This window comes from Amia ocellicauda, chromosome 6, assembly GCF_036373705.1.
Source record: "Amia ocellicauda isolate fAmiCal2 chromosome 6, fAmiCal2.hap1, whole genome shotgun sequence".
In the NCBI taxonomy this organism is placed as follows: domain Eukaryota; kingdom Metazoa; phylum Chordata; class Actinopteri; order Amiiformes; family Amiidae; genus Amia; species Amia ocellicauda.
The window spans coordinates 29,685,525-29,757,613 of NC_089855.1; the positions used below are offsets into that span (position 1 = coordinate 29,685,525).

The following is a 72,089-nucleotide window of genomic DNA, read 5'->3' on the forward strand; positions in this document are numbered from 1 at the left end:
TGATCAGTCTATAATTTTAATGGTAGGTGTATTTTAACAGTGAGAGACAGAATAACAGCAAAAAAATCCAGAAAAATGCATTTCAAAAAAGTTATAAATTGATTTGCATGTTAATGAGGGAAATAAGTATTTGACCCCTTCGACTTAGTACTTGGTGGCAAAACCCTTGTTGGCAATCACAGAGGTCAGACGTTTCTTGTAGTTGGCCACCAGGTTTGCACACATCTCAGGAGGGATTTTGTCCCACTCCTCTTTGCAGATCCTCTCCAAGTCATTAAGGTTTCGAGGCTGACGTCTGGCAACTCGAACCTTCAGCTCCCTCCACAGATTTTCTATGGGATTAAGGTCTGGAGACTGGCTAGGCCACTCCAGGACCTTAATGTGCTTCTTCTTGAGCCACTCCTTTGTTGCCTTGGCTGTGTGTTTTGGGTCATTGTCATGCTGGAATACCCATCCACAACCCATTTTCAATGCCCTGGCTGAGGGAAGGAGGTTCTCACCCAAGATTTGACGGTACATGGCCCCGTCCATCGTCCCTTTGATGCGGTGCAGTTGTCCTGTCCCCTTAGCAGAAAAACACCCCCAAAGCATAATGTTTCCACCTCCATGTTTGACGGTGGGGATGGTGTTCTTGGGGTCATTCCTCCTCCTCCAAACACGGCGAGTTGAGTTGATGCCAAAGAGCTCGATTTTGGTCTCATCTGACCACAACACTTTCACCCAGTTCTCCTCTGAATCATTCAGATGTTCATTGGCAAACTTCAGACGGACCTGTACATGCGCTTTCTTGAGCAGGGGGACCTTGCGGGCGCTGCAGGATTTCAGTCCTTCACGGCGTAGTGTGTTACCAATTGTTTTCTTGGTGACTATGGTCCCAGCTGCCTTGAGATCATTAACAAGATCCTCCTGTGTAGTTCTGGGCTGATTCCTCACCGTTCTCATGATCATTGAAACTCCACGAGGTGAGATCTTGCATGGAGCCCCAGACCGAGGGAGACTGGCAGTTATTTTGTGTTTCTTCCATTTGTGAATAATCGCACCAACTGTTGTCACCTTCTCACCAAGCTGCTTGGCGATGGTCTTGTAGCCCATTCCAGCCTTGTGTAGGTCTACAATCTTGTCCCTGACATCCTTGGACAGCTCTTTGGTCTTGGCCATGGTGGAGAGTTTGGAATCTGATTGATTGATTGCTTCTGTGGACAGGTGTCTTTTATACAGGTAACGAGCTGAGATTAGGAGCATTCCCTTTAAGAGAGTGCTCCTAATCTCAGCTCGTTACCTGTATAAAAGACACCTGGGAGCCAGAAATCTTGCTGATTGATAGGGGATCAAATACTTATTTCCCTCATTAACATGCAAATCAATGTATAACTTTTTTGAAATGCGTTTTTCTGGATTTTTTTGTTGTTATTCTGTCTCTCACTGTTAAAATACACCTACCATTAAAATTATAGACTGATCATTTCTTTGTCAGTGGGCAAACGTACAAAATCAGAAGGGGATCAAATACTTTTTTCCCTCACTGTATATATTAAAAACAGCTTTTTCCATCCCTTTTTGGGGTCTCAGCACTTATAATACATAAAGCTTTCCCATTTAAAATGAGTCAGACAGTCATATCCCATGGACTTTACTACCCAATATTTACAGAGAAAAACCTCAGTGGTCAGAGGATTTCAGGGAAGAGTAAATAGACTGGAGAACAGGAATAACATCAAGAGGTGCTTACCACAGACGTGTATCTAATCAATGTGAAAGCAGTTAAGTTTGTAGTATCTGCTTACTCATCATGTGCAATAATAATAATAATAATAATAATAATAATAATAATAATAATAATGACACAAAATAAATGAACAGATTGCCTTTTCTTTAGAACAGAGACACATGAGTGGATGTAAAGGAATTGAAAAAGTCAACCCAAATATCTATAATAATCATCACTATCATCATCATTATAGTAAATCAATTTGAAGATCTGTTAATACTGTGATATGGACTTCAACCATTTAGAACTATTGCTTAATTATTTTCCTACTGTTGATCAGAATCCATTGAAAAGTCTCCTAATTAGCATGAACAGATGTCTCGTCTTGTGAGTAACGGCAATGGCAAAAGACAAAATCCCAAACTCCAAATGGTTGGAGCTTGAGGGACTGTTCCATAATTTCCTCTAACAGGAAACATCACTGTAATGATCCTTTCATTAAATTTTTTCAACATGAGCATATTATTGACCTTTATTAGGGATGTTTTTCTTGGATTTATCATGTATTCTTTAATAGTCACATTTTGCCATGAAGTCTATTGTGATGAGATCATGAGCATTATCTTCGTAGGGCTGGACCCAGACAGTCTGTATTTTTACAGCTTGACTCCCAACACAGACAACAGCACACTGAGTCACTGTGGGACAGCCAGGACACTGGGGACTACACCATATTGAAAAGATCAGTTTCATATCAAAAGCGGATTGAACGTTGTGCTGGATCACATTGAGGCTCCCAACAAAACTACGACTTGTAGAAGATATTTCCACCTGGTTCCAGGACACTTTCCATAAGGCTAAGGATAAACACGATCTCCTTTCTGGTGGGGGCCAAACAATTGGGGAGAAAACCCATATTCTCACATGCTTATACAGACCTTGCCAGCAGACCTTTCCTCTCTTCAGTTTGGACAATACTTTTCAGTGTGCTGTGGTGCTCAAGGCAGCTCATACCAAGCAAACCATGAGATGCCACTTACACTACAGATTGCTCCATTGATTAACTCTGCGTGATAAATTGTGTGTGCAGCGGTTTACACATAGTGGCAGGAAGCTTGCCATTAGGTCTTTCGCAATTGCCAGCACTCAGGGTCACGATGGGGGGAAAAAAAACAGACAAACATGCTGCTTTTATTTGCATAGTGTCAGGTAAACTTTCCTGGCATTAAGATCAAAATTGTGCAATGCACCCATGACATTATCAAAAGCAATATCACAATCCCAGAGCTCAATAAAGAACAAAGGAAGAGAAACTCACTTCCAGGAGTATTTGTGGGAAAATGTAAATTAGATCATATTGGATTGCTTTCTCTCAGTATGTGACAGGGTGATGGTTAGTGAGTGGGGTATGAAGGCATAGTCTGAACTTATTGTAGTACAACCAAAACCAGCATTTTTTTTTTTTTTACCTGTGGGTTATACACTTACATATGTCAGTGGGTTGCCTTCAGCCAATCAGGATGAACTTATTTCCCCAATCCATTGCTTTCATATTATCTTTCATTGCAACGGGTGCCTTACACAATGAACCCCAGAGAAAGTGCGAGATGTTTACCCTCCCGAAACATTTGACTTGAGTAACACAATGAAGCAAGAGGGATTACCACTTTACACTCTGGTCAAAGTACTAGTTTGTGATTTAAATTAAAAAAATCTTGCTGCAAGATTTGAGGAATACAAATTACGCAATGTGAATGTTCTAAAGGCCATTACACACTGGATCTGATACATAAATTGTAACTAATCAAGGACATTGCACATTGGATCAGTTAAAACCACACAAATACAAAAGCCTTTCCCTTTCTTGCGCTGGTCTCGCAAGCTACGCCACTGTTTCTTTACCTACACAACTACAAGTTAATTTGTAATGTACGTGAAGTGGATCGATTTGAAAGCACACTTGTTTTCATTTTCTCTTCATGCACATAAAAATTGGATGCATCATTGGATTCAGTGTGCAAAAGCCTTAAGTTTCACATCGAGCAGCCTGCTTGAACAAAGCCAAAGTTTTAAACAAAAGTATAACCTAACCATTTCTTTACAACTTAAGGTGTACAACACAACCCCCACCACCATGGTGTGTTAACACAGAAATCACACAACTTAAGGAAAGGAAAAGGAAGAAAGATGCAAGACATTATGTAAGTTTCCGTCTTCCATTTCCTGGCATTGGACAGAGTTTAGCTGGTAGCAGTGTAATCACAGTAGAACAGATGATAACAGTAAAAATGTTTACAGAAAAATACATTTCATACAATTCTTTGTGCTGGTTTTGGTGAAATACTCCTTTAAATCAATAAAAATAACAAGGTCTAGTTAGAATTGTTAAGAAATCCTTTATTTATTACTTTAGATGAGCTTTTCTCGTCCTCTCCCAAAGTGAGAACTTTTTTCAGTACCTTTGAGAGAACTGAACAGAGACTTGAATTACGCTGCATGGGCAGATTTAGTAATAGATACAGAGACATCCTTCCAGTCCTAATGTTCTAAAAAAAAAAAAAAAAAAGTTACTAAAATCGTCCAGGTCTGAATACATCACCATGATCAGTTTTTTAGCCTTTGTAGTTGTCTACGGTGTCATTAACCCCAATACATACTGCTTTTAATGTCAGAGGTCTTTTAATTAGACACCGCTCTACCTCCAAAATGCCAAACCCCATCACAAATAGTTTCTAGTTTCTCTTCAGATCCGGTCTTGTCAATTTATTTTTTCACATTCTGGAGACAAAGGCTGAATGATTCCGAATGAATTGGGCAAACTGGGCAAAGTACGTGAAGCGATTACTTCACGCTGGAGGATTCTCGCTGTGCTTGCAATAGCGGAAGTGACGTTGCATGCTCGATTGATGTGTCTAGGTTAGACGTCCTGACTCGTGCACCACAAACATTACCCATTTCTGAATCCTCGATAAAAAAAGCTGCTGAATGTGATTAACTGAACAAGTGATAATCTGAAAGATGGGAAATGATATGTAATGCCTTTTATTTTTATAAGAAACAGTCAGTAGACCTTAAAGCAATCTGTAGTTTCCCCCGAATCATCCCAAAGAAAAATTCTCAAAGACCCCACATAAATACATATATACTGATGCAGGACAATAAGCCGGTGTCTGAAACAACACTGCTTCTTGCCCCCCACATGCCTGAATGCACAAGCTGTGGCAGTAAGTTTAACTGGAGGCTGTTTGGCTGCCAACACCTTGTGAAAGGTAGGTGGGATGCTCAGATACGAGGGTCTTGCATTTCTCATCGGCTCACACAGAGAGGGGCAAGACAACACACAGATGAAAACAGAAAAGACAGCTCTGCCCCAAGGACAGAGGCGCCACTGTCCCTGGAAGTGTGGTCAACAGCCACCCCTCTGTTTTTGAAGAGGAGAAATGACAGCCATAAACTGTCAAGGGAGATAGTAACTGATACAGAACTCCAATTAACCAGTTCAGTCCTACCCGAGCACATGCCACTCCATGCCAGCATACAGCCACGGCTTACGCATGTTAAAATAAGTATACTGTGCCAGGCTAAGTTTAACTGAATGTCTCCCTAGGCTATGCAACACAGCAAGAGCTTTGACATTAGGGTGGAATGGGGTCATCTATAGGTCTACTCCGAGCCTCCCCTATGTAGCAAACAACTGATAAAAGCCAAAACATTTGAATAATTTCAATACATTGGACCACATTTATAAGGCATATAATTTAAAAAGAAGAAAAGATTTTATGGCATAATTATAGGTAGTTTTATTCTGTAGCTGAAACCAGGCTAGGGTTCCCATTAGTCCAACAAAAAAAAGATACTCAAGTTGTCTTTTTATTAAGAAGTGTATGCAAACGGGGTATTATTGTTGTCTATAAGAGATTCATTTTCTTCTAAAGCACCGAGACATAAGTCAGCAAAAAGACTTGGTTTCTTTCTGAAAGCAGAAAAAAAAAAACAGAGGAGGGTTACCCAGACAGGGGTTATTATGAAGAACCACAGGATTGCATCTGAAAACTATAGAGCCGTCATGCAGTGTGTCTGGCAGAATCTTAATAAACAGAGACATTCCTAAAGTCATTGTGGAGGAGAGGGGTTTAAATCCATATGCTACTGGCAGTGTTGGGAGCGGTGCTTGCATTTCAACCATGAAATTCCCAAACCATTTCGAGCACTGAAACCAAATGTTTATCCGGTGAATGTACGGGCGCAGCTCCGTTTACATGGTGAAGTGCCTTGTGTAGTCATATTCTATTGTAGGAATGACGGCTTGCACAAATTTCAAGAAAATTAATAGATACCTGACATTGTTTAGTTAAGAAAAACGTCAGTCAAAGGAACAAAATGATCACAATACCATACCAACACTACATTTCAAATACAGTACTCTTTTTGCACCGATATAGTGCTAAACACTTCATAATTTACACATTATGTCAGGGACCTTAGTATCAGAATGCTCCAGTCATTTCCAAAGTCCGTTTTTCAATCGTTAAGCCAATGCCACTGTATAGCTGGACCCATGACTATAATTTGTTTCAGAATGCTGTGTGTTTTTGCAATTAATAACAAAGTTCCACTGAAAGCTATAAGATATGCCCACCCCATGTCAAACAGTGGCACCACACATTTTCAATTATTATGAAGGCTGTAGTGCCTGACAATCTGACAGCAACAAACTCAATCCAATGAGAGGAAATGTGTGGAAAACGTTAGCGTTTCCGAGAGCATTCGTAAAGGATACATATGAACTCCAAGTTCTCCACCACCTTCGGCTACGGTCTCAATGATTTTTTTCATCACTTCAGCATGTCTGAAACACAAAACAGAAGACACACACTGGGTCACAGATCGACTAGGGAACAGAGATGCTATCAAATTAAACAGCATCTCTGCAACGGCTCGGGCTAGAAGTGTGGGAGTATATCACACAACCAGCACGAAGGGATTTCCTTGGAACACCTGTGGCCTGCTACATCAGTGGTACCCAACCCTGGTCCTGCCAGACACCTGTGTCGGCTGGTTTTCAGCCAAAAGTGCAGGGCAGGGTAGGAGGCATGTCTGACCTGCAGGGGTGCACAGAACACATGGCTGGAGGGGGCAGGTTGGGGTGGTTCTCAATAGTCACAGTTTTCTTGACGTGGTCCTGGCTGATGTCCTCGTACATCTGCTCCACAGTGAGCGGCTGCCGATCCTACAGGAGAGAGACGGCACTCATTCATGAAGGGAAGGAATCACAAAAGTATATCACCTCTCTCTGATGCAGTTGGTATACAACTGGAGTGCAGCATAGATAAATGAAAACACTGGAGTAAGTATATAGCAGCGGCTGGGGTACTGAAACATTAACATGGTGTCCGGATGTACAGTGTGGACATTTATTCATACACCTCATTGCTTATTTTTGATTCAACTGTCCAAAAAGAGTCCAGCTTTGATGAGGTTTAAATTTGTTACACATGAATATCGATTCAAAATAGGAATGAAAAAAAAAAAAAACTTAAGAAATATATACTTGGTGAACTTCAGAAAACCTTCTTGTTCGAGACTGGAATTACAGACCCGTGTGTTATTGGAAGATGATGACACCACAATTTCTGTATTCTCAGTTTTCCATGTTTTGAAATTTAGTTGAAAAATAAATACATTGTGGAGGAGGAATTGCTTTGTCTGTAAAGCCCATTACATTGCAAATCTTAAGTTGCTCTTATAAATTTGAATACCCTTAACTCCCATAAAACTGAATAACAGATCATTAGAATACTTTACTAATTTATACTAAATAGATAAAGCCTCTTTTTTAAAAGGAACTTTACAGGAAGCATACAATTTAAATCAGAGCGTAACTTCTCCATCCCCCCCTCCATTTCCTCAAAATGCTTTGATCAGTGTAAATAAACACAATTTGTTTGGCATACAACATCCAACAGATCTACAAATGTGAATCTCCAGCTCAGTCGAAATAACGGGAATCTACCTCATCATATCCAAACAGCCAGAGCCGGGGAGTCTGGTAGTACTTGTCATAAGTGATGTAGAGGTCGTAGGTTCGAGTCTGTAGAATGGCATCTTCCCCTCCTGCATCTTTGGCTTTGTTAATTTCCACTACTCTACTGGTGTCCAAAGTTGCCTGTAGAGAAATCGATTGCAGGTCACCTAATTTAGCACTTTTGTGTTCTACAATAATATTAAAGGGAATCAAGACTAGAGAATTGAGACTAGGAAGAGTAATTGCTGTAAGAATGTTGGGTGAAGCTTTTGGGTCCACAAAACTGAAAGTTTTCTCTAGGAAACTAGCATTTTCTAACTGGCAAATCAGCTTAGTAACATCTTGATACAGAGGCCAATTTATAAAAATGGGTTGAACCCAAGCACTTAAAGTGGTTATATAATTTGGAACACCCTCAATTTCAATGAAAACAAAATCAAGTTTAATTTAATTCTCAGATAATTCTAGTGTCAGTCTCTCATCCACAGTGAGCAACTCTTCCTTCATAAAACAATACAAGGCAGGCAGCTAATATCCTATGGGTACAGAAGAAAGTCTGGAATCCTCTAAGTGACATGTTGGACAAAATGGAGAAGATAATGTGGCAGTCAGAGAAAAATTTGGGATGACATTAACATCAATGTGCTCATTCATCCTACTCTTGACCAGCTCAGATTTCAACACATTGCTGATGTCTATTCCCTAACGGGAAGAGGAGGTTCACTGCATATCACTCAAAGACATTGCTGGGGACTGCTGTAAAAGCCTGTGCACATTTTGATTGCTTTCCTAAGTTATGATAAAGTCTTCACTCCCCTAACCTCTGCCAGACAAACCCAAGAGCCTTGTCAGAGAAGGATTTAGACATAGTGATGATATGTAAAGACGATCTGCCTGTCAACAGACTTGTCAGGGAAAAAACACAACATGCCTCATCCGTTTCCAGAAGCCCACTCTCTTCATATTCTGAAAAAGACAAAGGGAGATAGGCAATACTATCACAGCAGTTTACTATCAAAATGTATGAATTTGGGGTGACATTTCAGATCACTGTACCCTTTTATTTTTATCTCCTCCCCAACAAAAGCATAAAAAAGCCAAATTATGTTCCTGTATTGTAGCATTTAGCTGTGAACTAATACAGAAAAATATATTCACAATAAACAGAAGACTATTTATTAACATTAAAACATAGTAGACTGTTGTTTCCTAACAGTCTTCCCTCTGAGCTGATTGCATGAAGTGTACATTACAATTCAAATACACACAACCAGAGATGCACATGTACCTTCCATGTCAGCTGGTTCTCCTTCATCATCTTCATCATCATCATCACCACAAGCCACTGAGTGGGCATTCAGATTCATTTTTTCCTGAAGAAAGAAGAGTTTAAAAAAAAACAGAACTGCCTGGAATCACACTGACATCAATCAGGACTTTCCCCACTCAAAACAAAATCAACCACCCTCAGAGGGTACAGACTTCAAAGCCTCCTAGTTAGGGTTATCAGCAGAACTGTGGTAATTCACAAATGAATTTGGAAATTGGAATTAAGAATGATCATATACAGAAAAAGATTTAGAATGGAGTTGACTGAATTGGACCAGAACAAAAGGAAGTGACCCAAACTCTGATAACAGGCTTATTAAGCAAATATCTTGTTTACAAAATGCCGCACTGAGACACATGAACAAAACGTAAATTTCTGGCTTCCAAACATGCCTATAACAATGAGCCTGAAATACGAAATATTCTGGATTATTAAAAATGGCAACTTCAAATTCGAGCTAAAAAGATAACCAGCCTTATTGTCCAATGTGATTTCTCGGACCGCTTCCGTGACACCAGATACTCCTATAGATAAAATAAAGTCAAAGCCACAATATTAGTTCATGCTTAAGGAAACAAAATTTGCAAGAAAACAAAAAAGAAACTACAATTAAATAAAGAAAAGCAGAGAGATTATGTTGGCTTTATCATTGAAAATACTCAGATCAAAATTGTTTATTTGTTCAACCAATTATCATTAAACACTATAAAATAATATAAAGATAGAACGAGACAGAACCTGTAACTGTCCTCAAATTACCCTTATTAACATTTACTGTACCATATTAAAGTGTGAGAAAGCAAGATGAGGTAAAGTAAACAGGGATATAAACCATGGCAAAGGAAGCTACATGGATGATAAGACATGATAAAAACAGACATTTAAATTACAAAGCAAATGTACTGTGGTCAACATTCATAAGGGTAGTATGACAGTGATTACACCGTTGTAAAACTGCACGCTACAGTGCTGATTCACTACAGTGTGGAGAGCAGGAGTGGAAATACTACTCCTGCAGTCCTCTAGTCAATTTGTATTGAAAGACAATAACTGGCGAGAAGCCTCCTTGGCTCGGGCTGCCATAGAGACATGACAACCAGCAGCCTATTAATCACCAAACCCTATCTCAAACTATCTCACCTGAGTTGTGAAAGGTGTCCACCCAGCCTCCGTCCCCATCGTCCTCCTCTATGATGGCCTCCAGCTCATCTGAGTACTCCATCTGTTTACATCGCTTGTAGCACGGGACTAGGGAAGAGCAGAGACATAGCTCAGGCCTCTTCATGAACCACTTACCACTGCATAAATAAAGGAAATTAACAACCACAGGACAGATGGGAAGGAGAAGAGGAGCAGGCGTGGTGTGCAAATTCCTGGAGGCTTGGCACTTGATTCTTTTGATTAGATATAAAATGGAGAGAGGGATGTCAAGGAGGTTGAAAAGGATGGATACAAATCGCTCGGTGAATGGTGGATTTTAACAGATCCAAGACTGTTTCCTGTGAATGCATCCTCCATTAATCCTGCAGATTACTTGAACTACATGCATGTCAAATTGAAAGCTACCAGCTTGTTCTATTTACTGATGTCCCAAAACTTTTTTACAAACATCCTATGGGTAGTTCTACTGATTCTGTAGATTCCTGCCTCTACATGGCTTTAACCCCACCCCACCCATCCTTTCCAATAAGACACAAATAATCATGGCTGAATTAAAAGCTGATCCACAAATGCTGACCATCCACATAAAAGAAGTGCTCTTGCTTCATTGCCTTGGGATTAGCATTGTAAGCAGCTTTTTTTTCCCTGGTGTGCCCTTGAATAATTAGAAAAAGGCCTTGTTTATGTGAAAGTCAATATCAATATCATATACACCTAAATACAAACACACACAAAATGCAGCTCTTACCATTGCGTGTTAATAAAAACTGCCTATCCTTCGGCAAATATGGCTTCACCTTCGCTTCTTCCCCAGAAGCCCTACAAAAACATAACCCACAAGTTATTAAGTGACCCTACATTATGTAGCTACTTTATAACTCAATTTGATCATAATTAGCTCTTCCAAAGAACAGCTGTCAACAAGCCTGGAGGATACTGCCATGATGATACTTAATGGACGATTCGATATACCAAAATTAGATTGAAACAGACGGAATGCCTAGTGCAAAAGTACATTTCAAGTGTGTATTGTATTCACAGAGTAAATCTTCTAAGTTTATCATATCATTTAGTTTATCATGTCCAGCTCATTCTATTTACAAACCAGGAATCAGAGATCGAAAAATATGCTGTGACGTCACCGGGGTGCGAACTCTGGAGCTGCTTTGCTGGGAGTCAATGGAGAAAATCAGAAAAGTCATTAAAAAACTAAAATGTTATGACATTCGATGTGCTGTAGCCTACACGGCAGTGCATGTAATAAAATAATAAAACTTACTCCACAGAATATGTTTCTACTGATAGAATAGCCTGAGATTTTGGGATTTTCTGTGGAGTTCCCATTTAATTGCATGCAAAATATTTCAGATAAAAGTTTAATTCTAGTCTAAAGTATGTTTTTAATTAGCTCAGAAAAAGGCCAAGAGTTCTCAAGGCTCAAGAGGTTGAAAATAAAAATAGCCACTTAACTTCCTGACTATGCTATTAGCCATACAGAGTGGTATAATTGCAGGGAAGATTAAGTTAGGCCAAAACTGAGATGTAGCAATGTTTTCCTGAAAAGATGTAGTTTAATAAATGAAAAGATTAAACAAATAACACTCAGTTTTACACATTTCCCCTTTCCCTGGGGGGAAACAGTCACATGCACTCTTGCTTATGAAATATATATTATATATTTTACAACTCTCCTCCACAGTGGAATGTACTTCTTGTTTGTAAGTTTCTGTTCCCTACCTCCTTGCCTTAGCACTCACCATTTCCATGTAGGGCAGTGATGGACGAGGTGATCCCCGGCTGCTACAAACTGTGACAGAGGAAATGGTGAAATAACCACAATGGCATGGGTACAGAGTCCTGATTTCTCAAGGCTTTCAATAAAAGCCTCTCTCTCAATCATAGCCTATTCCCCACTGTAATATAATAGTACAATAAACAGTGTAGAGTTGCAGTAGAAAATATTAATTCCCTTAATCTGAAACAATGTTATTCAGTGATTTATTTAGCCTTTTTATTTTCCATAAAATTATCCTCATTCTTTGTGTGTTGAACATCAATGTAGGCCAGTGAAAACTGTAGATGTTCAGATTGACGGAATGGAGTGGATAAAGGTGGATTTGAAAAAATCAATGCACAGGAAATCAAATGTTTACAGATCACCTTTCCGTAAATTCTGTAAAAAGATTTTTTTTTCTGATTACGTAAGCAATTGCAGTCAACAGAGTGTATAGTCTGAACTCACCTCTTCAGGTGTGATGACACCGGTTTCTTTAAATTTGGATTCCTGATGGGGAAAAACAAAACCAACACTCAAACCTTTGTAAATGATTATCAAATGGAAACTGTAATTAAACTAGAAGAAAGTCAGATTTTAAATACTGATGGGACTTATTCTGGTATAGTTTTGATGTGACGGTGTCCCTCTGCATTCAAACCCATTGAAGTACTTAGAAATCAATTGTTAAGTCTAGCCAACATGCAACATTTGCTTACCATACCTTTTCCATTAGACATAAATATTTCTCAAGCCTCCAGGAGAGTGGTGAAAAAACTTAGGGCCATATTCATAAAATATTTTCCAACAGCACAAAATGTATCCCTCTTTTTTTGTCACTTATTTAATATAGAGAGACAGGAAATGCTATAATACAATCAAAGCACTTTACATTCTCATTTGGTTCTGCCTCCTAAAAAATAGTCTCTAAATGTAGGGTTTGTATGGGGAAATGGAAGCGGTTTGTTTTTCACTTCCAGTACTATTGCTTATTTCATCCCATAGTGTTCTGAAAATCTGCCAGCAGTCAAACTGAAATATATCTAATGTTTGTGCTGAAGGCGTTAGATTTTCATTATTCCTCCAACACTCAAATGAATTTGAGTAGACGTGTGTGCATTCAGGTTCATACTGATGTTATTTCTAGATTCTACATGCAGCCCTTAACTATATTAAATTGTCTCAGCAAAATGCTTTCTGCAGCAAAATAGTGATTCAAAGTCAAAAGCCCATCTTTAGGACTTGCCACAACACCAGTCCAACACAAGATATGTAGACCCAAGGGTAAACAAAAAGTATGGGATCGCTTTTCCCAAAACAATTCTCTCTCTCAATGTTAGCACTCCTTGCATTTCGATCCACTTCAGGTTTGGGCGAGGTTGTTCTATAAGATGTAGTAATAAAACAGAAAGGTAATATTATTTTAACTTGACGTGCCTCTGCAGCATTTTCCTACAAATTGGTTTCACAAATTGATTCACAGGGGTAAAGTACAAAGGCACTGTAAACACTTTGAAAGATATCAGCTAATTCCTGTTAGGCCAGGTCTTTTGGAGAAAAGATTTTCTCTCTTTCCATTCTGAGCATTTCTACTGTATTAACAGAGATCAGATCTGTGACTTTGACAACAGCTATTGTAACATCCTCATGAAGCTTGATCTACCAGAGAATGTTTAATAACAGAGAAGCAGTTGCACAATCCAGGGATTTTTTGAGCACACAAACTTTCCAAGCTATTTGAGTCTTTTTGATTAAGTGAGGTGGTAATTGAGTGATCTAGATGTAGGGAAAGGATATTTAACACCATTTACATGGTATGCATTCTTGTTTTTCTTATAATACTGCATTAATCATCCAACATAATTATCCCCAGGGTTAAACATTCCAATCCACATTAAGTGAGATATGGTATTTCACATCGACTGACCGATGGGCAAGATAAATACCATGTAATGCACAGTTATTGTACAAGTCAGACTGAGGCTTTCAAATAGTGAGCAGGTGTGGCAGAAAGCTGCATCTTCAATGGGATACCAAGGAAAAGGGTTGCAACCGCAGTCCTGGTTCAGAAAACACTAGCTAGCCTCATTATTTGTGTCAAGTTATCCAGTTCAGCGAAACAAAAATAACATCCTACAGATGAGCTAGTCTGAAATAATGCGATTCTTCAGATTCTATACAGGCTTTTTCCTCTCAACACACAATAAAAAGTAACCACCGACATGTTGCTATTACTTCACATAATTCAGTAGTACCTCTGAACACACACCGTGGTTTGATTAGATTTGTTGTGGTTGTTGTGTTTAAAAAATAAATGAATTAAACAGCAACACACAGTAATAATAATTTAACAGGGATCTTTATTGCTACTATTATTATTAGTCTGACACTTGCTTGTCTTTTTCCTTTTAGCTAACTTGTCCATCGTCAAGTGCATTGATTATTGAGTGAAGTCTTTAAATCGAATTACTGCAGTAAGAACAGGTTTTCACCACTTCTTTATTTAGACTAGTCTGTCGAGAAAGGACGAGCTGTTGGCAAATAAAGACTACTGACTGTGCAACAGCTAAACAAAATGCATAAAGTGAACAGAAAAGGCGTTAATATAAAGCATTGGGGTTGCTTTGCGTTTATAGCCGGACAGTGGAAGAGCGAAATTCTTGGCATTTGATACTGGCAAACAACATCGTTATCGTTATCTACACAACGTAATATTGTTTATTTAATAGCTGTATATAAATAATACAATTATTTTGCACACCAGAAACAGAGATATAGTAAATGCACCTCGACAGTTCCCTCGCACTACTTTATTTCCTGTGTTGTGCTGGCCCGCAATCTTTCTCAGCACAAACCGAAAGCAAACAACTACTGTCTTAGTTTAAATTGGGGTTGAGTTACACTCTCTCCATCCCATCCCATCCCTTCCCTGCCACCGCGGCCGCTGTACCTTGAGCACTGGGGTGAGGAACTCGGCCACTCCCAGCGCGGTGCCCTTCACGGAGTTGATGACGTTTTGCATGCCTGCTGTCCCACTCGCGATGTCCCCGACCACCCAGACACCCTCTCACACACCCGGAGTGCAGCTCGGTTTTCGGAGGGGAAGATGTCACTTTCGGCCAGAGCTGAGTGTTTACTGCGCGCACCACCAGCGGACCACATGACCCGGGTCACCTGACTGCCACTTCCGCAGCGCACGTCTCGTAAAGCCTCGCGTTGCTGGAGATGATGACGTGTAACGCTGTGCTGAGTGGAGGGCAGGGGTGGTGTGCGCGTTGGGGGGGTTGCACATATTGCCCAAAGCGAAACTTTTCACTCAGGATAATATATCGATTGTCAAATCTAAGCAATACATAAAGTAACAGTTCACGAAAAAACGACTCTAATGTTTAATGTTCCCTTCACTTATTAGTTTCCATAGCTGCTGAATATAGATATAGTATTATTATTAATATATATATATATATATATATATATATATATATATATACTAAGATAGCTACCCTAACCTTAAACATGAACTGTTAAACTTCTCTCAAGAAAATAATAAGCAAACATACAAAGTAACAAATAAATAGCAGAATTGACACTGTGACGTAGATGACGTACCTTGAATTCGTTCTGCGCATGTGTGGCATTGTGTATACTTTCACCACGCCGGCGTTTGCTGAGCTACAGTAAGGAAGTGAGTGCAGACAAAATGAATACAGTGTAGCCAGTGGGGCAGGTAATGTGCAACAGACTTTCGTTGAATTTAACTGTTTTTTTTTGTTTGTTTTTTTAAATACAGTCGGCATGTGAATCGTTGCTGCCTGGCTGGATAGAGATGAAAAACAAAAACGAGTGCGTCAGTGCATTTGGTTTCATACTTGTACCTTCTGCTGACGTATAGACGATTATATGTATGTTGTTTTGCACACCCGCCGTATATACATATGTGTTTTTCACAGTATCTATTTCTAGATATGATTTTCTGAATGATACGTCTTTTACAACACATTAGATATAATTAATTACATTTAAAAATGATTTATTAGACGGATCTCATGGAATAAGAGCAACAACAACAAAACTACTGATGCATATTGAAACACGTTCAGTTTGTGGGGTGAATGAGTGTGTGTTAATGAGAACTCATTTTGAATACGTGGTGTAATGTCCATTCGACCTATTCTGCCCCCTCTGGGGTCACCCTATACAAAGGGAATGCCTTATAACCTGCAGAACAAGAATATGTAAGTGCAGTTATATGACAAACTGGTTCAACTTGCTAAACATAAATAAAGTGTTGGAAAGAAATTACTAAACCATGACCATTTGTTTATGAACGTCATACTTGTCATTCTTTTCAGTGTGTAAAATTGAATACTCAGTGTACATGTGGGACTATACCAGTGGTGGCCTCATGCTGGTGCAACTCAAAAAGTTGGCATATTATATTTCTTACACTACAGGCTATATTTCAGTTTCTTTCATTACACAACACTTTCATGCACTGATGAAATTGGTTTGCAGATGTCATGGTTTCCTGTTATTGAGGATAACTTATCTGTATGTTTTCTAGGGGCTGTACTAAACAAGACACTACGCCATGGTCCGGCCGTGGTGCCCGCGCACCTGGCTGTGCTCCCGATCGTCTGTCTACACCCTGCTGCTGGGCACTGGTTTCGTTACCCTGGGCACCAGTCGCATTCTCCTACTGAAATTTTCTGCCAACGCAGGTACAATCAGCGAGTTTCAACATCCACAATAAATCACCTAATCAGTGGGTCGTTAGATAATGTTAATGTTCTAACCACCCAATGTGTATTTTGTGTCCTGCAGAAAATAAGTATGACTACCTGCCTGCCTCTGTCAACCTGTGCGCAGAGGCCATCAAACTGGTGTTGTGTCTGGCGATGTCTGTGCGTGTCATGATCCACGGTAGGCCCTGAGTGCGTGGAGGGACTATTTAAACGTGTAAAGGGAAATGAATGTCAGACCCCTAAATAAATTAATAAAGCAGACTTCTGGTTTAGATAGAATCTGGTTGAGATCAATTTTGTATACCAATGCAGCCAAACAAGAAATGCATTTTATTTAGATTAAACATTTTACTTTCATAGTGCACCTTTTGAAGCTGTTCAAAATGTTCAGTGGTTGCTTTTCTTCCAGACGGACGTTCGTACAGAGAGTGGGGCTGTTCTTCCTGCAGGGACTTCCTGAATTACATGAAGTGGTCTGTTCCAGCCTTACTCTACTTCCTGGACAACCTCATCATCTTCTATGTGTTGTCCTATCTCCAGCCTGTGAGTTATTTAAATGTTTGTTACCAAGGCAAGTACTGTACAATAATTTAAAACAACAGACATGATCTGGTACAACAGACATGACATATGTATGAGGACAATATTGGCAATGTTCAGTGAATGTACTTTGACGTATGAAACAGGGGGAATGTAAAGTATGTGAGATTGTTGATGCAGTGATGTAATTGGAGAGAGTGAGGGAATGTCTTTTCAAATCCATTAAATATATACCGTACTGTGCAAAAGGTTTAGGCAGGTGTGAAAAAATGCTGTAAAGTACGAATGTTTTCAAAAATAGACATGTTATTAGATTATATTTATCAATTAACTAAATGCAAAGTGAGTGAACAGAAGAAAGATCTAAATCAAATCCATACCTAGAAGAATTGATGCTGTTTTGAAGGCAAAGGGTGGTCACACCAAATATTGCTTCTGTTCACTCACCTTGCATTTAGTTAATTGATAAATATAATCTATTAACATGTCTATTGTTGAAAGCATTCTTACTTTACAGCATTTTTTCACACCTGTATAAAACTTTCACACAGTACTGTATACACTCACCTAAAGGATTATTAGGAACACCTGTTCAATTTTTCATTAATGCAATTATCTAACCAACCAATCACATGGCAGTTGCTTCAATGCATTTAGGGGTGTGGTCCTGGTCAAGACAATCTCCTGAACTCCAAACTGAATGTCTGAATGGGAAAGAAAGGTGATTTAAGCAATTTTGAGCGTGGCATGGTTGTTGGTGCCAGACGGGCCGGTCTGAGTATTTCACAATCTGCTCAGTTACTGGGATTTTCACGCACAACCATTTCTAGGGTTTACAAAGAATGGTGTGAAAAGGGAAAACCATCCAGTATGCGGCAGTCCTGTGGGCGAAAATGCCTTGTTGATGCTAGAGGTCAGAGGAGAATGGGCCGACTGATTCAAGCTGATAGAAGAGCAACTTTGACTGAAATAACCACTCGTTACAACCGAGGTATGCAGCAAAGCATTTGTGAAGCCACAACACATACAACCTTGAGGCGGATGGGCTACAACAGCAGAAGACCCCACCGGGTACCACTCATCTCCACTACAAATAGGAAAAAGAGGCTACAATTTGCACAAGCTCACCAAAATTGGACAGTTGAAGACTGGAAAAATGTTGCCTGGTCTGATGAGTCTCGATTTCTGTTGAGACATTCAGATGGTAGAGTCAGAATTTGGCGTAAACAGAATGAGAACATGGATCCATCATGCCTTGTTACCACTGTGCAGGCTGGTGGTGGTGGTGTAATGGTGTGGGGGATGTTTTCTTGGCACACTTTAGGCCCCTTAGTGCCAATTGGGCATCGTTTAAATGCCACGGCCTACCTGAGCATTGTTTCTGACCATGTCCATCCCTTTATGACCACCATGTACCCATCCTCTGATGGCTACTTCCAGCAGGATAATGCACCATGTCACAAAGGTCGAATAATTTCAAATTGGTTTCTTGAACATGACAATGAGTTCACTGTACTAAACTGGCCCCCACAGTCACCAGATCTCAACCCAATAGAGCATCTTTGGGATGTGGTGGAACGGGAGCTTCGTGCCCTGGATGTGCATCCCACAAATCTCCATCAACTGCAAGATGCTATCCTATCACTATGGGCCAACATTTGTAAAGAATGCTTTCAGCACCTTGTTGAATCAATGCCACGTAGAATTAAGGCAGTTCTGAAGGCGAAAGGGGGTCAAACAAAGTGTTCCTAATAATCCTTTAGGTGAGTGTATATCAGTGGTTCCCAAACTTTCTGGGTGGTGCCCCCCTAAAAACATTTGGGTCACAGCTCGCGCCCCCCCCACCTGTACGGTTGATTGGCTCTCTATGAAGTTGTAATGAAGATTGACGGGAGGGTGTGATTTGTTAGTTCTTGTCTGTGATTGTCTGACAATGACAGATCTGCGTGACTCCGCCAATGGGATCGGTGGAATTCTGCAGATCTGCGCAGATCATCTGCGGAAATCTGCGGCACTACAAGAATGCGACCAATGGCTTACTCTCAGAGAATTTCTGCATGGAAATACTTTGACAAAGTAAACTAAAACACTGTTAAGTGTATAATATGTGCAGTGCAATTAATACACCACAAATCTACAGCTGGTATGTTAACCCACCTAAAAGCCAAACACCCTTCTGCGACACTAGCAATGACAGAAAAGGAAAGAGGAGCAACAAACAAACTAATATTATTAATACACACAGCCAGCTATTGCTATATATTTTGTTTTCACTGCAACTTGAATGCACAGGTATGTTTCTGAATGTATTTAATAAAGTCGTTGTATTAGATAAGTATTTTAAAGTCCAGAACTTCTTGCAATTGCAAAAAATGTCACATTGCATTATTTCGCATTTAATGTATTTTTTGTTAATGCGTTTCCAAAATATTTTGCAGCAGAGAGTCCTGGCGAGCTCGTCTCCCACTCGATGACATTTTGGAGCTGCAAGTTATTCTTATGTATTTATTTTACCGTAATTATCACCTCATATACACTGCTGTGTATTTTGATCTGAATCTACCGATCAGTGGCTTTCACAGACACTGCTGCCTGACAGTCCTCTATTCTGATTGGCCAGGACTGGATATGGAAGAATCCCATAACCGAGACCCAATTTCGTGTGTAGAAAAGGTTGTTTCACAGAGAGAGGTCAATGCAAAAGAGATCAGTTTATCCAATGCGATTTCAGCGGGGCAGCGGTCAACAGTTGTCAGATGCCCTTGGGGATTTCTTGTCTCGTTTTGACTTTTTACCCGTTCAGCTCTTTCCCCGTGCCCCCCCATTAAGGGTCTTGCGCCCCACAGTTTGGGAACCACTGGTATATATGAAGATGTGTAGGCCTTAAAATGGAAAAAGCAATTTTACTTGAAAATCTCTTTTTGTTTGCAGGCTATGGCTGTATTATTTTCCAACTTTGTCATTCTGACTACAGCTATCTTATTCAGAATCGTCCTAAAGTAAGTATTACACTTGGTTTTGAACAAGGTGCATTCAGTAGTGTATGTGTTGATTTACAAAGCATTAAAAAAAACTTGAATGTCTGGTGTGTTTTACTCTGCAGGAGGCGCCTCTCTTGGGTGCAGTGGGCATCTTTGGTGATCCTCTTCCTATCCATTGTTGGCCTGACGAGGGGGACTGGGGGAAGCCAGCATGCCATTGCCGTTCACGGGCTTCACCCCGGACCCCTTTCCTCACCTTCCAACAGCTGCCTGCACTACTCCCAGCTGGAGGCTTTGCGGCTGAATGGGACCAACTCCAGTGCCTTGGAGGACCCCTTCCCAAGCATCCCCTGGAGTGGGGAGGTGATCAGAAAGCTAAACAGCTTTGGCCTGGGGTATGTTCTCATCCTCCTGCAGTGCTTCGTGTCGTCCATGGCCAACATCTACAACGAGAAGATCCTGAAAGAAGGCGACCAGCTGACGGAGAGCATCTTCGTGCAGAACAGCAAGCTCTACTTCTTCGGGGTGGCTTTCAATGGTCTGACACTGGGCCTCCGTGAGGAGTATCGCTCCCTCACCCTGTACTGCGGCCTCTTCTACGGCCACAATGCCTACTCTGTGGCCCTCATCTTCGTCACGGCCGCCCTGGGGCTCTCAGTGGCCTTCATCCTCAAGTTCAGGGACAACATGTTCCATGTCCTTACAGCCCAGATTACCACCGTTCTCATCACAGCCTTCTCGCTCTTCGAGCTAAACTTCCGGCCTTCTCTGGATTTCTTCCTGCAGGCCCCTGTGGTCCTGCTGGCCATCTTTATCTACAACGCAAGCAAGACCCGTGACCCCGAGTACACCCTGCAGCAGGAGAAGCTCCGGGTCATCAACGGGGAGATCTTTGAGAGGTCCAGAGGGGTGAGAACACCTGAATGCTTTACACAACATAAGTGTCACTGTCACTACATGTTTTTTTTATTGGGTAGCTTAAATACTCAGTAAACGTTTCGAATTCAGAATATTCCTTACCGTTTGGTGAGGTCTTCTGTGAAATAAAACAAAAAAACAAAAAACAAAGCTGTGAATTTGAAGTGGTTATTAGATTCCTCGTACATACAGCTGTACAGTCTGCTGGAGCACACTTTACAGAGATTTTGAGCCTGAGAAAAATTAGATAGATGACATAAATTATAGAACTAATTTGCAAGTAGTCCAAATTAATTTAAGATAATTCAATATACAAACTAAACCGCACAGAGCAAGAATTTCTGTAGATGCTTTGTAAGACTATAATCTGCTGTTTCACTTGTAAGTAGTGACCTACAGAGGGCAGTATGTTCCCTGTTTTGAAGCTGCTCAGTATATAAAGCTGGTAATCAGTTATCACAGGTGTCATAGGAGAACTGGAAAATCCTGTTTTTTGGGGGGTTGCTCATTTGAATAGGGTGTGAAATAGCCCTCTGTAATAAGGAAGATGATATGCATGTGTCCATCTGTTTTTTTATACCCACATTGTTCTGTTTGTGATGCTGTTCCGCATCTTAAAGAAGAGCGCAGCCTGAATGAATAAGTCTCTTTAGATGGAGATGTGAAGTAAGACCGGAGGGAATAGGTGTTTTTCCACTCTGTAAGTGTTGTGTGTCTGTTTCTGTGTGTCTTAGGATGGTGAAGAACTGGAGAGGCTGACCAAGCCGAACACAGACAGCGAATCCGAAGAAGAGTCTTTCTGAGCGGTAGACCGGAAGGCACAGAAGGCTGTTGGCTGGGAAAGCCAGGTCTCTTGTCTTGGTGTTGCTCTGTGAAGGCTGAGAGAGCATGTAAAACACAGCTGCAATAACTTCTGAATATCTGTGTTAAGAAATGTGTGTAGCAAACCAGTGTTTTGATATAATGGAACTCCTGCATCCCACACAGCCCATATGAATGAGAATTGAATCTATATGAGAATCTATATAGAGCAGTTCTGGAGTGAAGAAGACTATTTCCAGGATGAGGTGTTGTAGAGTGAAGGTCTGAAGGACTCTTTTTCGTTTCTAATTCAGCACCAGTAAATGCACAAAAGGTTTGGTGCTGCTGGACCAGGTTTGAGAATGCTTTAGAAAAAGCACATTTGATACTTTGTGGTTTCTGCCTATGGGAATCTGCCCAAGCCTTACCCTTTGTTTCAGTGTTTCCCTTTTTTGTTGTGTTTTTAAGTAATTAACTACCAGTGCATTAATTAAGCATATAAAGTACAATCTGTACTGTACTGTCCACAAAAACTAAAAGATGCTAGTACTTGGATATTATTTCATCTCCCCCTTAAAGGTGAGGAAATATTATTGAAGCCTTGAAATTAGTTTTGCTTAAAATCTCATGAAGAATGGTGCCATGATTCACTTTTGTCTCGTATCAAATTACTTAATGAGTATTTAAAATAATGTATTTTTTAATTTGCCAAAATTACATTACCAGTAGCCATTGAAGGTAGATTTTACCAACTGTGCCCATTTTTAAGATACTCGATCAAGAACTGTTGGAATGTTATCAACCATTTGTTTAAGATCACCTTATATTCCTTACGTGTACATTTTTAATTTGTGATTGACAGGAGCATACATTTATTGAAAAGGAATGTCTCCAGCTGAGAATGAGCCAGCTGGTTTGGCCTTTTAGAAGTGATTGTATTTTGCTTGTAATTGCAGAATGCCAAGGTAAGAAGCATGGAGTCACATTCTGTGTCCACAATGTGTGATGGATCTTGGGTATTAGCAGCTCCTTACGGATGTATGTATTGATGCTCTTGACTGTGATTTTAAGCACATTCCTTTCTAATTACTATGGAAGGCTATGAAAGACTCTTGGTATACTTTGCAATGTTAATCTGCCTTTTGTTGAGAGGTTGTTGTGTGAGAGGTAGTGAATGTTTCTGATTATTAAGGCAGTGAAGACCAGCAGAACTCTGGGTTCAGGTCATGGTTTGCCACCAGAGATGTCTGCTTAGCATTCAATTGTTGCTGTTCATGTATTTATTGTTGTCTGGGATATTTATTCATTCAATGGTGTAAAAATAAAGGTTATTTAATAATCATGTAACTATACAAGTCTTGCACAGCTAATTATTATACAGGTATGTAATGCAGTAAATGTATAATAATATACATAATATTGTAAATGCATACAAAATTGTGGGATCCAACCCTGGTCCATTCAGGGTTTTATAGGCATCTTCAATCAATTGATGAAGATCAAGTGTGTCCTGACAAAGTAGGCCTACAATTGTTTCAATATAGTAATTGAGAGCTGGGTTTGAATGGAAACCAGTTGTGTTTAGTTCACAGGGTTTGTAGACCCCTTGTTTGCTTAAAACCAGAAGCCATAAAATTGATACATGGATTATTTTTTCTTTCTTTCTCCCAGGGAATCTCTCTCAAAATATTAGTAAATGGTTGTGTTAAAACAATCTGCATAGTTGGAATTTCAATATGATTGCAACTGAAAGAGGACAAGAGGAGTTTTATGAATCATGTTACAAAGTGATGCTTCAAGCCAAACTACACATCTGTTCATCCCATGAAGTTAAGTGAAGTAAAGGAAAATGTGTTTGGGGTGATGTGTGATGCAGCGATTATGGTATTGCGGGCTTACCGAATGAACCGAATGTGAATAAAGATTTATTTTCAAAGATAAGTCTTTCACTGGCTTTTCACTCAAAATCAGATTGTAGTGCAATGACAAGGGCGTCTGCTAAGAAATAAATAATAATAAAATAAGAATAATAATGACGAAGCTCAACAACTGGATAAATGGATGGCTTTTCAACAAGAAGATGCAGTTTCAAATCGGATGGTCTGATTTCCCCAGTCCTCCAACTCCCACTGAAATGGTAGCATGAGCTATTCAGGCCTGACCTGACATAAAATAGATGTCACATTTTAATAGTGTTACCATTTGCTAGAGTTTGCAGATATGATAATTATCAGAGGATACTTTGACCATTTCCAGTGAAATTATAAGGGAATATATAATTTTATTTCCATTAATTTTATATTGGTAAAACTGCCCACAACATATTTATGGTTCAGCATAGGTTTGATACAGCTTTAAGCTACATTTGAACTGCACTGTATTATTGCACTTTGTATTGCTCTTATATTTTATAAGTCGCCCTGGACAAGGGCATCTGCTAAGAAATAAATACTACTACTACTACTACTACTACTACTACTAATAATAATAATAATAATAATAATTTGTCCTTACAGACCATTTTTAAAGCAAAGAGTTGGTCATTAGTTAGATTAGTTACGACTAAGGACTAAGGACAAGTGATGAAGGACTAATCCAATACTGTACACATTTTAAGGCTCTCAAATCTTTTAAAGTAAGAATATTTCAGCATTCCTGGAGAAGTGAATACAAAAGAGAATATGAATCCAAACTCAGATATTGGAGTTTATGAGAGCATGGTTTTATTTGTCATATAGTACATCTGTATATAAATAAGAACGTATTCAGTGACAGTGATCTTTAAGGACAATCGAAAAGTCTTAATGCAGGTGTTTCTTTGTTTGTTTCCAGCAGTGTCTTGAGTAGTGACACAGCCACCTCAACACACCCAATTTGAATATACTGCTACAACAGGAGTCAACATACAATAAATACAAAAAAGGCACATTAAAATAAAACAAAGAGGTCTATACAAGTTTCTTTGATTATCTACAATACAATGTCCTCAGCTGGAAAACAGACCCGTTTTCTTTTGTCAGCTTGTGGATTTTTGTTTTTTTGTTTTGTATACATCTTTTAAAATCCGCCATCATTTCAACATTTAAAAAAAATCTATTTTGTTTGTCAGTTTTGATGAAACATAAGAGCAGGAAGGCAAGTATGTGTGTGTGTGTGTGTGTGTGTGTGTGTGCGGGGGTGGGGGTGGGGCAGGAGAGTCCTTGTGCTAATGTGTGGAATGAAACTTTGCACATCAGGAAAAGCAGTCAGCTCTTGCCTGTACAACTTCAGTTAATATAATAATAATAATAATAATAATAATAAAAAAGACTAAAACGTAAGCGACTTCCCTCAGTAACGGTATCCATGATCATAGGGGCTCCTGTGGTCATCCTGGTAGCCATCATGGTAGCCCTGATGGTGGTAACCATAGCCTCCATACTCATCTTCAGGACACCTCATTCCCAGTGACTGCTGGATGGCCATTTCCTGTCGCCGGAGCTGCATAGAGTCCACTAAGTCGTAGATAATAGCCATGGACCACATGGGAGAGGGGTACCAAGATTTCACGTTGCCGTCCTTGCCCACCAGCAGCATGGAGAAGTATTCAGGACTGATCTGGAAGTAGTTCCGGATGTCCTTCACCAAGGAGCCGGACAGCCCTTCCCGTTCCACCGTAGCGCTTCCTGGAAATAAAGCATGGAGGGGCGGAAATGTACAGAGCAACTTTCATGTTGCAATGAACAACCTCAACACCATGTGTAGTGTGGACGGAGGAGCTGAAATGAATCCAGCCGTATCTGGTGGCTGGTGCACATGGCTGAAATTTAAACTATGGGCAAGGAAGTGTTGTGTAGAAGGGGACTCATACACCATGTAGTTGGAAGTACTCTATCAGAAATGACAAGACTGAATATTTAGGGTTTTTTTTGTGGTAGTTTTGCTTTTCAATGCATCTCTCAGAAAAGTCTTTCATCCAATGAGAGCTTTATGGTGTTGGACATAACGGACCATTCCAGAAAAGGCTTCGCTGTACTTTTATACTGTCATGTGGCCAAGTAAAACCTGGACCGTAATGCTCCTTTAGTCTTTTATTTCAGTAGTGAGAGTAAGTCAATACGCCGCACCCTGCTTTTTAAAAATTGCCAGTGCAGGAAAGTAAAGTATACAGAAATTCAGCACCTTGCCTCCATATGTTTAAGACACTTTAGGACAGCAAACTAGTAGAAAAACAAACATTTCTTGAATAACAAGCAACTGATGGAACAGTCTGCATATTAGCGGCACCCTTTCAGAACTGTACGCTTCCACGTACCACTAACACATATATTCCTTCCCCTTTAAAGTGAAGCAGGGAGCCACGGCTATACATCTGCACGAACATGCATACAACCTCGGATTTCTGTGGTCACACCATTCTTCATGAATAACTATATTTCCACAGCATTACTTCTTAACTGCAAAATATTTGTTGTCCGTCTGCAACCTGATTTTCCAGACTGCTGAGTTTTATCTTGAGGATAGAAAACCTTGAAGTCAAGCAGGGAGCCCAACCACAACTGCTACCTGCTGCTTAGTGGTTTACCTTGTGTACAGAGAATATGGCCCAGCTGTATCAACAGAAGAAAAGTACTTTTTTATCTTGAAGGGTGGATGACAAAAGAGAGAACCACTGATGTGGTTTTGGAGGGCCCTCTCTATATCAATATGCAGCATGAAGTCAAAACATCAGATTAAGATTGTGTTTTTCTTTTAGAAGTTGAACTTACAGACCAGGATATATGGCCCCGAAGAGGTTTACTTTCTGGTTCATAAGATTTACAAAACATTCAAGTCTTTTTATTCCACAGCCAATCTCCCTCTATTTTTCCTTTGTCCTTTGCTAGCTCAGCCTCATGTCTTGGGCACGGTTTGCTTGTATCAACCTGTATCATGCTCCCTAGGTCCCCTCTTATATGAAACAAGTTAGTGAGGGTTACCCATTTAATCAAATTAAATCTTAGGTGGGTTTTTTTCACACTGAAACAGTGTTCAACAATGTGATATTAATAAGGATTAATAAGAAATAATTAATAATTAATAAGAAATAAGGATAGTTTCATAATATTTTTTCAACCAAATTAAGCACAAAATAGAACCAATGATGGGGGAAAGATTTTGGAGCATAACTCTGTATGAAGGGTCAGTACAAGTACCTGCTTGAAGCTAGTACTGAAGGACTCAATCCATAGTACTTCAAAGGTCACTGACCGTGAGCTGATCAATGTATATCAGGGGCAATAGACCCACACTGCTTTTGTCATTAGGTCCACTGGCAGTGTGATCGAGGCATTTACACAGTGAGGCCACAAATAGTTTTCGGAGTCTTTGAGGAGAGGAATATACAGCAAGGGGATTGTGTATTCAATCTAGCAAATATGGTAGTCAAACCTCTCCTGTTTGTAGGCTGTTTAGTTGTACATGGCCATGCAATATGCCCTCCTTGCCAGCAGGTGGCTCCATCAAAAAAATAAAAGGTAAAAAGATATGTCAAGATAAAATCTCAAAAATCTCATGTAGTGGTGGTAAATTGGTCATACTATTAGTACAGATAAAAATCATGTTTTTTTAAACTGCCCAGTCTTAATTCAACCAATTTTTATATTTAAAAAATAGACAAAAGGTACTATTTTCCAGTTAAAGAAAAAATACTCCTCTTAATATTAATTTGATTACTTTTCTATTGGTGTGTACTAAATATCTTCAAATGGGTCAAGATATTTTAATTAAAGACAAGCAGAATATAAAAATGGGCGTAAGGATAAGCAATCTCAAGCTTAATCTCTTAATCAATTACACTTGATTTAATCAAAGTTAGACTATGTTGTGGTGTGAGAAACACTGGGGAAGACAGATCACTTCTTGAATGTATGATCTGATCATGCGCAGCACAGCTGTTTGGGAAGTAAGTGTTTGCTAAAGTACGTTACCTGTCTTCTGCCAAAAAGGATTTCTATATATACACACAGCAGTCAGTTGTACAAAATCCCCCCATAGAAGCCTTAATTATAGCCCAACTACAGACCTCAGAACCTTAGCAGGTGTACATTTAACCAGCGACAGGATGTTAATTGACAGTGGCCTTGTCTGAGCCACAGGCGTTTCCTTCCCAGAGCTTCAACAACAGCTACTCTGCTTTTTTTATGCCCACAGACTTCAAAGATGTAAGTGATCTGTACATATACGTCTTTGACCATTTGGGATCTCTCAAGATGATGTATCTGTGAAACCAATCCAACTGCACAGGGAGTAACAGGTGATTTCCTGTTGAGATCATTGTGTATGTTCATGGAAGTCTGGACAGGTCTTCCTAAAATATTCAACCTGTACTCATTTACTTTACTTGGATTCATGAATCGTGAACACTTTCATTAGTGAGTAATGCTTTCACGTAACATCCTATCCAGTCAGAATTAATATGAATCTTTGTGATGTCCCTGAAGGACAGGGTGTATTCCCGGGGTTATAGAATCAGAATTTAAAATTATATATTAACATGACATACACCTTTCTGTACGCATTAATTAATTTAATTTGGAATCTCTTCACATTTTTCCTCCCCTTCACTTTGGAATCCAATTATTAACTCGTCCTGCTGTCAGCCATCAGCAAATATTCACAATGCAAACTGGGTAAATCCCCAACCCAGCTCTTACCATACATTATACAATTCAGATATAACAAATGTAAAGCAAAAAAATGAAAACAGCCCATTTACAGTATTTTTTAACTTTCACTCCGATCTTCAATTTAACCATTGTAGAACACATTTATTTACTGCTTACACTGTGTGAGCTATAACAAAAATGATTTGCTATTAATACCAGAGGAGCTTGAGGCAAAAGCAAGTTCGATATAACATGGGTTCACCTATAACGCAGAATTAGTTTTTGGCTCCCGAGGACCAGGTTATATCAGGGTAATCTCAAACTGCAGATTTTAAGAAGCCACAGGAATCGCTGGTGCGAAGAGGACTGTGCAATTCCCCAGCTGCCTTGTATCTGCCCTCACCTCTGCTTAATCTGGGCCAAAGCATTTATCCTGTACTGTAGACAAAGGCTTTTACCAGACATACCCATCGGAAGCCCCTTATTGATTTAATAATGAAGGGATGATCAAAATTCTTTATAAAGGCTTTCCTTTTCTTTGGGGTTACAATGCTGTCATATAAACACCAGTTACCGCCTAGCAGTAGCCTACATAAAATGGCAACATCTTCAGCAAGGGAGTGTGAGGATTAGATGTGAATGCAGGAGCCTTACCATTGATAGGGTAGAGCTCCAGGACGCCCCCAGCCTCAACACCGATGCCGGCCAGCTTCAGAATGGCCACGTGACGCAGGCCTGGAGAGAAAGTCAGACAGGGGAATGTGAATTATACAGTATTTTTGAAACAATTATGAAACAGCACTAATGTAACAGGACATTACCAGGGGCTAAGTTTGAAATTCATTCTTCAGTTTTACCAGACTGTTTCACAATGTTGGAATGATTCTTCACTGAACTTCATAAAGACGTTAGTTAATGACACTGGCCTTCCAACGGCAGTAACTGCAATACTAAGATCACCGAGCCTGTTTGTGCCCATGAATGAAGGGAATGAAAGTGCTGCTAGACTGCTGCACATTTGCTCATGGATGTATAGGTGGTTAGAAGCCAAGGGACAGCCAATGATGGAATCGCATTCAGGATCTGTGAGTGTTGGTAAGCCTGTGAGGAACACAAGCTCCAAGGCTGATCTGAGCCTGTCGGTATGGTGATAAGCAGAAAACCAGGGTAGTTCTCTAACTGGATAAGAAGTGGCATTCAGATGAAAAGATTCCCTGTGCAGTCCTGCAGGGCTCAGAGGAAATATGTGTGGAATGTGTTTCCCACTTGGTTAGTGACCCTTGAACATCTGAACAAAAGACACCAGGACCGTGACTAAGAATGCTACACAGTGACATATGTACATAGCGTTCAATTGTAGGCCCTTAATGTGAGGCTGTGGGGAGAAAATAAAATAAACTGTTGCATTCCAAAAGATGATGAGGCCAACAACTATAAGAAAGTGTTCAAACAGATGCCCAGACATGGAAAAGTATTTAATTTCATTGTGCAGCCCGTCAGCGCTTTTCCTTCACAGTATTGGGATGTTACCACCAGAGCTTTGTGGTCTGTGACGTGATGTTACACAATCCTATTCCGTGTCACTTATGAGGTGAATAATAAAACAATTTCAAATCTCTCAGCTAACATTTGCATTTGTCTGCAAAGGAGAAGAGAAATCCAGTCACGTGCTGACACTTCTCCCCAAAAGCATCACTTTGGTTTCCAATCGTGGACATCCTTGAAATAACAATGGGGAAAAAAACAAAAACTTTCCTTTTCAAACTACATTTATGCCAACGTCACACTGTCTAGACAAGTCTGAACCACAACAACAACAAAAAGGCCAGAGAGGTGCTGTGTCCCAGATCAGTCTGTTTTTTCTGTTAGAAGGAATAGATTAAACCCCCACATTTCTCTCAGTGCTCTGTAACACTCACAGACAGTCGCCACTCACCTAAGTTGCAGGCCTGGCTGGACAGGGCGTATAGCTGTTGCTGGTACGCCCACTCCTCATCAGATGGGGCTGAAATCACAAATAGCCTTCGTCTCCAGCGGAACCTGACACCAGAACACACAGTCATCTTGTCAGCATGAGGCAAGGGGGTAACACCAGTCACATACACACATTCAATCAAAACAGCAACAGGATACAGCAGATTTCATTAAAACTGCTCTAGGATCTGCTGGATTTCACCCCAACTAAGCTCCTAACCGGACTCCTTATTCACTTAAGAACCAATCTAACTTAATTTAACTTATCCTTTCTTAGTTTTGATGTAGCAAGTGATTTGAAGAGAACTAGAAAACCTACTGGACTGTGGCCCCTGAGGACCAGATTGGAACAACACTAGAATATGTGGCTGATTTCACAGACCTCAATTAGCACAGTCTAGGACTACTAGTGCTATTTTGATATGTGACACTGCCACAGTGATTTATAATGTTGTTCAAAAATTATCAAGGAAAACGAAAACAAATCTTTGATCCACTTCCCCTGAAATCTGTTGCTGATCATGTGTGGAAACCCTGACACTAACCTTTATATATGACCCCTACACTAGAACTCCCATGATTCTTATGCATCATTAGGTCACAATTCCTTACAGTTTGGCAACCTTTAATGAAAATCAGGTTTGGGAGATATTTGTGATGGTTTGTTTTAGCATTACATCCTTTTATGAATAGGAATCGCATGAATTTTACTGCCTTGCAGAATATTGAACTCCAGGTATATACTCCTATTTTCCATGTCTTTTAAACTGTGGTCTACCTTGCTCAGACCACACCACAATGTACCAGATTTGGACTTGGCTCACAGTGGAAAATAGTGCCCAGCATGTCATAGGCAAACACAAAAGCTCACCATATTTCAAGAGGGCTATTGTTACTCTTGGAAAGGGTCGCCAGTCTGTTTTTGCAGCATCCCACAAAAATAATGTAGTCCACAAAGGGCAGAAGGAGCTGTCAGAGGATTAAGAGGCAAAGTGTTTAAGCTTCTGGAAGTTGTTGGAAATCTGTGGGCTGGGGGATGTAACCCGTGTTTTTCCACATGAGTCATGTGGACCATATTGCAGTCTGCAAAAACATGAGGTAGTGTTGCTGTATCTAAAAAAGCCTCCCACAGTGTTTAGTCTGCACAAAAAGCTCCGGGTTAATGACAGGAAGTGGTTTGAAGCTCAGGACCTTGGGTAGCACAGCTTATGAAATACTCATTCAACTTCGGGGGGCTTTCATACTACTAATCAAGTCTGACTTAATTTCCAAAGAGGACATAAACAGGGAAGGAATTCACTTGACGCAACTTGCTTGGACTTGAACTGAATTCCCTTCGATATCCTTTATCTTCTGTACATGAATAAAAAGGCTCAGCTTACGTGGACTCAGGATGAAGTCAAAGCTTCCGATTAGTTCACTATTTGGCCCAGAACAAATGTAAGCTTTGACACACCTGCCAATGGCAAATCACTATTCCAACATTGGATTTTGAGAACAGCAGTTCCAATCTGGTATCCAACCTCATAGACTGCACATATTGGTCTTCCAAGTTACATCACAGATAATCACTCCTTGTTTTAGAGAACTACAAGCCAACCCCTCCACTACGCAACCCTGCCAGTTCACCCTCGGTCAGCTTTAATACCTTGATAGGAAGTTCTCCAGGGATCTGGGCTTGTCCTCCTTCTTGCACATCACACCTTCTTTCTTCTGCTTCTCCATCTCCTTGATGCGCGAGGGGAACGTATCAATATAGTCAAACACCGCCTTCATGGCAATGGGCACTTCATAGTATTGCTGTAAGGAGAGGAAGTGGGGAGGTAAGAGACAACAGCAAGCAAAGGGTGATGCAGGCAGACTATGTTCTCAATATACTGGGAGCCAAAGGCAAGACATATATGTATCCAATAAGAGGTATGTGTTTATCTAAATATATCTGCCTTTCATAATCCATGGAATGTCACCCATGACACCTTTACTCCAGCAGATGTCAGCAGACTAATCGGAATTTAGATGTCTGTGACCAATCAACAGATATGCAAATTCCAAGAAAGAGTACTGGGTCGAAGTAGAAATCGATCTTCGGCTGAATGCAAGTAGACTGTTTTGTAACCATAGGAACAGTTCCCTTGTAATGGTTTACATTCTGAGCTTTTCTTTGAAGACATTGGTTTTAATTCTTAAATTTGGCTTGTTTTGAAATCCAGTACACAACTAGCATAGATTAAATAACTGTGTCCAATCAGACTGGTGTGCAGTTCCTAACTTCATCACAAACATACTCACATTTTTTAGAAAAATATTGAATACAGATTTGTACTGCGCTGAACTGGAAGAGCCTCGACAGGGACATAATGTAAGGTCATAGCTTTATCTCCTGTACAGCGTAAGCACATTCTTGTTAAACTATGCTGACTATTGATATATATTTTTGCACTATTATCTTTTACTGTTACTTCTCCTGTTCCTATGCCTACCGCACCCCTTAGCTCATACCAGGCACAGAACTTTATTATGTCTGAACTTGATAGCTCATTGCACTAGGACATATGCTTATTGTATTTTACACTGATTATATTTAATGCACTTTTTAATGTTTCTTGTGAAGACTGTAAGTTGCCCTGGTTATGGGCATCTGGTAAAAAATAAATAATGATAATAATACCCCAGCAAAACACCAGGTGGAAACAAACATATTAGCTTGGCCTTAACAGCCATGTGTAAGGCATTTATTTATCATCACAGGCACAGAAGTGTTGCAGGATCACTAAATAATTAATTTACTATTTGTGGAGCGACAATTTTTAATAATACAGAGCTGTGTGTAACACATACAAACACTTTAACACTTATTTATTCAAATTCTAAATGTGCTACATTTGGTAAAAAACAACAACAAACAAGCACAATGTGCATCAGGGTAGTAAATCCCCACCAACTGTGTAACACAAACAGAATAAACCAACAAGACAAAGCGACTGCTGACAAAATTTAAGACATCAACATTTTTTATTCTATTGTAGGTTTAAGCAGAGAGTCAAAGGCAGTCTGGAAATTGACAAGACTATAGAGCATTGTCATATTAAATTGATCACCCCCCTGTTAGAGTGTACGTTTGCAGTTTTCCTTCATGCAGAGTTTAAGTGGCAGCCTTGGTTCTTACACGGAGCACAAGGCCAAACAGACATAAACTATAGTGTTCGGGGCTGCTGGGTTTCGTTCTTCATGCTTGGTCACATTTCCCTCTGTGTCAAGGCCGGTTATTTCAATAAAGTATGTCTCAGGGTTCGTAGCACATTATTCCAGGTCTGCAGTCAGATAGAACTCAGCAACACAGCTCCAATTCATGAATATTCCCCCAAGATGGAGACACTAATCTACTACGCAAGCTTTTCTGTCAGTGCTGACATTTACTGTCCCATTCTAGGTAGTCATGTACTGTCCAACATTAGGGCCCTGAGTTGAGGGAAATTATTAACTCATGAGTCAAACCAGCAGGATTACATTTTTTTTAGTTCATTTTGGTAAGTTTTCAAAATAGAATAATTCCTTGCAAGCATCTCGTGTGAGTCAAGAAGTCTGGAAGTCAATCTGATAAACCTATTCACTGCCCTGACTCATCAGTAAATGCTTTCCCAGCTGCAGAAAATGAGGCCCCAAGACTAGACCCCACAGACTGCTGCACATCTCTCTAGATGTCTGACAACCACAAGGCAGATGCTTATTTAACTTTGAGCTGCCCCTGCAGAGGCACAGAGCACAGGCCTCTGTTTGTGAGCACCGCCTTCCAGTCGACAAGCTGTCAGGTTAGACCGGCTTGAACGAAGCCGCGGTTGGCTTGGAACGAGAAGAAATAAAAAGTGGTCCCAAAGGTTGTTTTCTTTGTTTTTCTCACTGTTTCGAGTATGTAGCGTACATTCAAAACACAGTTAACATGACAGGTCTGCAGAAATTCCATCGCCAGATTAGGCCTCTGGACTCCGGATTTTTATATTCAAGACATTAAATAATCTGTAAGGGACCCCACCGAGGAGCACAGGTGACAACACTGTTAACCTTGCAAACTGTCTGTTTCTGTTTCCACGTAAAAGCAGCCTGGCATGATATAATGCAGGCCTCTTCATGAGCACCAGTACGGGACTGTATTTTTAAAATGGCCTTTAAACTGTAAGACATTGATGTTTAAATGGAGCACTACACCCTTATAAAATTAAGCTTGGAGGCTTAATTGCTTGCCCAGGGATACTAATAATAATTAATAATGGCTTGTTTTGTATATTATTAGACATTCATTAGTACTTTTAACACATCATGTTTTTGTCTTAATATTTTAAATACATGAAACACAAAACCTATTGGGCAGTTACTCTCCAGTTCAACATTAATCAGCTATTCACTTAGAAATAGTGAACCCATGATCATGTTACCAAACAGTTCTACATAGCAATTAAGCACCAGTGTTCATCGTGGTACATGTTTTGCACCTTCTATAACGTCCTTGCGTTTACTACAAGTTTACGCAAGTGAGACCAAGACACTACAGTGTAAGTAGCTGCTCCACTATGCTGTATGTTACTTCTGCCCCCAGGCTACATACACGGCTCCGAGGGAAATGCACACCCACCTTCACTCTCATATCGAAGTCAGTCATCACCATGAAGAAGTCGTTGTAGGTCATCCCATACTCCTTCCGCAGCTCGACAATGAGGTCCTGGTTGAGAAGGTCCTCTTCTTTCAGGCCTTTCATCTGCGTATCATGCTCTGAAAAACAACCAATCCACAAGGCCCAATGACAGTGCTATTTCTTTATGACATTTTTTGAACTGGGAACTACAAGCACAAAGCAGGAAACAAACAGTGGCTGACATTTTGACACCAGCAATGGGATCCCTTAATACACTGTTGTGTCGATGAGAACAGCCATCAACACCAATTCTGTATTTCACAGGAAGATTAAAAGGATTACCTGCACCTACTGTTTATTGGAATGAAATGCACGACAGATTCAACCCCGTTAAACTGTTGTTCATATTATACCTGGGATAAGCTGAAGCTGACATTTTTAGAAGTACATCTGTAGGTTTCTTGGCAACTATTGTTTTACGGACTTTATCAAGGTCTGTACTGAAAGCTCATTTCTCAGATGTGGCTTAATTTGGGTGTCTATGCAGTACTGGGCTCTTGGCATATTAAAAGGAGCAGCCTTACCACAGCAAGCAAATGTGGGAGACTACAACTACAACAAACAACAGCCTCAAATGCCCAGAATCTGCTGCAGAAACAGGCTGTGGTAAGACAATTTCCACTTTGTTAAAAGGGTGAGCATTTCAATATGGGCAGACACTGCATACAATTAAAATCTCTAACAACTGTAGCTCCTTCTCTCAGTGATCACATTTTCCATTTCCCTTCCTTCCAGACAGAGGCTTCTCTCAGAAAAAAGGACCATTCCCAGCACACTACAGAAAAAAGATGAGTGGAACTAAAAGGAATGGCTTATTTTCATTTCTTATGTGGAATTTCTCATGGTGATTCTAATCAGACATATCAGACATTCCTGAGGAGGAAAAAAAAGCACATATCTTCACAAAAAACAAGTAGAATAACACACCTCATCTTTTCTTGTTTTTTTGTTTGTTTGTTTTTGGTGTGTCTACTGTTTCACACCAGGAGAATTTATCTGCATATTAACAGTGTTACCACATACTAACAGTTTGCCACATTTTCTGAAAGCAATTGCAAATTCTGAAAAAGCTCAAGAGAGGAAATAGATACGGGAAAAAACATATTTGCTTTTGGACATGAACCGAATTTTGCACTGAAGCTTAAATACTTAACACTTGAGAACATATATAAACTGAAGACTAGATGTTTTACTTTAGGGGGAAGATGATCTGATTTTGCATTCATTGTCAACTGGTCACTTTCATATGGACTAGAATACCTCCCTCCTCCTCCACTGTTTTTTTTCTAAGGTAAAGTTAATACATACATAATCAATAGTTGATTCTAGTTCTTTCCTAGATGTCTTTCAGTTACATTCCCAGGTGACCCTATCTATCAATATGAACTCTGAGCACCACCCTGACAGTGTGTATGTGGCTCTCGTCAAGACCACGTGTGCTCCCACTGTGACGTCCACTGACTCATCTGAGAGACCGTCCAGAATCTGAGCCCCAGCTAAGTACAGCTTTCTGATGATGTCATCCAACATTATACACATCTAGCCTTTCCAATACTGCAGCAGACAAGTCCTGCAAGAGTGTAATATTTAACAAAAAAAATTGAAGCATTGGAAAAATTATAGGAATTGAAATGATACCCAGTTATCATCCCAAAAAGTCAAATGAATTGAACCGCCAGTAAAACAAAATTGGGAAATCGGAATGAAATGAAACTGAATGGGGAAACAATAAGAAATTGTTATTTAAACTGCCATCTTAGAGGAAATACTCTCTACTTTCACACACACTCATACAGCACTTTTTATCAGAACCATGCCCAAAACTAACTGTGGCTCTCTTTCACCGCATAACGTGATTTTGCCGTGTGTCTGTTATTCCTGGAACGACATTATAGAAATGGTTATGGTTAGGATAAGGTTTTAGGTCCAGGTTAGATTTGTTCCAGGAAAAACAGCTACACGTGCAAAATCAGGTTGTGCCGCTTTAACCACTGTCTGCCGATGTATGACTGTACCAAGGCACCTGTGACAAGCTTGGTTTCTTGAATTAATGTATCCAACTAATTGAAAACTTTTTCCGTCCTAGCACATCGGCAGACTTTAGCACAATTCTGCATGGTCATGTGAGGTCACTGTTTTTAATATTGGCAGTATGTTTTCTTACTGTGTTCCAGAATTCCTGTAATCCTTTTGGGACGAGAGACAGTCTAAACTATAAAATAATACTAAAAAAAAAAAAACTTCAAAATCTTTTAATCCTTGATGTGTTTACAGAAAAAGAGAAATAATAAAAAATGTAAGCAAACTAGGTTAATCTCAGTTAAAGTACAAAGTGTAAAGACAAGCCTGGTCAAGTCTACCCATTACAGTAACTGTGTTTTGGAAATGGTAATCACTTTCATGTCTAGTGATCCAGGACCAAAGTCAGCAGAGAACTAAAGGGAAATGACTTCACTGTGTTAGTCTGTCGGAGACTTGTGCGTCTCAATGTTCAGTAGGCTTCTTCTATACCAGTCACCCAATCAGGCCTGTGGGAAACTGGCCAAAACCTACACTGGCCTCTTTAAGCAGCTCTTCAGATACCTTTCAGTGGGTGAAATAAGGATCTGCTTAGATAATGAGTTTTGATGGCATGTGCTGATTCACAGTTTTCCAAGTCCATTGATCACTGGGAATGCTGCAGTTCCCTTATCACAATCAAGTCCCTACTGACTTAACCCCTTATCACTAGATGGAGCTCCAGATGGCAATAAAACAAACAATAAGGGAATACAGTAGTTAGCATTCATATCCAATAAAAAAAAAACTAGCAGTACAACAAAATACAGACATTGGAAAAAAAACATCCCGAATTGGTTCATTACAGCTGCAACTGTATAAATTGTTTTGAGTTATGTTAGCCTGCAGACGGACTATTTGGCGTTTTGTGCGAACTGTGGGTCTCTGGTCCTACCTCAATTTAAATTTAAAATTGGCACTAATGAATCCCCATAATGATTTTATTTGTACAGGACAAGTGTCCTCAAGGAACCTAACACTCTTAGGCCTGTCTCTGTTGTTAGAAAGATTACGTTTTCTACTCCCCGATGAGGCAAGCAAAGACACTGACAGTGGGTGCATTAGACACCTGGACATGGTCAATCCTTGAAGCTAACTGAGGGTGAGGTACAGCGCTATAACTGTGTGGAATTCCTCCATCAGCTTTTCTTAAGAAATGATAAAAACAAGAAACACCCTTACCCAGTTGATAGTGGTCAATTTTCATGGTGTTATTGGTCAAAGTCCCAAAAATGGTAATGATGGACACCTTCCTGATGGCCATCTCACACACGTGCTCCAGATACTCGTCTCTCTGCTGCATGTACATGCCGTGCTCCTCGTGGGGGGCTGTGATAAGCTGGAGGGAGAAACACATAAGGCTCTTTCTCTTTCAAGATGAACAGTTTCATGAGAGTGACTTGAGCTCAAGTGCTAGTTAAAAGAAACCAGTGATATATATTTTTCCGCAATAGATGATAAATGTTTGCTGAAACTACCATCAAATTCAGGTTACTTATATAATATCATACATCTCATAGAAATAAAATCAGGCCCAACATAGAGGCACATCTGTGACAAAATACAGAACACAAAGAAGAGCAGGTACCAACATATGTGTATCTCATAGCATGGCATTGTGCATCATAAAGCTCTATTTAAAAATAATAATAATAATTATTATTATTATAAAATCGTATCCAGTAGAATTGGGAGGCACTCTTTTTAACAGGCAGTAATCTGCAGTAGAACATTTAAAAGTGCAAATCATCATATCAGCATGTCAGACAATCTGAATATGACACAGATCAAGAAAAAAGAAGGGAAAATGTTACTGCCATCCTAGGAGCTGCTTTCAAGAACAACTGTCAAATACTGCTGACCAGTCTAGATTCAAAACAGCAGAATCTCTACACAAGAAACAACTTATTTAAATCAGAGTAATATTAATATTTATACATCCGATTCCTAGTTGTCTATGAATATATTCTGTCCTGATTGTGAAAGAACAACAGTGCATGTCTTAGCATCACTTCTGCTTTGGCCTTGTTTAGTCAGCTCCTGTGTCACTGTGTGAGAGAGGGCTGTCATTTTTAGTTACCTCCTAATCAAACATTTGGTGAAACCGATTGGTGTGACATTGCAATGCAAGGCAAGTCTCCTGGCAGGTTTTAAAGTTGCCCATTAAGTCTCCGACAATGCTGTTTACATTCTGACGGAAATATGTGCATTAATCTACTGCACCCAATCCAAGCAAGATATCCGCCCACACCCTCCTGTCTCCTTGAATAGGAAATCAAGACAAATTGCTCCTGCTCCATCACTGAAGCCATTTAGCTTCTTTTAAATAACATTACTGTATGTTGTGAACTTGCAGGAAATGTGAAGGAGGTTTTGAAGATACATTTGCTTAAGTGTCACTGTATGCCAGTCCTGTAGCTCACATCAAAGAAACTGGGACATATTTTAGTAATGCAGCAACTCTATACAAAGAATGACGTAACAATCAGCCTTTTTTCTTATTATTTATATATTTTATATTATAATTACTTAAAAACACTCCAGGCAGATTTTGCAGGCTGAGGTACAATGTGCTGGACCTGCATCGCCAGATTTGTGGAATTTAAATAAAAGTGATGCATTTGCTTTTCTGCTTTATCTTTTGATCTTCTACAAGAGCTTGTAGCTGGTAAACCCCATGAAACAGAAATGATCTCCCTCCCCTCACTTTAGCACTCAAAACTATACTTACAATCAACCTTCTTCGGTTCTCAAAATAATCCAGGAAGGAGGCCAAAGAACCTTTGGGGGGCAGTTGCGGGGTTTTCTTGGTGGGTTTGAGGTAGTCCTCTTTGTCCTGATTCCTGTGTGATTTCTTCCCGTTTTTCTTGCGGCTGTCGCCCTTGTCCCTCTTGACTGCTTTCTCAGGCTTCACCCCCTTCTTCTTCTTTTTCTTCTCTGCTTTGTTGTTCTTGTCTTTGCTCTTCTTTGGGGGCCCGACAGTGGGCTGCCCACCATCATATTTGTCCTCGTATTCGTTGGTGAGGATTTTGCTGTTGGGGTTCTTCTTAGGCGTCTTGGCTTTGGTAGGCTTGTTCTGGGGGGGCGTGGCACTGGCATCTTTGCGTCCATTACCCTTCTTGTCCGTGCGATTATCTCCATAGCGACTGGTGGTGTATTCAGAGGGGGGGGTAGGGTATGGAGTATATACCTGAGGGTGTCTGTCTCTGCGCTGGTCATTCTTGGTTGGGGGGTGGTAGTAGGGCTCGCCAGGGGTAGATTTGGGGCCTCCTTCTGCTGGGTGTCGGTGCACCTCTGGGTTCCACTGAGGGGGAGCAGGGGCTTTCGTTGGCCTTGGGGTGGTAGGGGGGACTGTGGTGGTGGTGGTGGTAGGGGGTTTTGTGGTTGTAGTGATGAGGCGTGTGGTAGGTCGGGTGGTGGTGGTAGTAGTGGTGGTGGTGGTGGTGGTGGTGGTTGGCCTAGTTGTTGTGGTTGTAGTCGTGGTTGGCCTTGTGGTAGTGGTGGTGGTTGTGGGAGCCATCGTGGTCTGAGGAGGCCTCCTGTTAATCTTGCGTGTCTCCTTCCTTTCCGGCCTCCTGTCCTCTGGCGTCTCTACCCGAGTGATGGGTTTGATGCCCCCTGACCCCGCTCCGTCAACCACCTGCCCCTCCACTCCAGCCCCCTTGCACTTCTGCACGAAGCCCTTCTGCCTTGCCTTCTCGATCTTTCTCATGGGTGTCTGGTCAATGACCTCATACATTGCCTCTAGTCTCACAGGATAGGGGTACCTCTCCTCCACCTGCAGTGTCTTCCGCAGCAGCACCATGCCAAACTTGCCCTTCTCCAGCTTGAGGAAGTTCATCATCTTGGGGATAAGTGCCGTGTCCAGGTGCTCCTCCAGCACTTTGCCTTCGTTGGTGATGCGCCGCACCTTTCCGCCCATCTCCCCCTCCTGGTGGAATATCACAATCTGCTGTACGTGCCTCTCTGCCAGCTCACAGTACACGTCGGGCTTCATGAGACTCATCATGAGGCGATAATAGCCGTCCGAGTCATGAGGCGCCGAGATGATCCACACGCGGTTCTTCCCAGCAAAACTCGCCAGGATATTGGGGGAGCTGGAGCCAGAGGGCACACGTGTCAGTCTAGAGCGGGCCCCCGGGGTGCCATCGTCCTGCAACATGCCTGACTGACTGGGGCTCCGTGATGGTTTAGGTCTCCTGCCCTGCAGCACCCTCCTGGGCTGCCCGCTTCTGGCCGCAGCTGCTGCGCTTTCATCGCCTTGCATTTCGGCGTGTGGCACATTTTTCCCTAAGGAGGATGAGGATGCTGCGGCCTGCAGTGGCACAGCAGACCTTCCCTGGGTTGAAGCAACATAGCGTTGTTTGACGCCTCTGCGCTGATAGGGCCGGCGTGTGGCCGGGTCAGAAAAGACACAGGCAGCCCACATTGCGAGAATCACGACACTCAGCAGCAGGGCCCGTCTCATTTTACAGCAAATCAAAAGACAAATCCACTACAAGGTATAGGAAAGCAATTATGGAACACAGGAGTTAAACTTTGCTTTAGGTTGATTTTGTACTCACTTGCTTGATGGATAGCGCAAAAGGTAAGTTTATTGGTTTCTCTTCACAGCAGGGCTTTGTTGGATAATTACAAGGTGCGAGCCAGATGCCAACACTGAATTGCAATAACCATAACACAGCTTAAGCTTATCATTCAAACCAGTTGCTCATAAAAACAAGCTAGGAAAGGTGCTATCAGCTGCTCTCCTCCGCCATTCTTCTCAAATGAAAACACATCCATCACAAAACGTGTACTTTCCCAAAGTTGCAATAAAAACAAGTGAAATAATTAGTTTCCCCAAAAGGCACGGGAAAATATACACATCCCATGCATGTAGACGCTCCTAGCGTTTCAAAGTCTCGCATCTGCAAAGCAACTGCATAATGTGTGGTGACCCCCGTCTTCTGTTGGCGTCCAGTGTGCTTTTTGTTTGGTCTGAAGTTCACGATTGTACTCCCAAAACTGGCCGAAAAAAAAGTCGCAGAGGTCGTCTTTATCCATTGGCAGGTACTTTTAAATGCATTTCAAATTAAAATAAAGCCAGCAAACGAAAAAACAGAAACAAAACAAAAAAAAAAAAAAAAACGGTAATGCCTCCTCTCCGTGAAGATCTCCTTTCATGTGCAGATGTCTCGGCACCCAGTGACTGAAGCCAACTTTTATTCCACTGTAAATAATATTAATACCAGCAGCGACTCCTTGATATCCTCCCAGTGTGGACTTCCCTAATGTTTCCGCAGGAGAGAGGTGGTTTTATATAGGGGCTGCAAAGTCGAAGCAAATCAAAAGGGGGAGAAAAAAAAAAGGGACGGGGTAGAGAAGAGTTTTCCTTCCCCTTTTCCTCTATTGGACCCGATCCAGAATTGTCAGGAAAAACCCCAGCCTCTGTGCCCTCTGCCGAGCTCACACAAGGACCAACCACTTGAGAGAAAGAGGCAAAGGAAGAAAAAAAAAGAGAGAGAGACAAACGTATGTGCGAATTGCACAGTGCAGCTCAACACCGCCTCCCTTGCAGTTGCTTTAGGGATGTGAGTCACAGACGTTTTCTGTACTTTGGTAACTGTTGATGTGAGCCTCCAGATATCTGGCTGAAACAAGAGTCTCAAAGTGTAGAGTCAGCAGTGCTTGTTTTGGGTCAAGACCTTTCATTATTATTTTGGTGGGGGGAGGGGGATACTTGAATCTTGAAGTCAATACATAAGTGCCATGAAAAGGAGACTAAATCTGTACTTTTCTTTACCACTAGAAGACAACGCTGTGATTTTGTGTTTGTTACTGGTGCTGGTGCATACAGTACATATCCACACTTTGCTTTGTAGGAAATATCATTATTATTATTATTATTATTATTATTATTATTACTATTATTATTATTATTATTATAGACTATTACTGGTATTATAACTTTCCTTTTAGAGCAAGACACATTTGAAAACATTTTAAATGAGATCTTTGACAATTCATAACACAATTCATAAATTCACATCCCAGTTCCTAATATAACCAAAATGGACCAGCATGTTGTGTTGTAACACACATGGCAATGCAAGTCAAAAGCATCTGTTTCCATGTATCTAATGTGTTCCAAATGCACTACAAAACGTTCCCTGGTAACTCAGCCTGCAAGCACCATGGTTTACCTTTTACCTGATTAAACTTGATAGATGTTCAAGGAGATGCTGTACACAATCCCTCCACACCCACTTATTAAACCACCCGCAGACATACAATTCAATTATTAAGTACTGAACAGGCCAATACTTGCCATCAACTTGTTTGCAAGATTCAGCATATACAGCTCTGGAAAAAATTAAGAGACCACTGCAAAATGATCAGTTTCTCTGGTTTTACTATTTATATTTTATTCTATAAACTACTGATGACATTTCTCCCAAATTCCAAATACAAATGTGAATGGAATGGAATGGCTGCCATATATGTAGAGATGCTGATTTAAGAAAAAATTGCAGTGGTCTCTTAATTTTTTCCAGAGCTGTATATACAGTATATATATATACAAAAACAAATACATATTCAGTATCTTCCCATCTTTTATGTAGTTGTCTTTTTTCATCCATTGGGATCTATTTCTTAGCTTCCTATGTCCATCTTTGATCAGTTCTTCTTGCAATGTGTCCGGCCCTCTCAATTATGTCACATATTTTCATTTGTCCTCAGATCCATTCATTTTGTTTTCTATCTCGGTTTGTTATTCTAAGCATACATCTTCCCATGCTCCTTTGTGTTGTCCACAGTTTTGTAACATTTTTGCATTTAATGACCAGATTTCACAGACAAAAGTGAGCACTGGAAGTATGCATTGATCAAATGCTTACACTTCAGGCAAATGGGTAATTTCCTTTCAACAGCATGCTGTTTCTTCCAAATGCACTCCATCCCATTTTATTCCATAATAACTGCACTGATTGTTGTCCAATGTAGACATTACTTTTGACTTTGAATATCCATTGATCCACTTCAATTTTCTTTTATTTAACAAAGCTGATAACAAAGCTTGCTTGCATCTGAGAGTTATTGAAATTGCAATTTATTTTAATTTCCATAAATAAGTGATTCCTTTTAATGTTTTTAGAATGTCAAATATATATTTTCTGGGTCTTAGACTCTTGGATAAACCTAAGACATTCTGTACAGACACACTGAATTCCATTTTGGTTGCTTGCTAAGTCACTGATATGGAATTAATTACATTAATTAAATGGATAATTGAAGCTCTCCAAGAATATTTTAGAGCAACCCAGCATTCTGTTGCCTATGACTGAAGTGCACTGACAACAGTTCCTTAACAAAGTATCCTTGCAACCAGTGGGAAGAATATTTTAATCTTGCGTCAGTACAGAAGGAAAAACAAAATACTTTCAGAGAGTTTTATGATTTACTGTTATTTTTCTTGCTAAATAAAACATTCAATGGCAGCAAACAAAAGAGTTGTGCTGCTGCTTCATCAAACAATGCATGTTCTACAGTTAAACTGCAGGTAATTAAAATCATATGCGAGAAACTCCCAAAGCTTGAATTCTGTGACTATTTTCTGCCAATATTTTGAAAGCATTTCTTTTTAAATAAGACATGTGCACGATGGAGACAGATGTAGGCCACTGTACGAATATAATAAAGTAATGCGTTTACTGTTATTTCCAAGTAACCCTCAGTTTAGATTTCTTCTGATCTGCTGCCACCTGTCTCTATAACACCGTATCACAACAGCAACCAAACACGGCAAATCCGTCAGCATCAGCTCTGTCCTTGTTGGTTACCATAACAGAGTTTGTAAGCAGAAATGTTCACAAAGTGTATGGCACTAATACATCTTGCTGTTGAAGGTCCACTTATTTTAGACTTCTTTCCTCTCTGATCAGGTCTGCTTCACTTCATTCCCACGTGAAGGGCCTTTACAATTGGCTAGGAACATGTAATTAATGATGCAGTAAAGGGGCATAGGATAACCATTCCCAATACCCATTATATCCTAATCTGAGAAGCACAATGAATCATAAAGATTATTCTTGCACACGCAAGCCTCTTAAAGTACTGCATTTTTATTACCAGCGGTTGGGGATGCAGCCAGAGACTATGGCACATAAACTTTACAACGGAAGCTAAGAAAAAGGTCAGATTAATTTATCTACCATGTTAAGATGTAATATCCTGGATGAGAACCAGGATTATGAAAGTCCCAGTAAAGGGATGGGTTCCTATAAAAAACTTGCACAGGTATAAAGTGTTTTCTTAACTTCCAGCCAGAGTTGTGAATCTTGTTTTACGAGATTTTGACTATTAATTAAATCCGTCTGCTCCAGTACACCGTGCCAGTTGAGCTGTCTCAGAAAACAGATCCTGCACAGATCCGGCTTAATAATTGTGGATGCATATAATACAAAATTATAAATCAGTGTTTTAAAATAAAATGAACATTCTGTTTTTAATCAGGTGAATGTGTAGCTTGCCACTGGACTTTTTATCATTTTGGGACACAATTGAAGGCGTTTGTGTCCTTGTGACAGTACAGAGTATAAAACAGCCCAAAACAGCAAACTCTCAGTATTATTTCGAATAGGTGTGAAATATGAACTGGTCGCAATAATCAATTATTTTGAATTAAACTTAATTTGAGTCATGGAGTACAAGGGGTTACATATCTGCTCCAATAAATTAAGTGAGTTCTCAACTATGTATGTATCTGCATCTGCATCCTGTACACCTATGTTTCCAGTGGCCCTTTGAGAGTTAGTCAATAAAGACGACTAACAAGCAGTGATTCTTTGTGGGTACAGCACTGCCAAGGCGTGAGCGCAGCAACTGCTCGTTTAATAGAAAACAGATATCGTTCAGCAATTGTTCCCAGTGACTGATGCAAGGAGTTGGCCACTCTCTCTCTGACACACAGGGAATCGGCAGCGTTACAGCAAGAAACTTTGACAGACAGATTAAATGCCTGGGCAGCACAACAGCAAACATGAAGGCAATGTTATCTGCTGGCTCGGCCTGTATGCTTGGAACAGGGTCTGGCATAGACACTAATGCATTGCAGAAGGATCATATTTTGTGTACCATAGGCACTAAGGTGCTGTAGCAGTTTATTATAATGCCACAGAGCTCAAGCACTTTTAAAAACATGTCCGTTTGACCTGAATTGCTCCTATGCGATGACATAGAATAGAAAAGGGCCACAGTGGATTATTCCAGGAATTGTGACTACAGTAGCCCCTCTGACTTCAGTGCCGTGAGAGATGTTTGGACTGTACTCTCTGTACTGTCTTACATCTGCACAAAGTTATTGCAGTGCAGACAGACGGTCTTTGACCAGTGCTATCTCTGAGTCTGCTGTGCGTGGGGAGCCCTCCACCTCCTCCCACCCTCCAGCTCAACATTTCTTTCCACTTTTTTTGAATCCACACTGTGCTCTTAACGAGGCTTCTCATAGGATGAAAATCCACAGAGTTTTCATACAAACATTATTACCAAAAAAAAAACATATGATTATGTCAAGAGTGGGGCATTACTGGCCTTAATCACTTATGTAATTATTGTTTGTTGGGTACCTTCTTCACTAATTTTTATTGAGTGAACTAAATGATCTTATTTTATGGTTTCTCTTTGTTATTTCCACTTATCAATAACCTTGTTTTGGTTTCCTTTATTCTTTATTCCTTAATTGTTTTTGAATTGGTTTATTGCTTCACTTGTGTTATTTAAGCCAAACATACGCCGCCTGGCCACATTCCTACATGGACTTCCCCGCATCACCTCCTTGTATACCATCACCTGCACCCCTGACCCTATTGTTCTGCTTATAAAAGCTCACTTTGGAGACAAAAACATGCCAGCAAGTGCACTGCACTTTGAGACGCAAGCATGCACTGGAGGAAGGAGCGGGGTATTGGACAGTTAAACAACAGATGCCGGGGAACTGTATTGAAGGAAGAGCCATGGAACCCTACTAACAGAGTGGACCAGAGATGTGATGTTCAGAGGCTGTGGGAGAAAGATGGACCTGCCCAGCGGGATTTACAACCTATAATAAAAGGAAAGACCTTCATATTTGCTTATTTTGCAGAGACTGTTTTCCAAATACAACTAATCTGTATCTCTCCTAGAATCGGTGCTGAGCCAGTCCGAGTTTCTGCCTGGCCCAAAACGGATACCAGCCCTGGAGGCACCAAAGAGAAATTATCCCAGAGAAGGCATCTCGCTTACCTGTAGGTGGTTTGTGGGGTGGCTGCTACCTGATAAGACAGAAGTAAATGAACAGTATCCCTTGTTGTGAACTCCTTTCGTTGTATTTGTGAGTCTCTGGCAGAGATGCCTCTAAATCTGTTGCCACTTAGTGTGAATGTTTACAGTATAGGAAGATTAGTTTTATATCAATAGGGCTTTATTTGGTACTTTGTTTCTTTGTTTAGGTCAGGGTATTTTAGTCTTATGTGCCCTGAATTTTAAAGGTGGGTTTTAGATTTAGTGTATTTATTGCCTGTTATCTTCCCTGATTGTGTGTAATTGCCACTTGTCTTGCACATGCCCTGTGCATGTTACATCATACCTGCTTAAATAAAATATTACTTGCCTCCTGCTGTTGTCTTGGGATCCAATTCACCCTGCCCTGGGAAAGATGGCGAAGGGGGTTGCGAGTTCCCCACTGGCTCAACAATTGAGGTGCTGTAGTTGGTCACATGTTTCACACTGAGCTCACCTCAGCTGTGACAGTTATGCACAGCATCAATATTCTGTCAGCTCCAAACAGAATTCAGTACACTCTTTCAACAGCAGTTACATTGCAGTAACTACAATTTACTGTCTAGATTATTCTTGCTTTTATACTTTACAAACTTTTAAGCTTTTGAGTTTTGGGCCTGTAGTCAAATCATTATTTTCTGTGGTGGCAGTAAATAAGATAATGTGGAATAGTTTGAGCACATAGTCAATTGACTCTAGTTAATTATCCTTTAATTGTGGGTAAAAATAAAAAACTTGAGAAGCATCAACTTTATTTGCTTGTTTTTAATTTTCTCATTAGGAACATTCTGAAGAAGACTGACTTAAGTTTGTTCTCAGAACATCATAGCTGACAACAGAGGCTTAAACATTTACTGCCAAAGACTGTGAAGGCAGGACTGAAACCCCTTTATTTCAGCAGCTTCTTTCAGTCGAATTTGAAACCTGAAACACTATGTTTTCAGTCAACTGCCCAACCTTTATTTCAATATAGCACCATTCAAGGGATGCTGCCTCACAGCAGACTTACTGAAATGAAAGCAAGAATTGTTAATAAATCAAGACAGAAGTCAGAATATAAACTATTGGAATAAATATTTGAAAGACTACTTGCCTATGAATATGGCTTCCTAAGTTACTTGAACCTAACATCCAGAACTACTCAGCCATTCACAATGAAGTGCATGCCACCAGCATAATCTTTACAAAGGCATTCATGAACACAGATTATAATGTTGATAATATATCTTAAAACACACGTATACATAGCTTTTTATAAATACACAACTGTAATGTCAGCACTCTGGAATCATGCAATGAAGACAATGAAAGCATTCCTGGGTTGTATAGCTGGGGCTTTCAGAGGCATTGTTTTAGACATTTGGCTCATTAGAAGCCAATACTGTATAATACATGCAATGTATGACGTAGAAGAAGTTTGGGGGTAAGATTCAGTTTTCTTCAACAGTGCCTATAGTGAGGATTGTGCTGATGTGAGGAACTTGTGACCGGTGAAGAGGTTGTGTTTTATGAGGACTCTGTTTTCCACACTGTGGCCCTGAGTTTCCAAAGCTGGGGAAACTCATGAGTAACTCTGAGTTGTAGTAAATCTGAAATAAAGGGAATGGCTGTCAGGTTAAACAAGATGTAGACCATGAACATTCTTAATTATGAATTCAAATCACAATCTTTAGCCGGTTGATGCTTAATAATGGGAAAATATTAATCCATATCCCTTCATTTAAAATAGTGATGCAGCTTTATTTATTGAAAAAGATAAGCCAAGGAAGATTCACGGACAAACTTTGAACACCACTTTGAGTCACCACTGTGCCGTGTTTGTGAAGTCATTATACATTTTTGCCACACTGCACAAATGTATAATTATATGAGTAAATTAGCTTAAAAACGTTTTAAAAAGTTGTTTTGGAAAATTCCAGAAACTTGATGATCCAGATGTTCACAAAGGCAAAACCTTTCACTGGAGAATAAACACACATTGAAATAACGGCTGCATAAACATGATGTATGGGATTTAATATTGGTATTGGCAGCTCGGTTCCACAGGTGTGGAGTGAATTTCCTCTTTGTTTTGGTGGATTCAGCACTGAGGGCTTTCATGGGCCCACCTGTTTACAAGAAAGCCCTTTGGAAACAAACAATCCAGAGCAGAGTTTCAATTGGTTTATCTTATTTCAGGGATTGAAAAATGGTTGCTTGTTGAGACTTCTTACAACTAGGCCCGTCTAAATGAATCTGTGAAGTGTTCACAGGTCTGGTAATTTCCTTCACTGTACACTCCCTCTTCCTCTTCTCCTCTCCCCATGACCTTTCTCTGTCCTTTGACCTCTAATCACAAATGTTTTTTTAAAGTGGCAACTCCCCAAATATTCCACAGAAGCCATGTTGTTTGTCTGTGTGTCTTGCCTCATATGTAAAGCCGAACTAGTCAATAGTCAATAGTGACTTTTCCCCAGAGTTTGGTGGGAAAGGGAAGGGCTGGTTATACATTATATGGCCAGGGTTATAGTATTCACAATGTGCATGATCTGATTTACAATGGTCACTCAGTGGTGCTCTGCTATATCTGGAACATGCAGTGGTGTGACCGCAGTGCTCAAGGGTTGGGTCTGTGGAAGGAGGTTGCCAGGAAGAGGCCTACGTTTATATACTACCATAGAGAGCAAATAGAGGCTTGCTATGAATACATCAAATAACTAATTAAAATAATTTCTCGCTACCTTACAGTAAAAGCTTGAACAAACCCAGGTGTTATCGCTCTCTCTTTGTGCTCTCTCTCCCCCTCTCTGTCTCTGTGAATTATACATTAATGAAATACAAATGCTTTGGAAATGATTCTGCTTCGAATTACCTCATTACAGAAAAGATTCATTGGTTCTAAATTAACTAAATGCCATTATTTAGATAGACGAAATTGTTTCCAATGAGTTTCAGCTGTGTGTTGCATTTGGTGCTACATTCAAAGTTTATTTATATAAATATATATATAATCCTTGCTCTGCTGACAAGTTCTATAATGTAGAGTTTGTAGTACAAGCATATTCAATGTTCATGATATGTTTTTTATTTAGTTTTTTACAGCAATACCAGACCAGGAATATTCTAGTTGGGTAATAATTCTATGATAAAGCTTGCTCTACATCTCTCTTTTTAACCCATGATTATGGTTAGCATCTTTTCAATGGGCCAGTCATCACTATTTGACATCACTGACCACATAACAGGCAAGCTTGCGTTGCTTTGATCTTAAAGAGTTAGGCTATTAAAGAAATGTAACTTAAAAATAATATGGCACCACCCCCCCCCAAGTGTATGTTACACTTACTGTAGATGCATCCACAAACCTCCATCTAACCCACACAAAACCCACTCCCTACCCAGGGTACACTTCTGTCTGTTGCAATGTTCCCAGGGGACATTTCAGTAGTAGCAACCATAGAACAGAAACTGTCAGCTAAACTTCAGTCTTTCTGTAGTCCTTGCAGTCCTGGCTTGTTGTTGTGCATTTAGTCCCTGTCAGAGTCCTCTTAATTGCAGACACAGCTGCTCTTGCTTCTAGATGGAAAGTCAAATGTCTGAAACCAATGTGCGCCATGTGGAAGTGGAGAAAGGTCAATGATATGTAGAGAAACAATCTTTTTTGTGGGGCTGTGAACTCATTTGAAGTGCAACAAACATCTGCCTTTTATAATATTCGGCATATGTTTCATCTTTTCATTTGCATATTTTGTTTTACTTTGCCAATCCAGATCGTTCTCCATTTTATGGAACAAAAACAGTGCAATACATTCATGAAGGCCACAGGCTTTCATCGTTTCAGAAATCTGACCTACATTTAAACGAATGTCAGGGATCTGGGAGAGGTCTTCCTATCAGTTCAAATGTTTGGTCCAGAATGTTTGTGGAAGGAGTAATTGGAATGGTTTGCATTTGGGGTTTCTGGATATAAAATAAAAAAGGGAACAAAAAATAATTTTAATTTTTTACACATACTTCGCCTTTTTTAGTATACTTATTTATTTGTCTAATACACAGTTTCCAAATATGCTACCTCATTGAAATTTGTCTTGGCATCTGTTACATCTTTTTAAATATAACCACTGACCCTGAGTTGACTAACCACCTCGGGAGAGCATTCCACACTCTTGGGGCAGAGCAAAGGAAAGTCCTGTCACCAGGCGTTCCTAGATAAAATTCGGGAATAGGCAGCAGTTTAGCATCCAGAGAACACGTGTTGTAATGCTGTAATCCAGCCAAGAGAAGGTTTACCACACCAGTGACAGACAGCAAGACAGACCCAAACCATCTCCTCCTCTGGTGTGAGCAACTGCAGTGCTCTAAAATCTGAAATGGACTGTCCTTGCCTGCCACAGCTCTGAGCATGGTGGGTGGAGGTTGGCTCCTGCTCCTGCCTCTGGGAAGCATCTTGGCCGCATGACTCGGGATATCCAGCTGAGCTAACGCATTGCAAATGGTGTTGGATGACCAAGGCGAGTGTTGCAACTGATGCTACAGAAGAAAAGCCAAGTTTGCACTGAAGGCTAGACTCATAAATGAACTTTGTTTTCCTACTTGGGAGCGGAGACAAATAACAATTATCATCCATTGCATTTGTATTACTCTGTGCAGCCCAACAAATGTCCTCAACATGTTTAAGTGGTAGGAGTGTAAAATTGTTCTCACCAGCCTCTCAAACTGGGAAAGTGAAGCCTTATTTAGACAACTACATCAGAGTTAGAAGGAAGACCAGATGTAATCCTGAATTGGCCATTAGCCTGGACACTGGGCAGGGTTATAAAATCATTACTTTTTGCTTCTGATCTTTCTTAAAATAATAGGATTGCCTCATAGGTAGATTGGGTTCATTTTTAAAATGGTGGATTGAGGTTGAAATACATTATTCACTGTGGAGGTTGTGTGGTGAAGGGTAGACACTGTTGTATAACATTTTTAAAGCTATGAAGTAGCTACGCCATAGGGAGCACTGAAGAAATATTGAAAAATATCACAGTACTGTGTGTGAATTTAAAACGACGATTTGTGTCTCTATTAGTCTCTCCTTGGAATGAAACACAAACAGCTTTAAGTTCCTTATAAACAGAGAATTGTGCAAAAAAAGCCTGGCATCTTCTTCCGTATTTTCTGAAAAGAGTCGGAGCTCAGGGTTTTGTAGACCAGGATCAGAACAAAGTTACATCCACAATCATTTTCCATGTGAAGATCATAAATCTTTTGACTTTTTATCATTATGAAGCTGTTGAGTGTTTCCATATGATCCTCAGTTTCAGGTTGCTTTCTTTCTCCATGGGTAAAGGACAAAATCTGGGACTCATTCCAAACAAACAAACAAATAAACAAAAATGATGATTACTATATTTTGCTGTCTCCCATCAAGTGACCATAATAACAGTGAAGCCCACACCACAACGGCAGAAGCGGTCAGAAGAGCTTGCTGGGTAAAATGCGATGCGATAATTAGCCACAAGAGCGTAACCTTGCCTCATGAGAATATCCTACTATCTTATCCCACACTCAACATTTCTTACATTAAACCAATAATATTATATATATATATATATATATATATATATATATATATATATATATATATAGAGAGAGAGAGAGAGAGAGAGAGAGAGAGAGAATACAAAATAACCAGTCTTTTGGGAAGCAATGAAAAAAAAAGAAACTATGTATAAAATAAATGAAAGTATGGCATCAACAGGTTTAAGTTTCATCCACCATTTTGTCCTGTAAATGACAGAAGATGGATTAAGCTATAAATCCTTTTTAACATTCACTTCCCATTAGTCCGGCCTGTATGAAGGCAATATAGACCAGACCAAACCTGAGGCAGCTGTAGCCTATCTATATTGAGAGGGCTCTTCTATTCCCGCTACTACAAGGTGGACTTTAAAGAACTGCCCTATTACATTGGAGAGTCTCGAAGTGTGATGAATTGTCTGATCAGACCACTCTGGTTCTCGTGTCCATCTATTGGAGTTTTTAAGTTTTGGAGGAGGTCAACCCCAATGTCACGCCTCAGACGTATCCGGCAACTTTGCATTCCTCCTTCACCCCAAACACCCACTTTGCAGCACATCCTGGGCAAACAGACACAAAATAATAGCTTATCCATTAATCACAAGTTCCCTGCAGTACCGGATATGGACCTCAATTTCTGAATTGAAATGATCACCCCCAAGCCACAGCTCTATAAAATTCTGATACCCAGTGAAACTCACTCCTAGTCCTTAATCAAAACTTTTTGTCTTCATAAATCAGGGTTTAAAATACCACCTAACAAAATATTTAGGATTTCTAAATATCGTAAAGTTTATTTAAAAATAAATATTACTTTCTTTGTTTGAAACTGAAATCTTTCAGTATTATTCTTTGTGTTCTTTGACTTGGGCAAAGACTGTTTCAGGTCAGGTCGCTTAAGGTCAGTGACTTCAGTCTTATTAAGAAAAATATAACATACTTAAAAACAAAATTGAAATGAAGAGGCAAAGCTGCAAGAAGTTTCTTTTGCAGGAAAAACACAGAAACCACAGCAGGAATGGCAGCAGTAAGAATCAGTGCTCCCTTTATCAGCTCAGCAAACATCCAAAACACAGGCAAACAGGGGGACCTTTATGGCCAGAAGGGGTGATGAACTTCACCAATCCTTAAAGATCTTGCAAGCCCTCCTCATCTGCTACTGAACTCAGCAGAACTACATAGCAAAGCATTTTAGACTGGTGACTGCAGACATTTGATTGGGTTCCTTTCCACAGTGCTCCAATCATAGTCAGTCAAAGAAACTGATTGGTGGACATGCCCAGCAGCCCAGCCACAGTTCCTGGCATTGCCCTCCATGTGATGTTTCGCTACTTTTATTTTACTTTTTATATCTTATTTATATATAGTGGCCCACCATATACATTATCAGATTTGATAGTAGAGCAGAGAAATCTGTGAAAACACCAAATACTGTACAGAAGCAACTACATTCATGTTAGTATGTTTTGAAAATGTATATTATGCTGGGGCTGACAGTAGACAAATAATTTTCATATCATAAAGGCAGAAGAAATTATTAAAGGAATTGTACTATTCCACCATTTTGGGTGACATTCATTTCAATGTATCAGGGCCACCTTAAAATAATTATTTGTATTTATTTAAATGAAATGCCAGGCTTCAAAGCAGTGTATTCAGTAGATAATTATGTTTTACATTAAGAGCAAAAACTAAAATGAAATCAAATTACTTGGAATAAAGGGCATCATCATCACTTCCAAATACACACAGACAAAGTGTCACCCTGTCTATAAAATGAACTTGAAGTTTCCTGAAGTTTTAACACCAGGCTTTCAAAGTCAATATTGATGTAAACTCAGCCAGAAAGGTCTCCCATAAACCTGTCTTTTATCCCAGGGAATGAAAACACATTTTCCAGTGTCATTCACAGAAATAACTGGAAACATTTGATGGATGTGTTCTGTAAAACATTGCAGGGCCGGGGTTACATTTTATTGCATTTTATTGCATTAGGAAACAAAACAAAAAACGTTGATTTTATAATATCATAAATACTCTGCCTACTAATGTGCTCATCACAAAACTTGTGCATTTGGTAATATCACCTTAATGAACGGTCTATATAAAAAAGAAACAACGATGTCAAAATAATTTTATAACTGGCCTACTTTTTAGTCCCCAAGATACAAAGAAAAAGTCCATGTTCATCATACTTGATATTCAAAAATGATGTTCTGCATTGCACGAATTGTTCTGTGGCTTCTTTAACTTTCCGGAAAATCTTTGAAAGAATGCTTTTCACCGCAGAATACCAGTGAGCTTACTCATGTATCCCCTTGATGCACAGTGCTGCCTCTTCTAGGAGATTACAGTCAAACAGGTGTCTGTCTGGAGTAGCAGCCACACAGGCCTGCCATGCAGATGGTTAGTGCCTTGTAATATACGGCACGGAGGATTGGACAGGAAACCTTTTATTAGCTTGAAGAATAAACCCAGGCAGATGAACTCAGTCACCTCTGGGATGTTAAACTGTACCATACAGCTAAGAGAGCTCAAATTGGCATTGTTCATGTGCTAAAATGTTAATGCAAGTTATACATTTTTATGAAGCAACAAAATTCACCAAAACATATTCTCAATAAAACCGCTAAGAGTTTCTCCTATGTACACTCAAAGTGGAACTTGAGCAGAACTTGATTGATATTTTCTACCTTTTAAGATTTTTTTCTTCTTCTTTTCCTCCAAAGTGTAAAAAATGGATCCACAATGTTTAAATAGAATATCTGCATGCAAAATGTAGTTTGTCTCTCTATCCACTGAATCAATCTGGGAGGTTCATTTTGACTTCATCCCAGCTAATCGCATGAGGATAGCACTAAGAACATGCTGCAGAAATATGCCCCAGTCTAATGATTTGCACATTTCTTTAGTCCCTGATCATTAAAGCAGATGACTCTTCACATTGAGGCCAAGAGAAACAGGCCAGAACCATAGAACAACACCAACAATGACTTGCTCCAAAGGAGCCAAACTGGGAACTGAACTGGCAAAGGCTTTATGCTCAGGTGGCCTTCAAGGAAAATTAGGTACAGAGGGAAGTTTAGTTTGTTCTTCAGTTAAGTCATCAGCCATCTTCTCTATTGTCATTTCTGTGTTTGGGAGTGCTTTTAAACATTTTGTGATACATATCCTGTGTGATTTCTAGGTAGACTATTCTTTAGATGTATCAAAAGTTACAAGGTTTGTTCCTCATTCATAACCTTGGAGATTCTGTCCTACAATTGGGCTTGTAAATTACTTTTGAATACAGCTATGATGGAAGGGCAGAACATTAGACTGATAATGAGGTAATTTAGCCCCAACTCCCTTAGGCCATCCATAGATAGAACTGCAAAGATTATTCAAAGCTAGACCTGTATCGTAGATTTTGAACAACCTGTATTCTGGATTTTGTCTTTTCCCAATACTTCTAGTAGTACACTTTATCTGCATCAATACTGTTGCAAAACTAGCATTGTCCAGTGAAGTGTTTGTATATGAAGGAAGCTTTAGGTACTTCAGGTATCTTTGTGACTTGCCTACTTCCTGAATCGAGGCTTAATCATAAAGAAGGGATCTGCTTTTGTATATCTCTAATTCCCAAGTAAAAAAAAATGTGTTCCTTTCCCCCACGAGAAGATCTCAACTAGACTTCTGCATATAGTTCGAATCTATGCAATACTATCCATAGCTTGGAGAAATGGAGGTGCACCTCCGCTCCCCCTGAAAATTGGTCTCATGGTATTTATTACACATAAACAACTCGCCAGTTGCTCAATTCCCCTAACGGTTTTCTTTTTTAACCCACCACATAAGCATCTGATGACCCTATTGTGTTATGCAATTGTATACAGTAAAGGCCAAACAATAGCTTCAAAGTGTGACAGTAACACATGTAATCCCTCCTTGGCCAAACATGTTTTTGTTGCCGTAGGGCGCCATCAGCTCTACAAACCCCTCGTTAATCTTTCACAGAGCGATTTTACTGCATTACTGTAACTATAAGCGTGAAGATTGTTTAACCATCTTTAATCCAAAAGCACACATTTCCCAGGAGCCTTACCCCCACTTTTGCTGAGGTGGCCTGATCTTTTAACATATGCAACATGACATCATTCACAATCACGGTGAGCCAGAGCAAACAGTTCTAACTCTCTGACGCACAGTCCACGCCCCCATCCCTCATTCTTTTATGATAAACATGAACAAAATTGAGGGGTGGCTGTGTGTATGTGTGTGTGTGGGGAAAGGGGGGTCCATGATTAAAACCATAGAAGCAAAGCACCTGCATAATTAAACCACAGAATAACAATGAGCAAATCCCAGATCCCAGAAGGGACAACTGATGTCTGGCTGCAGCGAAGTCCTGTTCGGTTCATTTTAAGCCAAACAAAACCAAAAAAACAAAGGGAGAGAATCAATCACCAAAGGGAATTTCGAGATAACAAGTAGAAAGGTGGGTCAATTTCCATTTGGTATAGCACTCTTCGTGAACAGATCATCACAGAGTGCTGTACAGAGTCAGGGCATGGGATAAAGAAAACAGACAAGGGTGTAACTGGCACAAAGACTGAGGATTCCTGTAAATAGCTGCTTCATAGACTCAGTTTGCCTGTGTGTGAGTGGAGCTCTGTGGTAATGAGAGACACATGGAGGTCATTGGTAGATGGTAACTGGGCTCCAGGGTCATGGGTGAATCTAAGCTCAAGAATGTAGAAAATGCCTAGGCCCCTACCACACTATAAGGGAGTACTAAAGTACCAAAAAACACAAATCCAAGCAGCATGTAGAAAATGAATCTAGTTTCTGGTTGTAGGAATGTTTTTAGTTATGCTTTACACTAATGGCTTCAAATTACTCTTGAATTTATGTATGAGTAAGAGAAGAATAATGACGTCAGGTCACATGTGTGATAATGTATGTGTGTGGTGGGTGATGAGTGAACAAGTTTGGACCTAATGAAAAGGTTGCAGAGAAGGGTAGGTTAATCTTATTTACAGATGAGAAAGATGTAAAACATGCCCTCATTCACTTGGAAGCCGTTCACTTGAAGATATTGATAAGTGCTTCAGGTGAGTTAGGAGCTTTTGTCTTAGGAATCTTTGTTAAGATGTTAATGACAAAACAAATCTGCTTCTTTTTACTTTCATGTCTATTTTGCCTTTGTCATTGGAATATCAAAGAGTTAACCAATGACATGAATCACTTGCATCCACCCAATCTAAACTGGTATTTCCTTTCCGATGTGTCACTGTTCTCCTGGGACCTTGTCCTTGACCATAAACTAGACAGAAGATGCCCATCTTTAGGATTCAGATGGGGCTTAGCAAAGGCCGATTAAGATTTACAGGCAAGGAAAATCAAAATCAAAAGAGTTCAGGCCCTACTTATATGTTGCATGTTTGAGATTTATAGTCCTTTTTATTGTACAGATGTTTTTTAACTGGCTTCAGTGCCTTTGAGAGGACTAAAGATGAGTATCTCTTACAAGTTGGAAATATTGCCATGAGTTCACATTTGGTGATTTTGAGCACCTGGGCCTCTTTAAAAATCTAGGTATGGGGTATCCCCAGTGCGGTAATCCAGTGAATATGTTTACTCCCAGAGCAGGGTGGACCTTGCACTACAGGCATGGCTGCTTTCAATCTGGGCTATCATCAGCTGGGCGAGACTGGTAGCTCCCAAAGTGCAGGGCACACATGTGGGCCCAGTGTCAGACAGGATTTCCAGCAGTGACCCCTAATGCTGAAGCATGGCAAGGTTCATGTTTTCATTTGTTTGTTTTATCCTCTTTGGTTCAGCTTAAAATTTAATTGTGAATAAATTGTGAGAAAACCACAGTCAAGCTCCTGTCTATGGAACTAAAAAATTACAACAATCATAAAACTAACATCTTGAATAGGCTTTTGATTAATGCTGTCTGCACATCTTCATAGTTTTCAGCTGCTCTTGCCTGCTAATAGGGAGTTAAATCAGCCCCTGCTCACTTCATCTACATGTTCAATTCATGAGGATACAAATGTGTTTCCAATCTGCTTTCTGTTTCCCTAAATAAAAAGAACATTTCAAAGATATCCAATGTGGACTTTGATAGCTAATATGTGTTGTTAAAAGGGCCATTTCATTGCATGTAGGAGAGACTTTAAAAGTCAACCCAATCCTTTTTCTCAAAGCAAAGCATGCCATTCTTTAATCTGTGTTTCAATTCAAACCAGACGTCCATGCATTTATAGGCAGGTCTATGAGCACTGCATGTTCTTAATTATGTTACTGCAAAGCCTGTCAGAGGTGGCCTAACAAATAAATGTCAGTTCTGATGCCTTAAGGAAAGCATCTAAAGAAGAGCTTCTCAAAGTGATTAACCTCCTGGTGTCCAGATATTACCCATTGTCATTTGTTTAGTTTCATACACTGTTGATAACACCCACGTTACAATAAAGGTAACTTCAGGGCCTATCTCCCGCACAACAGGAGAATCACATCTCTTTTAAAACCAAGTGAAAATACACTGTTGTTAAAATGACTGTCAATTTAATCAGGTCACATACTGTACAATAAATACACTGGGCCAAGCCGCGTTGGCTTGAAATCTGGGAGAGCAACATACATTTTGTTTTGTGTGTCTAGCTGAACTATGTGAGCCATTTGAATTTAGGCCAATACATTTGACTATTGCCTACTTTGAGGTAATGCAGAATACCACTTTGTCCTAAAAGAGTTCAAGCAGAAGTTCACAAACTTGTTACTCATGATGATCAGGGTCTGCTGAGCTCTCAGTTTATATGTTTTGAACTGGAATGACTATTTACTGAAATGAAACCCAACTGAAATCCAACTGTAGCTCCTGAAATGTGCAAGGGCCAAGTTAAGCACAAAACCTATGGGCAACACAAAATGTATTACTTTTCCAAATCTGAAATTGATATTAAAATGCCGTATTAAGGAAATTATTACATTAAAGGTGCAGCTCAAGGATATCAGCAGGATGACACATGCAAACCTTTGAGATGAAGTAAAGAGATGCTGTGTAGTAGACATGTTGGCCAACTAGTCACACCCTTCTGGGACTGGCCAAGTGCTTCAGATAGCCTGGAATGTGATGAGGTGCAAATTGCATAGTTCTACTGCTGGGATGTCAAGGTTTTGTTTTTTGAGAAGACAGTGCATTGTCCTGTGGGAAAGTGACAGGAAATAAATTGAATGGGTCATAAACGAATGGCTAGATCAATCTCACAATTTATTTTGAAAACATTTGGGAACTGCACATCAGCTGAATACAAAAGTGTGCACTAAGCATTTTGGGGGGAAACATGCTGAATACATCTTATGTATCTTATGTATGATCTTCAGTTAGGTCCATAAATATTTGTACAGTGACACAATTGTCATAATTTTGCCAACTTTTGTAACTGCCCTCAAATAAAAGATGAAAGTCTATACTTCTATCTTGTTGTTTGTTTCCTTTCCAATCCATTGTGGTGGCATACAGATCAAAAGTGATGACAATTGTGTCACTCTCCAAATATTTATGGACCCAACTGTACATAAGAACATCAGAAAGTTTACAATCGAGAGGAGGCCACTTGACCCATCGTGCTCGTTTGGTGTCCATTAATAACTAATTGATCCGAAGATACTATCCAGTCTATTTTTCAATTTTCCCAATTTTCAGTTTCAATCACATCGCTGGGGAGTTTGTTTCAGATTGTGACAACTCTCTGTGTGAAGAAGTGTCTCCTGTTTTCAGTCTTGAATGCCTTCAAGCCCAATTTCCATTTCTGTCCCCGGGTTCGTATGTCCCTGCTGATCTGGAAAAGATCCCCTGGTTTGATTCAAATCAAGTCCCCACATAGTCTCCTCTGTTCCAGGGTGAAAAGGTTCAGTTCCTCAGTCTCTCAGTAGGACATTCCCTTCAGACCTGGAATAAGTCTGATTGCTCTCCTCTGAACTGCCTCTAGAGCAGCGATATCTTTCTTGAACTGTGGAGCCCAGAACTGTCCACAGTATCCAGATGAGGTCTAACTAGTGCATTGTACAGTCTGAACAATACTTACGTTAGATGATCAATGTAACAAACTAGCTACCCCTCTGTGTATCTGTGTATCTCGACTTTTCCACATTCCAAAGCTCACTTTTCATATTCATGTTTAGTTTGGGATAAGTTCTACACTCCTGAACGTTGGACTGTCAAAGGGACTACAGTTTTTTTTTCCCTCTTCTTCTAAGACCTTTTCCCTATTGCCAGCATATAGGAGATGGTGAAAATCCCCTCATCCAGAAGACTCGCATGGCATCAATGCTTTGGGCACCTGATTAAAAATTTAAATACAAAAATAATAAATGGAAAGACTGGCATTTGGTTGTAACAGGAAACTATTACCAAGACTACTGGACAGGTAGTGGTTTGAATTTGTGTGTCTGGACCCTTGCAACGGGAATTCTGGGTAGATATTGCACTGTTATACAGAAACGTTACTCAGCAGATGTCCGGTGCAGCAGTGTTTAAACAAGACATTCCACATCCTGATATTAGAACAACATTCTGTGCAGAGAGGCTGGGAAGATGGACTGAGAATTCCCTTTGTCGAGCCTTATGAACCAGTGAGTCTTTTCTCATAGATGTACAGTGAGGGAAAAAAGTATTTGATCCCCTGCTGATTTTGTACGTTTGCCCACTGACAAAGAAATGATCAGTCTATAATTTTAATGGTAGGTGTATTTTAACAGTGAGAGACAGAATAACAGCAAAAAAATCCTGAAAAACGTATTTCAAAAAAGTTATAAATTGATTTGCATGCTAATGAGGGAAATAAGTATTTGACCCCTTCGACTTAGTACTTGGTGGCAAAACCCTTGTTGGCAATCACAGAGGTCAGACGTTTCTTGTAGTTGGCCACCAGGTTTGCACACATCTCAGGAGGGATTTTGTCCCACTCCTCTTTGCAGATCCTCTCCAAGTCATTAAGGTTTCGAGGCTGACGTTTGGCAACTTGAACCTTCAGCTCCCTCCACAGATTTTCTATGGGATTAAGGTCTGGAGACTGGCTAGGCCACTCCAGGACCTTAATGTGCTTCTTTTTGAGCCACTCCTTTGTTGCCTTGGCTGTGTGTTTTGGGTCATTGTCATGCTGGAATACCCATCCACGACCCATTTTCAATGCCCTGGCTGAGGGAAGGAGGTTCTCACCCAAGATTTGACGGTACATGGCCCCGTCCATCGTCCCTTTGATGCAGTGCAGTTGTCCTGTCCCCTTAGGAGAAAAACACCCCCAAAGCATAATGTTTCCACCTCCATGTTTGACGGTGGGGATGGTGTTCTTGGGGTCATTCCTCCTCCTCCAAACACGGCGAGTTGAGTTGATGCCAAAGAGCTCAATTTTGGTCTCATCTGACCACAACACTTTCACCCAGTTCTCCTCTGAATCATTCAGATGTTCATTGGCAAACTTCAGACGGGCCTGTACATGCGCTTTCTTGAGCAGGGGGACCTGCGGGCGCTGCAGGATTTCAGTCCTTCACGGCGTAGTGTGTTACCAATTGTTTTCTTGTTGACTATGGTCCCAGCTGCCTTGAGATCATTAACAAGATCCTCCTGTGTAGTTCTGGGCTGATTCCTCACCGTTCTCATGATCATTGAAACTCCACGAGGTGAGATCTTGCATGGAGCCCCAGACCAAGGCAGACTGGCAGTTATTTTGTGTTTCTTCCATTTGCACATAATTGCACCAACTGCTGTCACCTTCTCACAAGCTGCTTGGCGATGGACTTGTAGCCCATTCCAGCCTTGTGTAGGTCTACAATCTTGTCCCTGACATCCTTGGACAGCTCTTTGGTCTTGGCCATGGTGGAGAGTTTGGAATCTGATTGATTGATTGCTTCTGTGGACAGGTGTCTTTTATACAGGTAACGAGCTGAGATTAGGAGCACTCCCTTTAAGAGAGTGCTCCTAATCTCAGCTCGTTACCTGTATAAAAGACACCTGGGAGCCAGAAATCTTGCTGATTGATAGGGGATCAAATACTTATTTCCCTCATTAACATGCAAATCAATTTATAACTTTTTTGAAATGCGTTTTTCTGGATTTTGTTGTTGTTTTTCTGTCTCTCACTGTTAAAATACACCTTACCTTAAAATTATAGACTGATCATTTTTTGTCAGTGGGCAAACGTACAAAATCAGCAGGGGATCAAGTACTTTTTTCCCTCGCGGTATGTGCACGCATACATTTATTCATTGGTGCGAGAGAAATCGATACTGTATATATTCTATTCTAATTTACTCCTGCAGTCGGAATAATAGCTAGTTCAAGGACTGGAAGCTCAAAGGAGAGAAAAAAAGTTAGTTGCACAGACTTGTGAAATTAGCACAGGCAAAACACAGACATGTGGTTGCCTCACCATAAGGAAGTTGTTGTTTTGGGTGTTTTCTTTCCCTGTCTGCTTTTGCCCGTCAGCCCCCCAGACATAGCTGTGGAAGTAGCAGTAGTATTATTTATAAGTTTAATTATTATTTTTTTAATGTATTTTGAGGGTCTCCACTCCACAAGTTTATTGACACATGGGCCGAGTCCCACTTAGAAACAGATCCCCTTTCCTGACTGCAGTGATTCATAAAAGAAATCTACCACCCCTCTTTGCTCCCCAAGAGAGATCTCCCATCATTCCTCTGACTAACACCAACACTTCTTATTCCTTCAACAACACAGAACAAAGAAGGTCTTTCCTGGCTGGAATGGGAATCATTCACTGCTCACAGGAGGCCTATGCTGACATCTTCATTACACTGTGCACTTCAGCAGCTATAGGTCAGATGAGTCTCATAATACAGTCGAAAGGAAACCTAGGAAAGAGGCCCTCATTGACATGTTCAGTTATATTGTTTTAACAGGGTGGTGGTTCTATAACTAGCTGATGTTTTTCTTCCTCTGGGTAAATCTGTACTCCAGGGCTCCAAATCTGGCTTAGTGTTTACACTGACATTTCTGGTTAGGATCAAATACATTGATAGCATTTGATCCTGCTCAGAAATGGCAGTGTAAACACTCATTGATTGTATCAAATGTACCTCTCAGGGAGATGGTACAGATCTGGATCAAATGCATCGGTAGCATTTGATCCTGCTCAGAAATGGCAGTGTAAACACTCATTGATTGTATCAAATGTACCTCTCAGGGAGATGGTACAGATCTGGATCAAATGCATCGGTAGCATTTGATCTGGGCAGTGTGGACCCCCAACTGGCTCAAGTTTTGGCATGCACTGCAGCGGCGTTTGTTTTAGAGACAGGTGACAGATAAACACCCTTTGCATCAGTGGAGCAGATAAGAGAACACTTCCCTATTTCCTTTCAAAATAAAATATTGTTAAAATTAATTATGTTAGCAAAAACATATACTACCGGTCAAAAGTTTTAGAACACCCGCATTTTTCTATTTAAAAAATAATAATTAAGCAGTTCAGTCCAGTGAATAACCTGGTACAAAGGTAAGCGATAAACTGCCAGAGGTTAAAAAAAAAGTTTAGTTTACAAGAAACTGAAAAATAATGTACATTTCAGAGTTTTGTACTGTGTTACTACACCCTCTTAAGCAATATTTGGCAGTGTTACACACAGCTCCTGTGCATAGAAGCTACACTGCGCACATCGTTTGAAAGCGTATTGTCTTGGCTAAAGATTCGATCAGATTTCTTTGCAAATAGCGTTGTTTTGTTCAGAACAACCTAATGATGAATCCAGTATATAGTATTTGATGTTCTATCAAACACAGAGAAGTTCAGATCCAATTATTCAAAATGGTTGTGTATTAGTACACTGTGAACAGAGTTTTCCATCTTGACATTTTGAGCTCTCTACGGGTGTGTGTTGCTTCTACCAAAACGTAGATGGTCTTGTTTTGATCAGTACACTGTCTGGTTCCAGAATGTCATAATTGTCAATATTTTCTGAGATTTTGTATTCCTACTCAGACCAAGTATCCCCCCACCCCCATTTCAGAATGCGGAGGGAGGGTAGGTGTAAATGCACAGGGGGTATGAAAAAATCAAACTTCTCACATCGTTAGAAAGCTGAGAGTCTCAGCTTTCATGGGATACCAAACACTTGGCAAACAACACAACAGTGGAGAGTACACATGGGATTAAAGAGAAGAACAAGGATTTGGAGCCCTTTTAAGGGTACCAGAGGGGTTTGTCAGTTTAAGGGGTAAAAATTTGTTAAAACGATTCCATATGCTTACATTTCAGAGTATATTGAGACATTAAACTGTAAATTTCAATAAAAACTGGAAAAATGTAGGTGTCCTAAATCTTTTGACCGGTAGTGTATACAATTGTATTTTTATTTTAAATGCTTTGGTTCCAAAATAATATGCAAGTGCGTTGGTTTAACTTGCGTTGGAATATTTTGTAATTAGATAAAATGTCCGTTTTTGATATAGCTGTGTTCTAAAGGACTAACTTAATATATACATATAATTAAGTTTTGACTTAAGTGCTAGTGCACATATGGAGACCCTTGGGGCTGCTGACAGTTGATCCTGATCAAATGGCAGTGTAGCTGCGGCACCACAGATCCTGATCAAATGTTCTGATACACTTGATCTGGATCAGAAATATCAGTGTAAAAGCACCTTTTGTGTTAATACCAGTATTAGTGTGCTGATTGGTACAGTTCTGCTTTAATGATGTATGCTTCCCTTTATATGCAAGATATGCTAATACAATATGGTAATGCTTACAATAACTAAATAAGTCAATAACAAGCCTCAAAGATAGTGTGGCAGAGTTACAGGCAACCATTTTCAAGGACCAGAACAACATAAGTACATATTTATAACTTTGTAACGCTATCTAAATATTGCTATTTTAATTGTTCCTTCCAGATTCACATTGCAGATCTGCCCTGGCAGTGGAAAATTATCAAATTTGGATTGTTTCTTGTAACAGTTGCAGTCGCCAGCTAGTTTGCTACATGGGTCAAAAGGAGCAAATAGGATATTAACCAAACCAAACACAAGTTGGTTTCACTTTGAAGATATGGCATTTCCACCATTCATATTCTGAAGCGTGCACACTTCAGAACAAGCCATTACATAAGCAAGGGGAGATCATAATGAAGATATGGATAGCTGACTAATATATTGGCAGGTCGGTCACTTTATCTGCAACTTATCCATCTTAGGGCCTGGTTGGAATTCTACTCTCTCCACTCAAGTTATCGATTTGGATGTACCTGACATTACCCAAGGTAACCAAGCGTTGACTGATTAACCAGCCAATCAAAAGCAACTTTGCACTTCTTCTCACCCCCGTCAATTACATAGTTGGTTTGTCCCGGGTGGGGTTACCACAGAAGCAAAGGGAGATGCCTATGAGCAGAGGCAGGAAGAGTTCTTGTCATCTGCTTTACTTTACTTTGTTCATGCACATACAAAACACACACACATAAACACACATCTGGTGAACACTCTTCACTTCTACACATGTGTGATGTTTCAGTGATTTACTGTGACCTTGTGAACAGATATAATGGCCTATAATTAATATTCCTCCACACAACTATTGTTTCCAGCTTTGAAACAGGCAAAAGTCTGTACTGTTCCACAGGAACGTTGTGATGTGCTCCTGCAGCGAGCTGGCCACTTCAATCAAGAAGTATAACAAAAACTTTGCACTGTGGAGCAATCAAATTTGGCAACTATACAAATATTAAAATGTGCCCATGAATAACATTATTTACCACAGGGCAGACCCATAAACAGATTCATACAGCTGTGTACCACATACTATAATTCATGCATGCAATCAGAGACACAAATGGTTGCCACATTGAGACCCCTCTGGGGTTTGCTGTCACTGTCCATGGAAACATACATCCTGCATGTGCGGAAAACATTCACTGCACAGTTCTCCCAATACGGTTGAAAGAACGGGGTGACAATCTTTATAAGCAAGCTTTATTGTCTGTGAACTCGCCTCTGGTATACCATGTTAATAATATGGAAGTATGTAAGAAAAGTGAAAGTTGATTGCTTAACCATGGTCTACTTGCCCACAAAATGTCACGCTTTTTCTATACAGCTCTATCCCTGTGTTATTTATGGCTCCATATTAAACCACTGAATATTGTTCCAGTACCACCTATCATGTTTTATGCAAGTAAAATGCTTGGGGTTTACAATTTATTGTCAGAGCAGTTTCCAATGATATAACACAGATGATGTCCACAGCTAACCAAAGCAACCTGTAAAATATAGGTCGTGTACAAGATGTTATTCCCATTGGTGTTATGACACAGCAAATGCAATAAATTAACTTCCCAAGCCTCTGAGGTCTCTGTTTATGTTTCTGCAATTTGCTTACAATGCCCCTGAGGGGTCTGTAAGTGCAGGCTTGTTTAGTTTGTTGAGATTTGTTGAGGGGGAAACATGGTCAAATTGATTCCATTCATTACTATTTTATAAAGGACAAAATCAACCTTTGCTCTGATGCTTGTTGTGAGTATGTTCTTAGACATATGGCAAGCCAAAAAACAAACGTAATAACCAACGTGAGCTAAACAGCTGAAATTAAAGAGGGGTGTTTGTTTTTGTAGGATCGAAGCATGATTCTCTCTTCTAATTTGCTTTTTCACAATCTCCCAGTGTTTCTGGCTTGAACATTCCCTGGCCTGAGACCCAATAATCAATGTTTTGGTTTAGTGTCAGGCTTTCTCAGAGATTAGTGCCCTCCACTGTTAATCTCTCAGTCTGGGCCTGCATGAGGCCTGCTGCTTCCAGAGGCTTGCATGAAGCCTCCACCATGTTCGGGCTGTTTTTCACTTAAAACAGTTGTAAGATCTCCAAAGAAATCTGACAAGTGAACCAACAGCAAACTTTGAAACATCCTCAGTCCTTTTGGCAGCTCACCAGTCATCCGGCTGCTGGCCTTTGAAGGGAATACAATACTGCTGTAACAACTAGTGGCACGATACTGGACGTCTTTTGTTTACTAATGCTAATGACGGTCCACATGCTTAGCTGATTAAGAAGACAAGAAATTACAAACCAATTAAGAAATGTAGCTACACAATGACTGAACTCTTTGGCCATAGGATGTTGTCATAATTGATTTCCTGCCAGATTGATTAGCAGACAGTTTTAGATTGCTTGTTTTCTATTAATTCCATCATCTATACTTCCTACAACATTAATCAAAACACTTGGAAAAAAGCCATCTTAATTTTCTTCTTATGGAGTTCAATGCCTAGAAACTCTTTATTAAGTCTACATTTGATCGCAGAATTATTTATTGTGAAAAAAAAAAAAGAAAAAGAAACAGCAGACATGCTCCAAATTATTCTTAGTATCATTATGCCGTGATTTATGCTGAAAAGTCAAATAAATACTTAGAATTTGTCTATTAAGACTCAAGATACAAGAAGGCCATCTACTGTAATAAAATAATTCCTTGAGGAAATCACTGGGTCTGTTTGTAGATAACAAAAAGGTTTAGCCCTAAATGGGCATGCAATCAGATCACTAACTAGTGCTCTATTTTAATTCAGAGACAGGATTAACAACTTGACATCCACAGTAGAAGGAGTTATTTGGAAATGATTGAGGTTTGGACTCTGTATGCTGCTCTGCTCCAGCGACTTCCTAAACACTTTAACAAGATTAAAATGTGGTGCCCTGTGCTGGCGTCTGCCAAGACAATTGTGAAAAGGTCTTCACTGTTCCAGGCTTATTCGGCCTCAATCTTCTGCGTTTACATTACTGCGTGAGGATGTTTATAAACGAGGCACAAAAATGAAAAAAAAACTGCCTTGGCACTCGCTCTCTTCTTCTAATACCAGCCGTGGCTCCAGGATGTTCTGACTGAGTTGCCCATGTGGTCTTGTGCCCCCCCTTGATGTACAGAGTTTTGTGAGCTGCATAATAATCTCTACACTGTGTGGCACAGGTCAAAAAGCAGGTTCAGACTTGCTGAGTGGTTAAAACAGGATGTTCAGCCAATCACTACATGGGAATGGTCCATTCTAGAGCTCAGAATAAAGCCAGTCTCTATCTCACAGTTGTTTTGGTAGAGACCTTAAAGATAAATGCATTTTTTAATGATCATATGTTTATCGGGGAGGGGTAAACCCCTGTTGCAAATAAAAGTGAATTGCATTCAAAGGTATAATTGTGGTATGGAGTTTTTCTGGGTTACTTTGGGTAACACACTTCACACTGGGATTTAATTCACGGCAAAGGGAATGAAGAAGTAGTTGTCAAAGTGTATATTTATGATCAGTTATCCCACTGAGTGATCTAAGTCTGGTTTGTACTTGCGTGTCTTCAAGTGTTAACTATCATTGAGCTGGAAAAACAGTACAATAAAATGATATTAAAATATGCCCATTCAATATTTTTTTCAGATTACATCATTTGATGCTTTGAAACAAGGTTTTTTAATTATCCATTGAGGCTATTTTATGTATTAATATTTTTTATATATAATATAATATACTGTTGTATTACAGGAAGTATTACAGGGAGGGGCATAGGATTTCATCATACAGCCCATAAAGTTGTGTTGGCGCCCGGGGTGTAACACGGAGTATTTTGGTTTAAGATATTAAAAAAAGAAACTGTTTATTTCAGAAACATCTGGAACTGCTGAAACACAAGTCACCTTTTATATAACTTTTCAGGTTTTCTTTTCTATTTTTTTTTTCCTTTGTTGTCGTAAGGCCAAATTGAGCATGCTATAAAATCAAGTGAAAGCAGCACTGAGGTTTTTAACAACTGCTTATGAGTAACTAAATTAATGCATATAAGGATACAGTGAGATTGTTTCAAAACTGTATGTCATATATTTATTGTATAATTTGTATTTAGTTTTAACGAATACTTTCTCTATATATATTAAATCATGAATTTTAAATCATTATTAAAATGCAGAAAGGATAACGAGGAGGGGGGTGGGGATGCTTGGCTGTAATGCATATGCACACTGAATGGAAATTAAGTGATTAACCCACATTCACCTCTTTGCATTTTATAGTCTTCTCTTTTATTACTCTAATCATTAAAAAAATAAGAACACGAGTATGACGTTCTTCTTAAGAGAAAATTAACTTTTTTATAGCACAAAATACACTGCAGATCTGTGTGTCCTAAATGTTCAATTAATTCCAACATGGTCCCAAACGACCTGAGAGAAATTCACACGCTTTGAGGCGAATTTTGTAATGCTTGCAAACCAGCTGTAAATTTGCACCAAAATGTCGAGAGGAACTTAATTCCCTCTGTTTATCTCGCAGAAGTGGATCTGTTTTTATTTGAGGCTATGTTTCATCCCCCTAATGCTACACCCTTGTCAGATTTGTGGGATTAATGGAGGGATGGTTAAACATTCCTCTTGAGAAGCTGGTGAGCCCAGTCAATGGCTACAGAAAGTGCCTCCTCCATGTGATCAAACCAAAGTGATTTTACAAAATGCTAATGGCCATGATCTGAATACATTCGAATATCATACATTTAGAAATATTTGTGACACATTTTGACAGATATGCTATTGAGGTGTAGAATGAAAATGTAAACCTATAATCAGAAATAAATTCAATTGTGCTTTACACTACACTACTGGTCAATGCAAGTTTTACAGACAGTACAGAGTACAATCCCACCACACTGCTCATTTACTCCAAAACAGATACCTTTTACATAATCCTATTAGACAGGCTGCACATCAATCCTTAATATATCAAAGGTTGGCTTCTGTCCTGGATACAGAATGGCTTTTTGACTAAATGATAAACTCAGGGTGATCCAAAGCAGAAGTATGTAATCGTTGTTCCTGTTAAAATCTGCTTTGCCTGCATGTTCCTTATATGGAGTTGTCGTGACTTAACTATGTGTATAAATGTATGTTAAATGATTGTCTAAATTCAGAGTTGGGGAGACATACCATGGGATTACCCCCTGTGTGCACCCTGGCTCTGTGAAGGCCTTCATAATAATGAACCCATTGCTTCCTGACTGACTGCCTTTGTGAAAGAAAATACTTCTATAGATGCATTCAATATTAGTCAAATTGATGTATTGTATTTTTCTGGCTGAAATCAACTTTTAGTTGCATATGAAGAAGAGAATAAAAAACATACATTTGAAATTCTGCTTGGATGTTTTACGTAACAGAAATGTAAAGACAATGGATACTTATAATTAATACTGAGTTTCTTTACATCCAGTCGTCACATATGTAGAAGTTAAATTAAACTTTTGCCGTGTACTGTGTCCCTAATTCAAATGCAATATTCTGCCTGTTTGGATTATTATTAGTTTTCAAAGTGGTGACTTCCTGCTTCTTTCACAGGATCTTTCCAACATCTTTCCCTTCTGCCACCTCTTGTCCTTTATATTGTCGTTAACTTTTGCAGATTTTGCAGACCAAAAAAACAAAAAAAAACAGCATTTGCACACAAATGTACTCAAACCTTGGTAATGCAATATTCCTATTCTCCAATACTCATTCGTTCTTCTAAACTCTCCCAGTTTGGAGCCAGCAGTTGTTCATCTATTCAGCTCATCGCTACAGCCCTCTTATTGACACAGGAGGGGTTAAGACAACATTCACATATCCTCCAAAAGGAACACTGTCAGAGAATACATTTTTGAGTTCGTGGCTGACAGCTGACAGACAGCTGAGCTACAACAATTTGTTGAAACCTAATGTGACTGCTAAGCACTGATAGCACTGCAGGCTAACAGCAAATTAGTACACCACTGGGGTGACTGTTTTACGACAAGCTGAGGAAATCCCTGGCTGGCCTAGGTCCAACCCAAATCCAGCAGCAATCAAACAGTTTTGCAGTGCCCTTGATCACAGTCAGCAGTTGATGGTACAAAACCTACATTAAATTCACACATTT

General features: G+C 39.9%; 3 protein-coding genes across 7 annotated transcripts; 1 reads left to right on the forward strand and 2 right to left on the reverse strand.

Annotated features, from left to right (window-relative positions):
• Positions 1-4,088: 4,088 nt before the first annotated feature.
• atg3 (autophagy related 3) lies at positions 4,089-15,174 on the reverse strand. The gene is made up of 12 exons (XM_066706815.1): positions 14,949-15,174; positions 12,467-12,508; positions 11,982-12,031; positions 10,973-11,043; positions 10,204-10,311; positions 9,538-9,587; positions 9,022-9,106; positions 8,665-8,699; positions 7,722-7,874; positions 6,811-6,938; positions 6,489-6,557; positions 4,089-6,045 (listed from the first exon to the last, which is right to left on the reverse strand). The coding sequence occupies exons 1-12, from the start codon at positions 15,018-15,020 to the stop codon at positions 5,964-5,966; spliced, it is 945 nt and encodes a 314-aa protein (XP_066562912.1). The 5' UTR covers positions 15,021-15,174; the 3' UTR covers positions 4,089-5,963.
• Positions 15,175-15,607: 433 nt separating this feature from the next.
• On the forward strand, positions 15,608-23,924 carry slc35a5 (solute carrier family 35 member A5). 5 transcript variants are annotated; one of them, XR_010816990.1, is made up of 8 exons: positions 15,608-15,725; positions 16,563-16,719; positions 16,823-16,921; positions 17,153-17,286; positions 20,215-20,282; positions 20,387-21,173; positions 21,917-23,021; positions 23,655-23,924. XR_010816990.1 is itself a non-coding variant. In XM_066706817.1 (8 exons), the coding sequence occupies exons 3-8, from the start codon at positions 16,590-16,592 to the stop codon at positions 21,983-21,985; spliced, it is 1,287 nt and encodes a 428-aa protein (XP_066562914.1). In that variant the 5' UTR covers positions 15,666-15,683; positions 15,789-15,900; positions 16,563-16,589; the 3' UTR covers positions 21,986-23,924. The 5 variants fall into 5 exon arrangements, 3 of the variants coding, with proteins under 3 accessions (XP_066562913.1, XP_066562914.1, XP_066562915.1); XR_010816991.1 differs by having other exon boundaries at positions 21,917-22,948; XM_066706817.1 differs by adding an exon at positions 15,789-15,900 and having other exon boundaries at positions 15,666-15,683; positions 21,917-23,924.
• A 759-nt stretch (positions 23,925-24,683) lies between these two features.
• On the reverse strand, positions 24,684-42,912 carry ccdc80 (coiled-coil domain containing 80). Its single transcript, XM_066706819.1, has 7 exons — positions 40,060-42,912; positions 38,511-38,667; positions 35,211-35,347; positions 32,232-32,383; positions 30,546-30,649; positions 29,264-29,344; positions 24,684-25,648 (listed from the first exon to the last, which is right to left on the reverse strand). The coding sequence occupies exons 1-7, from the start codon at positions 41,794-41,796 to the stop codon at positions 25,314-25,316; spliced, it is 2,703 nt and encodes a 900-aa protein (XP_066562916.1). The 5' UTR covers positions 41,797-42,912; the 3' UTR covers positions 24,684-25,313.
• Between the last annotated feature and the right edge of the window lie 29,177 nt (positions 42,913-72,089).

Bases quoted from the DNA above. Each gene is read 5' to 3' on its own strand.
- atg3 (XM_066706815.1), bottom strand. From the start codon at position 15,020: ATGCAAAACGTCATCAACTCCGTGAAGGGCACCGCGCTGGGAGTGGCC. The intron at 12,509-14,948 runs GTACAGCGGCCG...TTTCCCCATCAG, and splicing joins TCCTCACCCCAGTGCTCAAG to GAATCCAAATTTAAAGAAAC. The intron at 9,588-10,203 runs GTGAGATAGTTT...TTTTATCTATAG, and splicing joins GGACACCTTTCACAACTCAG to GAGTATCTGGTGTCACGGAA.
- slc35a5 (XM_066706816.1), top strand. From the start codon at position 16,590: ATGGTCCGGCCGTGGTGCCCGCGCACCTGGCTGTGCTCCCGATCGTCT. The intron at 17,287-20,214 runs GTGAGTTATTTA...TTTTGTTTGCAG, and splicing joins TGTTGTCCTATCTCCAGCCT to GCTATGGCTGTATTATTTTC. The intron at 20,283-20,386 runs GTAAGTATTACA...TTTACTCTGCAG, and splicing joins TTATTCAGAATCGTCCTAAA to GAGGCGCCTCTCTTGGGTGC.
- ccdc80 (XM_066706819.1), bottom strand. From the start codon at position 41,796: ATGAGACGGGCCCTGCTGCTGAGTGTCGTGATTCTCGCAATGTGGGCT. The intron at 30,650-32,231 runs GTATTAAAGCTG...TTCTGGTGTCAG, and splicing joins CTGGAGAACTTCCTATCAAG to GTTCCGCTGGAGACGAAGGC. The intron at 25,649-29,263 runs GTAAGGCTCCTG...CTTTATTTCCAG, and splicing joins GGAGCTCTACCCTATCAATG to GAAGCGCTACGGTGGAACGG.